Source organism: Eupeodes corollae, chromosome 3 (assembly GCF_945859685.1).
Source record: "Eupeodes corollae chromosome 3, idEupCoro1.1, whole genome shotgun sequence".
NCBI lineage: Eukaryota > Metazoa > Arthropoda > Insecta > Diptera > Syrphidae > Eupeodes > Eupeodes corollae.
The window spans coordinates 128,962,405-129,033,914 of NC_079149.1; the positions used below are offsets into that span (position 1 = coordinate 128,962,405).

At 37.0% G+C, this 71,510-nt stretch overlaps 4 protein-coding genes across 4 annotated transcripts; 3 read left to right on the forward strand and 1 right to left on the reverse strand.

Annotated features, from left to right (window-relative positions):
- The first annotated feature begins 1,553 nt into the window (after nt 1–1,553).
- On the forward strand, nt 1,554–11,335 carry LOC129950182 (uncharacterized). Its single transcript, XM_056062029.1, has 3 exons — nt 1,554–1,836; nt 10,261–10,842; nt 10,914–11,335. Exons 1-3 carry the CDS (start codon nt 1,764–1,766, stop codon nt 11,117–11,119), a joined length of 861 nt encoding a protein of 286 aa, XP_055918004.1. The 5' UTR covers nt 1,554–1,763; the 3' UTR covers nt 11,120–11,335.
- A 14,181-nt stretch (nt 11,336–25,516) lies between these two features.
- LOC129950944 (mucin-2-like) lies at nt 25,517–33,871 on the forward strand. The gene is made up of 3 exons (XM_056062907.1): nt 25,517–25,845; nt 32,739–33,566; nt 33,630–33,871. Exons 1-3 carry the CDS (start codon nt 25,794–25,796, stop codon nt 33,827–33,829), a joined length of 1,080 nt encoding a protein of 359 aa, XP_055918882.1. The 5' UTR covers nt 25,517–25,793; the 3' UTR covers nt 33,830–33,871.
- Nucleotides 33,872–34,487: 616 nt separating this feature from the next.
- On the forward strand, nt 34,488–41,430 carry LOC129952637 (uncharacterized). The gene is made up of 3 exons (XM_056065375.1): nt 34,488–34,666; nt 40,618–41,058; nt 41,124–41,430. Exons 1-3 carry the CDS (start codon nt 34,615–34,617, stop codon nt 41,324–41,326), a joined length of 696 nt encoding a protein of 231 aa, XP_055921350.1. The 5' UTR covers nt 34,488–34,614; the 3' UTR covers nt 41,327–41,430.
- A 135-nt stretch (nt 41,431–41,565) lies between these two features.
- LOC129950800 (mucin-2-like) lies at nt 41,566–55,315 on the reverse strand (the record flags this gene model as incomplete). The annotated part of the gene is made up of 7 exons (XM_056062718.1): nt 41,566–42,013; nt 42,086–42,292; nt 42,346–45,431; nt 46,398–46,506; nt 52,783–53,183; nt 53,593–53,612; nt 54,521–55,315. Coding segments are annotated over 7 exons (4,830 nt in total), but the record flags the coding sequence as incomplete, so codon positions are not given.
- Nucleotides 55,316–71,510: the final 16,195 nt, after the last annotated feature.

Consider the following 71,510-nt stretch of genomic DNA (forward strand, 5'->3'; position numbering starts at 1 on the left):
CTCAAAACTACATGCTGTATCTGGAAACAGGGCTGGGTCCCATGATACTTGAAACTCTAAGCATGCATTTCGACTATATTGTCAAAGTCTTACAAATGAATGATGCAAGAATACCCAAAATCATACTGAAGTGTTCAATTATGGCGGCAGGACATATGGCAATGGAATGGGAAAGTTTGGCGGTAACTCAAAATGAACAACCTTCCCTGCTGAGGAAAAAGTTTGATATACTTTTAGAAAAATATGGTCACATCTTGTACGACAAAAACGCATCTGAGGCTCGTTCGTCTTGTTAGGTGTTTTCATAACCGTTTGAACTTCTGCCTTGGTAATAATACATACCTTCTTAACACCATGCCATTAAACAAATTAGCACTATTTTTAAAACGAGAGGAAAATTACTTAAACCTAACATGCCTCATCGCCCAGATTTACCTTTAATTTGCAGTCTTTGCAATCTGAACATACGAGAAGGCATTCATCATTTTATTGCGGTCTGACCAATCATGAAAGAGTTCAGGGTGAGATATTTTAGAAAAAGAGCCTTAATGAAGCCGAGCTTATTGCCATACTAAACGGAAATGTCGGATGGGATGCCCTATACAATTATACTATCGCTGCTCTTCGTTATAGGAATTGTATGATAAATGAAGACTTTTAAGATACAAATCTAGATATTTATTATTTTTGCTCTAATATTGTATTTAAACTCAAAAATATCAGTCTGGTAGACCCATAGGACAAACCGTATAGACTTAGCAAGTTTTTTTTTATATATCTAAATTGAAAATTTAAAAAAATGTTATTAATTATCTAATGAAATAAAGAGTCAACAAAAACTAAACTATATTGAAACAATTTTTTTTAATTTTATATATTAAGTCTTGACAAAACAACATTACATCTCAAACTATATGAACCAAATTTTCGTTAAATGCAAACGCAAATGAATTTTGTTTGCAAACTTACCTGCCACATTTTATTACCACCAACCCGCTAATTTATTCTCCATCACAAAATAAAAAAAAATATAATAATCAAAATAACATGATTGTTGAACCCCAAAGTAGCGTCATCTTACCCAATTAACATCATGATACACAACACAAAATAAGCTTGCGGAGGGAAATGTGGCTTTCAAGACATCATGGCACTTCATGAAAGTGAACTCTTTAAATTTTGACTTAAGAGTGTGATCTTATTAATAAAACAAAAACCAAAACTTCCATTTTTCGGGACTAGATTGAGTATTGGAATGTCCAAGATCACAATCATGAGCTTCTAAAACATACAAAATTGCTCAAAAAGCTTATTTTTTATGGATTTAGATACATTATTTTATTCAAAGCATACACAGATTCGAGAGATAGTTAAGTTGAGGTTATGCTTCAAAAAAAGATACAACTGCTCCACCAGCGCGAGCGTCACTAAATCTATACCGACCGAACGACTCTAAAGCGGCACTTGCCGCACTTTGGATCAGCTGACCAAAGGCGTACTTTCGTACATTTAAACCTGCAACCAATATAAAATGTTAAAGTTAAATCCCAAACAATTTAGTTGAAAATTCGTTGCTGAGATCGGTAGTCAAGCTTTAAAATACAAGAGTTCTCAGTTTTGTGCCAGAAGCCGCTTCGATTAGACGTGCCACTCGAACCTACCTATACCTAGCCGACCTATCCGAGTTGATTTTTCTTCAAATTTCGAGATCGAACTTTTTTGTCTTTTTGTTCTTTTAAGTGTTGTTTTGTGAATTTGGAACAATGAAACTTACATGTGGATTAACTCTAACTCTGCCTCTGCTGTTGGTGCTGCTGATGGTTGTTGCAACAAAAGGTGATTAATTGGATAAAAATGTGGTTTACCTAAAGTGAGGGCGGTTTAAATAATGTGCATATCTAACTACCTTACCTACCTACCTAACCTACCATATCCATGATATTGTGTGTGAAGTCTTTGAACCTCTGACTTTTTGGTGTTTTTTTTAAATGGAACAATCTTTGAATCTTTACAAGAAAAAAAAAAGAGACGTGGATTTCATAAGTTTGAACTATTGTAACTACTATGTCCACAAAAATTGAATGTGATCGAGTTCGAGATACCTTTTTGGACTTTTTGTACTTTTGGTCTTTTGTTCTTTTTTCTATGTGAATTTGAAAGTGCTTAATATTTTTATTTTATTTCTTTTACGACATAACGAACAAAGTCGGTGTTATGCAATTATTTTTTTTATAATTTAGTGTGTTATTTATTGTTGTCCTTAACATTTAATTGCATAAGAATATTTAAAATATACAATTCCTTTTTTTCAAAAAAAAAAATAAATAAAATAAAAGCAACATTAAAGGTCAAGCATGTGTACAAAACCACACAGAAATAAAAAAAAAACACTAAAATTTTATGAATTCTATAAAAATAAATACAAGTTTAACCAGTAGTTAACTACCATTTATCTTTTTATCAATCTATAATGTTCTAGTTAACGTTTTACCGGATATAATCTCACAATCTTCGAAAATAAAATTTAATTCTAGAATATTTGTTTCATGGTTATTTTTCTCAAGATAATACTAACTTCGTACTTAATTTTGAAAGTTCTGGGAGTTTTTTAAACTTATTTTTATAATCAATTATTTTAAAAGTCACGCTTATAAGTTTTTTGTTAATAACAAAATATTTTCACGAAATTAATGATTTTATTTTTATGAAGAATTTCTAAAAATTGTTGTTTAAATTTTTAATCTATAAATAATTAAATCTTGTTTATTAACATGAACTTTAACATGTTTGTGTATAGTTAAAAATAAATTGCTAACATTATAAAAACAAAGTGTTTTTAATTAACATTTTGAGTGGTTTTGATATAATATGATGGTATTTAATTGCAAAGACGTCATTTGCTTTAATTTCAATGTACTCGGAAGACAGCCCAGTTTCATACCTTCCATTTTATATTGATGCAGTTGGTATTGACATTATTTTTATATGGCAAATTGTCATTAAGTTTTTTCTTTATGATAACTTTTTTCAAAAAGAGATCTTTTTGACAGCGAATTAGTGAACTACATTTTTGGTAAAATGTCTCCTGTAAATTATTTACTTAGGATATGAATCGATTCGAAATAATTAACTGTCAAATCTTAAAGATCCGTGAAAACTTGTTTGCAAAACTTATAAACTTGACAGAATCAAATTGATGAACATACGTTTTTTGACATTTCTCACAATCATAACCCAGTGAACGCATACATTTGACACTATACATATGTTCATATTGAATTTATGTTTTAATAATAAAGTTCCGAATTTTTTAATAACAAAATTTCATTCATATTTTCATTGTAACATTTTTTCGTGTAAATATTAGACGTCAAAATTTGACATCCTCGCACACAAAAGCATCTATTTCGTATTATTGAAATCTAACAAAATTCTGACGTTGAACCATTTGAATTGCACTAGGAAAATAAACTGGTTGATAGATTTATAGCTCTTCTTACAATTCCTGTACAATTTTCATCTGTCAGTTTGCCGAATGTTGTTGTGTGAATTGTTTTATTTAACGAACATGGTGAAAATTCTTTTAAAAAATTGTTTAAGAATAATTCACAATCACAATGACAAACAAATGAAAAACAAGTATTGGTTTTCCAATTGAAACCCAAATTACCCAATGATTACATTGAACCCCTTAAGGCCACTTATTTTGACGTTTTATCATTTTTTAAGAACGAAAATGTTCCCTTCCCTTTAAATGTGTAATTTTGAACACCTTCACTTCTATAATTGTATTCGTTAATAAATGTTTGAAGTTTTGTATGACATTGTCATCAATTAAAGTGACAACAACGAACAATGGATGCGTTTAATCTCACACAGATAAGGTATCCGGATAACTTTTTGTTATTGTTGAACGTATAAAAGAACAGCTGATCCATAACAGCTGGAGTGTTAAAAAAGGAATCCAAGAGTATTCAATAATTTCTTGTATAAACGTATGTGGATATCTGACAGAACAGCTGATTTGACATATGGTTGAATATAAAGGAACTTGACAATTAATTTCAAATTTGTATGTTTCTCGGTAAAAATTCAGTGAATTATTAAAACTATCCATTGAAATTTTTATCTTTCAATAGTTTGGGAACTCGAAATTTGAATATTTGTTTGCTTTTTGGGGTTTTGCAACCTCAATTACTATTTTTTAAATTGAAGTTCAAATTTAAGCAACTCATTTTGACATTCTCATTTCCACTCGTTTTCTTAAAAAATCGAAAATTTTCTCATCCTTTCCATTCATAAACGTCAGCCTAACTAAGAACTGCGTCAGACTTTCGATTGAACTAACCTAATCAAACTGCAGTATCTACCGTTTATAAACGTCAAACTGTCGTCAGCGTCTGGCAGATTGTGCAGCTGAATTTGTTTGGCTGCAGAAAGAACGGAAATCATTCAAATAATAACAAAAAGAATAATAATAATATTGTATAATAATCACAAAGAAGCTTACATTGAATGTGGACCTCGACATCCTAAAATGACTACGGAATATATCGCCAGGATACTCTGAAATTACTTTCATGAAGAATGCATTTTTTGGCAATATGCGATAAGTTTTTAAGCTTAAAAATTGTTTCGCTATAGTTTTCTTTCTTTTTTTTCTTTGCAAGATATTTGTGTCAATTCTAATTTTCTTTTCTAAGTCGGTAATCAAGTTCAACTAAATTTATTTGGGAGCGATTTTTATATGACGTTTATGAACTCTGTTTACATACAAATCGGACTGAGTCAAACCGTTTTGTTTACTGCAGACATTCTGCATTGGGAGTGCGTTCACAAATGCATCAGAAAAGAAATGCGATTTTCTGCGTTTATGAAGACACCCGTAGTTTAATGTGTAATTGTGAACACCGCCATTTGTATGCTTCTGTCAGTGGGAAAATTTTCGACGTTTTGTAACACTGTCATTAAATTAAGTTATAATATAATGAACAATCACAAATGACATTTGTAATTGTTTTCCAATAATTTTCCATTTGTAAAATAATTTATTTTTTCAATAAAATCAAAATGAAACAATTGACAACCTAATAAGTCTATTGCCAAACATTCATTTTTGACATTTCTTTGAGGAATTAAGTGACAGAAGTGGCTAAAACAAGTATTCTATTTCTTAAAGTTAAAAGGCAAACGTCAAACAAGAAGAAGAAAAATGTATTAAGAAATCTGGTTACAGATCAAATCGTTGCGATTTTATTTGTAATGTGAAAGAAAGAATACCAATAGAACGCTTCAAATTATTCGAAGTTCGTTAACTTCTGTATATACGTTAACTAAGTAAATTCGGAAGATTTTTTACATTTATTGAAAAAATGAACTGTCATTTTTCCTTTAGAAGAGAAGAAGCGCTGTCAACTTGGTTATAACAATTATTTACAATTAATATTTCAATATTGTGAATAGGCAACTTCTGAATTAAAATCCAGAAAAATCTTTTTATTATCTTTAATTTAGAATAAGAACTGTCAATTTGTGTGGTTTAGAATAGTTCTGGATGACCAAAATTAAGAACGCCATTAACCTGCATCTGAACACGTCCTTGAAAAATTTTATCAATCCATCAATCGTCCGTTATTTTAAATCGTCATAAAAAGTTAGAAACAAAAGACTAAAACAATGTGATTTCAGATATGGATCCAAGTTTTAATAACGAATCACATTTAAACAGAAATCAAATTGTTACTCATCTTTAAATTAACCGCAAAACCTCTTTTATGTAAATCTTTTCCACAATATTCATCACACGTCTATCTATCTGCAATATTTTTTTATCTGACAGGAAATTTGTTTATTTCATGTGATTTTTATTAGGTACTGCTTATTTACAACTTCTTGTTAACATTAACATATAATTGAAAATTAAATAGAAAAAAGATATAAAAAAATTAAAAATCTGAATATAAGCATCGTGTTGTGATATCACGTGGGTTTCTTGATCTTAAGCAAAAGTCAATGTCAATAAAAAAATGTAGATAACTTGAAATTCTGTTGAATAAATTATTATTATTATTTACTATTCGCACTAACTTTAATGTATCTTTATTTAAATTAAGAATAAAGTTAATTATAGTCGATGTACAGTATTATAAATATTCATATTGATGTGATGGCCTTTCTAAGATAGAATTATTTTTTGTTCTGAGAATAAATTGATTTTTTTTTCCAATGAAAAATTACTTCTGTCAAAATATATGATCAAATTTGATCTAGGCGTACAGGTTAAGAAATATGAAGCAATACATTTTAATCTACATACAAAAATTCCAAATCAAGTTTAAGAAGCTTAAACAAAATAAAGTACGTCTACCTTCGTTTTTATCTACTCGTATATCGAAAGTTAAAATCAAACTACAACAACAACTGTCAAATCTTAAATGTCATTCAGTTAATTTATAAATGGCGCACATTTATTAAAAAACTTGTATCAAACGTCATTTATAGTTATTAAATTCAATTTCATTGGAGTGATATTGCATGGATACTCAAAATAAAAACTGCATCATGTTAAGCTGTTTTTGTTGCCTTCGTTTGTCGTCGAGTCGCTGGTTTCAATCAAAAGTGTATTAACCAAAAAAAATTGATAAAATTAACTTTTCCAGATTAACGATTTCAAATCAAGTCTAATACTTCTTCTACTACCATACAATGCAATCTCTCATACTTTTAATCCGGTTTGGGCCAAACCGACCGTCAAGCGAACGACACGACCGACAGTACCGACCGTACCGACACCGACCGACATTTACCGTCCGATCGACCGACCAAAGTTGAATTAATCACGTGTTAGGAATGGCAATGCGAATTGGTATAAGATTTAAGTGGGCATATTTATGTAGGTTTTTTTTTTCTTTTTATTATTGTTTGTTATATTTCGTTTGATATAAATTTTATATATTGCAACGATTTAAGAACCGCATGCCACCAAGGCTTGTTTCTTTACAATAACAAAAAGTTTAAAACCTTTTTTATTCATAAGGAATTGTCTGACTCTACACACTTTAGGTATAAAAGTTAAGCTAACTTGAATCTTGAATATGACTAAAAGCATTTGGTTTATTATTTAGAGTCAAGCTTGGCCAACTGGTTTTTGTATACCTACAAGCTTTGCTTTTTTTGTATTTGGAAATTGTAACACTCGAATTGAATCCCCTTTTTTGGATGAAATAATTTAGCTTTAAATTATTTGTAATGGAAGAAAAAAATTGTAAGTACTCGTTTCTGCCTACGTAGATTCTGTTGATATTATACGGAAATCGAGATTTGTGAAAAAAAAGGCAAGGAATCAAACGTTGTTTAAAAAAAGCTTGATGTCCCTTGAAATCTTTATAATTGAATATGAATAACACTTGGAATAAAATCCTCTAGAGTCTAGACAGTGGGGCATATTATTTATACTGTTATGTAATGAAGGTGAATAAGAAACTGTCACTTTGCTGTAATTTTAATTATAATCTAATAATGGCGCCCCACAGCGTAGAACTCGTGGAGAACCAGTTCATATAGTGACTTACACTTTCAATCGGTTCTGATTTTATTTCAAAGTGCGTGTTGAAAGTTATTACGTGTATCGGAAATTTAGATGAACATGAAATATATTTGTTAACTCAACTTTCCTTCCATGAAATAACAATATTTGCCTTGACTGGTCCAAAGGCATATAACACTTCCTTCAAAGTAATATCTTTAACTGATTTTGTATTTCATCAAATTTTTAAACCTGTAACTAAGGAACTTATAGCTAAATCACAGTCGTAAGGAAACGAACGTAATGTAACGTGATGTGACTCCAAACGGAAGCTCTAGTTTATGGCTGAAACACATACACGCTTCAGCTTCGGCTTGTCTGCGTTACGGTGGGCCTGCTTCGATGTTGTTTTGAATGACATTTCTATTATTTCATCCTCCAAAGAGTAAATATTTTGTTTGTTGAAATTTTTTGTACAGCTGTTGAGCTGTCAGACAGAGCAAATGTTCAGATAATTAATGGCTGAATCACAATTACGCTTCAGCTTCGGCTTTGCCTGACGTTTACGAGTTCAGCCATAGGAATTCAATGCATGCTATCACAATGGAGCCTCGACCTCACGTTTCGTTTTACAATCGTAAGGAAAAGAACGTAATGTAACGTAATGTGACTCCAAACGGAAGCTCTAGTTCAATTATCTGAACATTTGCTTTGTCTGACAGCTCATCAGCTGTAAAAAAATGTCAACAAACAAAATATTTGCTCTTTGGAGGGATGAAATAATAGAAATGTCATTCAAAGCAACCACAAAGCAGGCCTAACTTAACGCAGACGAAGCCGAAACTGAAGCGTGTATGTGTTTCAGCCATAAACTAGAGCTTCGGTTTGGAGTCACATCACGTTACATTACGTTCGTTTCCTAACGACTGTCAAACGAAATTTGAGGTCGAAGCTCCATTGTGATAGCAGGTATTTAATTGCTATGGCTCAACTCGTAAACGTCAGGTGAAGTCGAAGCTAAAGTGTGTTTGTAATTCAGCCGTTAAGTGTTTAGAGAACAGTTCCGTTCAACCATTGAATAGTTCCGATTTCTAAACCTTAACTTTCGGAGTTAAATTCAAAATAGTTGAGAATGATAGTTCTTATTTCTATTCAATCAGAATGGCAACAAAAAATACAGTTCTTTTTTCAACGAGAAGAAAAAGTCGCAACTAGTTGGCATAGTTGCAGTTCATTTTTCAGAGGGAAGAGATATTTTTTAAATTTGATTTCTGAATGTTCCAAAATGACAGTTCTGTAGAAATTCTAGTTTTGCGTGTACAAAAAACCTTCCCTTTTATGGTAAAAAGTGTCTGTTTTCGATTCGTACAGAATGACATTTCTTTTTATACATATATTGAAAAATGACAGTTCCACTGTCTTACTGAATTTGAATGGCTGTGTTCAGTCTCAGACAGATAGGGTATCCGCATACCTTTTCGTTAGTGTTTTACGTGTAAAATAACAGCTGATCAATAAAAGCTGAGACGTCAAAAAAGGTATCGAAGAATTTCTGGGGTATGTAGATATCTGACAGAACAGCTGATTCAACGCATGGTTGAACTTCAAGAAATTTGAAAATTGATTCCATCTTTTTGTATTTGTTGGTAAACGAAAAGATTCAAAATGTTAGTTGAAGTTGTATTTGAGGATTTTCTGCACATAATAGACGAAGAAGAACCTATTTGCCTCCGAATTTTAGAAGGTAATAATCCCCGTTTCTGATAAGGATAGTTTTCTGTTAAACGTAAATCGTTTTAGACCGGAGATTTTGAAAGTAAATTATTAACCGTAGAATTCCAATTGAGCTAATAAGAAACTGAACATAGATTGTAGATTAAGGTTATCTCTTATTTATTAAATTGTTACGCACCTATAAATTCATTATCGTCCGACGAATCAGTTGAATTATCCATTGAATGTTTTATCTTACAACAATTTTGACTCGACTTTTGACTTTTTGTGAACAGCTGAAAGTTGTTTCTATTTTTTGACAGCTATCCATCTCGTTCAACAAGGTATCTAAAAATCCACCTCTCCAAGATACCCTATCCAACACGAGATTGAACGCAGCCAATGAAAAACTGACCAAAATGACAGTTCTTTTTCTCAGCAGAAAAATTCAATGCTTATTGAATTGAATTGACATAACAAGTCAATCATTATTTATTTCTTCTTCTGGATAACCAATCAAAATTAAATGAAAAATTGTGATTCTAATATTTCTACAGGAACGTGTGCTATCATTAACTTAGTTTGTTCTTAAGTTAAAGTTAATCTTCATTTTCGATGATCAAATAAAGTGAAGAAATTCATTATTATGAGAGGCTTCTGTCTAGTGACTCTTCATTTTTCTTTTATAAAAGTAGTATCCACTTGAAGTTCTTCTTCATAGATAAAACTTAAACAAAAATTACCCGAGGAAAAGTCAGCAACCTATAAATTTATGATAAGAAAAAAGTACCGTTATACTTGAAATGATATTGTCTGAGGCAGTGACCAAGAAATCTCAATAAAAAAGTACCAAGTAATTTACTCGTAATTAATTACACATAAGTACTTGATACTTTGATAAAAAAGCGCTTCAAATATTTGAACAATGCGTAAACAATCTTACTATCTATACTTATCTCAAATAGTATAATCTTTGATAAATACCATTTTTTAATTGGATAAACTATTATTTACTTTTCCAGGGCACACTGTTTTGCAATGCTATGTCTGTGATAATTGTGAAAAGGTCAACAAGAAATTAACACCTCTCGAACAATGTGGTGGCGAAAACTTTCACATGATGTCCACGACAACAGCAGCAAGTGCATCAATGTCATCAAGTAGTAGAAGTGAATCAACAACCACGTCACCAAGTGAAACGTCATCAACAACCACTGCAATGCCTCACAGAGACTCAACAGCAAGGCCATCTTCAACTGAAGATCCCGAAACAACAAACACAACAATCGAACTGATAACATTGTCGACAAGTATTTTGACTTCTTCAACTACTCCTTCGACTGTGGATAGCTCAAATGCAAGTGCATCTTCCGGAACAACAACTCCAGCAGTCTTTGTGACTCCAACTGAAGAAAGTTCAACAACAACTACGACAACAACAACAACAACGACTGCTGAGTCCGATCTAGTAATTCCTTCAGAAAATATCACTTGGGCTTATCCTCTCTCTCCAGGAAATTTAACCGAAGGTACTTATAACCGACAGAGGAGACATACTGAATTCAATGGAATCACCTATTACTGTTATAAAATCCAAAAGAGATGTAAGTTTTTTGAGTGTCATTTAGGTGTTGTAAAGCCTTTTCTAAATGTGTCTTCTTTTATTTTGTTGTAGACGACAATGTCTTCGGAACTAAACGTGGTTGCATTGGAGTCAAAACCAATGAACGTCCAGTTTGTGATGAATTGGATATGGCCAATAATAATCAAACAAAGAAATGTTCAGCATGTACAACAACTATGTGCAATGGAAGCTCAGCCTTAGGAGTGTCAATAGCAGCGTTGTTGGTTGCATTGGTGGCTTTAATTTACAAGGTTTAGAAAACCTTAACAATAAAACAAACGACTGGACACAGAAACAAAAGAAGAAAAAAAAATATCGATGAAATTTTGATTAATTTTTGTTTTATTTTTTTTTTAGGTTATGTTATATATTATGCGAAATAGCCTAGATAAGCGATGTACTTTGTAAATAAATTGTAATGATATAGATTTAATAAACAGTATATAGAAAATAAATTAAATTGAAAACTAAAATTGGAATTTTGTCTCGAATTAATTCTGGATTTGTATTTTCGGCTTGAGGTTAGGGGCTTGAGAATTTTGGAATATTGGTTTGATTTCGTCAACTTTAAGAAGAATTATCAAACTTTTTTGACGACGGTCATGAAACTACATACTGATCAAATAAATGTCAGTATCAAGGCAATGGGTGGGATTTTAGTCTTTTACCGGAAACAGCATACAATTTGAATTAAGTGTGTCAATTTTTCCTAACTAAATGCTTCGGTTTTACGAACCATAAAATTTTAACTGTCAAATTTCATCTTAAGTTTAGAATTGTCATCACTTAGCACTTGACTAAAGTTTTTGAGGGTTTTCAAAAACATATATTTATGTCCTTAAGAAAAGTTTTGAAAAGGGTTTTTGCGACCTCCTGTTAAAGTCGTCAGATTGATTTAACAGCTCGATAGAACATATATTTTGACATTTTACTGCTAAAAAGTCCACCTTTACTATAAATGAATACTTCACGCTTTAATAATGCATTTAAGTTTGCAAAAACTATGCTTTTTCAACACAAGCAATGAAAGAAACTTTTTTCACTGGGGTCACGTGACATATATGTACATTAGACCCATTTAAATGTACCACAGTTGATTCAAGACCTCAAAGATTGAATTCATGAACTTATCGAGTTAAAAATGTGGAAATTGGGCCTATTTTACTGATTTTGTGTTTCCCTTCTCTTTACTTTAGCTTCGGCTTCGTCTGCGTTACGGCGGGCCTGCTTCGAGGTTGCTTTCAATGACATTTCTATTATTTCATCCCTGCAAATAGCAAATATTTTGTTTGTTGATATTTTTTTACAGGTGTTGAGCTGTCAGACAAAGCAAATTTTCAAATAATTTAACTATAGCTTCCGTTTGGAGTCACATTACGTTACAGAACGTTCTTTTCCTTACGATTGTCAAACGAAACGTGAGTTCGAAGCTCCATTGTGATAGCATGCATTGATTTCCTATGGCTGAGCTCGTAAACGTCAGGTGAAGCCGAAGCTGAAGCGTGTTTGTTATTCAGCCATTAAAGACACCACAACCCTTTTTAGATAAACAATAATACCGTTCAAAAGAGATTCGTTAAGTTTCGTTAAAATTTAACAGAAGCATTGACATCGGTTTGCCGATTCATTGAATTTGACAGCTCAAAGAAAAAATATGTATTTTCAAAGTTACAATTTGTTTTCTATTAATTTGTATTATTATTTTGACAGATAATAGATGTGGTAGTCAAATTTGGGAACTACTTTTGCAAACATTTGCTGATTTTGGCATATTCTGCATTAGTTGAGACTCAAAAGAGCTATTTTATAAGCTTGAGTCTTATTTGTTTCAATTTATTAATTATGTTTCCATTTGATATTTGTTGACTTGCGAATGGCGAAAGAAAGATAATCCAGAAAAAGGTTCAATGAATTTTGTATTGCTCTTTCTTCGAAAAAAAAAAAATAATACCAACAGATCGATATAAAATCAATCAAAGATTTTTGAAGTTCAATCGCATAATTATTTATCTTTTTCTTGACGGAATTTCATTGTCCTGAGCAGCTGATTTTTTTTTTGTCAAAAAAAAGAAAGGAATCGTTCCACTGACTTAGTTAGTTAGTTATATACACCTCTAATGACAGATTTCTGTCAGAATGACATTTCTGTTGAATGACAGAAAATTTCAATGATCGCTGTAAGTGATCTGTCAAAAAAATCCCATTGATTAATGATTTTCAATATTTAAAAATAATGATAGCTTTACTAGAACTCTAACCCAGAACTTATTTCAGTGTTCAGTCTTTCTTTCAATAGTCAACTTTGACAAAAAACGCTTTATTTTAATCAAAAACGTTGTTTTCAATGAAAGATATCATGATTTAAAGTTATCAGTTATCACTGACTTTTTTAATGTTAATATGAATCATGTCAAATTTTACTACCACTTTTTAAAGTGAAAGTTGACTTTTGCTAAAATTTGTAATTTTTCAACAACAACAAAAAAGTCTTAAATAGTTTTAATTTGTAAACAACTTTTTAAAACATAGAAATGTATCTAAAAAATAGTTAAAAAGATAAAGACGCTAATTTTATTTTTGATGTTTTAAGATTCTAAACAGTAACAATATTTATTTTCAATACATAAAACATATAAAAATTAGTACAGTTTGATAACGATAAAGTAAACTAAGTATTTAAAACCAAAGTATCAAATCTGTAATTAATACAAGGATCGGTTTTTGATTGTTTAAGTCCAATTTTCTTTAAAGTTTCATCCAATTTCTTATTCCAAACTCTGCTATCTTCTTTAAGACCGTACAGTGATTTCTTAGGTTTACATACTTTATTTTGAAAACCTTCAGGGAGATTTATGTAAATTTCTTCGTTAAGTTCACTTTGCAGGAAAGCAATCACAACATCCATTTGATCGATGTCCAAATCATACCGTACAGCCAAACTTAAAAGTACCCTTATAGACGTGTACCTTACGACGCGACGGGAGAAAATATTTCTTGATAATCGAACTCTTGACGTTGCGAATACCCCTTAACGACCAATCTAGCTTTAGATTTTTCGACATTACCACTTGCATCTTTTTTTCCTTTTGGTAAAGAAACTGTTTCCCAAGTGCCATTTTTCAAAAGAGCTGTACCTATATTCACCGTTCACTTAACCGAAAACTTTAAGTTGCTGTAGATTCACTCTTCTTCCACTCCAGATTTCTTCAGGTGTTTTTTCTTTTGTACCTTTCCAAAGTGTTCTCTTCGTTAAGAAACTGCCGTATTTGCAGCTTCAGCCCAAAAACGTTTGTGTCAACCAGACTTGATGAGAAGATAACGCGCTTTTTCGATTATGGTTCTACTCATTCTTTCTGCCAACCCGTTTTGTTGTGGAGAATATGGAACCGTTGTTTGATGTTGAATGCCTGCATCTGCTAGAATCTTCTTCATCTTAAAATTGCAACATTCCTTTCCATTGTCGCTTCTAATGGCCTTTATTTTGTTACCAGTCTGATTTTCTACAAAATTTTTAAACTCAAGGAACTTTTCCTCTACCTCATTCTTGCTTTTAATGAAAAGCGCAAAGACTTTTCTTGGAAAAAGATAAAAGATCAATGCATAAGTCAGGAACGTGAAGGACTAAAAACTCAACCTCACTTTCTTTGAATATTCCAATAGATACCTTCATATCGACTTGACCTATACCTTGGACTTGCATTTTTGAATTATTTGCAACAATTACCTCAGCTTTAAGATTTTCCATCTTACTTGAAAAGCATGCAAATTGAGCACATGTAAGCTGACGCTCCCGACTCGAAATACCATTCTTCTTTGTCAAGAGCCGTGACGGAAAAACATCCTAGCATCGCATTCTTCTTTTCTTGATGGTTCTTAATCTATTTGGACATTTAGCAGCAATATGGCCAAATTCGTTGTAGTTGTAACATTTAGGACCCTTAAAGTTGTTATTCCCAAAGTTTTTCTTGTTCTTGCCAACAAAAGCAGTATCTTGACTTGCATCCAAATTAACGTCTTGAAGAAGTTTGGTTTTAATACTGTCTCCTGTAATAAGAATCCCAGAGCTTTGGATTCCCATTATCATTGGCTTGTATTCTTCGGAAAGACCAGCTAAAAACATTGATCCTATCCATTACACTTCAGAATTTCAGAAAGTAGTAGTGCATGTTTTAGTTGTTAGTAAAAACTAATACAAATATAGCCTAACACACGCACAAAATACAAAACAAAATTAGCATTTAACTATTACAGAACAAAAAATAAAATGAGAATGTTTACGATAGTGGAGCACTGGTTCTTAACAATGATTTTAATCCCACCTTATTTAAATTTAAATCTATCGATGAACAGTTTAAGTTATATAAAATGCTCATTCGACTTAAAGCTTCATTCTTGCCATAGTTAGTTTTATGGAAGTCAATATGTATAAAATCAAACGTGCGCAGGTGATGAGTTCCGCCCCGGTAATTCAAATGTACACAAGATAGCAAATAAGGTGCATCAATTTCACCATTAATGAGTTGATGAAAAAATACTACGTCATTATTAAAACACGCCTTTGATGGAGAGATTGCATTTGAAGAAGTAGAATACGATGTTCATAGGGAGGCAGATCATGGGGATCTTCCCAAGGAATGAAATTATGTTAAATTGATTCAATACGTTTTCTATGAATTTCGTAATAGGGAGTCCATACCTGCGAAGCATATTCAAGATTAGGACGAACATGGCAATTATACAAAGAAAGGGTAACATAGGGAACATTGAACTCCTTTGCCCAGCGTTTTATAAAACCAAGCATAGAACTTGCCTTATTAACAATAAAATTAATGTGATGTGTAAACTTCAAGTTGGAACAGAAATGTACACCTGAATCTTTAAATGTGGAGACACGACAGAGTTTTTGCTGTGATATACAGTAGTCAAATACGTTACTCATTAGTTTTTTAGTGAAAGTTATAGTCTGACATTTTAAAGGGTTGATATTTTTCCCACACCAAAATGTGAAACTATCAATGTCGGCTTGTAAAAGAATACGATCATGGTTGGACTTTATTATTTTGAAAATCTTCATATCGTCAGCAAAAATGAGAAGTTTACTTGAGCGTAGACATGACGATACATCGTTAATAGACAGGATGAACAGAAAAGGGCCAAGATGGCTTCCCTGGGGAGCACCAGATTGAGCAACAAAAGGTTCAGAATGACAATTTCTAAATTTTACCTCGTAGGATCTGTTTTCAAGGTATGACTTAATCCAAGCTAAGAAAAATGGTGGAAAACCAAGAGCCTTAAGTTTAAATAAAATAATTCCGTCGCTAAGTTGGTCAAAAGCTTTAGAAAAGTCAGTGTATACACAGTCAACTTCATAACCTTGTTCTAAAGCGTTTGAACATATGTTTGAGAATGTAAGGAGATTAGTAACGGTTGATCTTTTTTTCACAAAACCATGTTGCTGTTCGCAAATGATATTTGTACTAACATATGCTACGCTTTCACAAACAACTTGTTCAAATACTTTAGGAATGCAAGAAAGCTTTGCAATGGGCCTGTAGTTGCTTATATCCGACTTGTTACCTTTCTTGAAAATTGGTGTTAGAAATGACTTCTTCCATATACTGGGAAATTTGCCTGTTTTTAGAGAAAGTTTGAATAAAAACGTAAGGGGTTCAACTATAGCATTACTACACTTTTTAAGTACCATCGGGGGAATACCATCAGGACCGGCTGAGCAGTCATCATTCAACGCACGTTTAAAAGATCAAGGACCGTAGTCTATAGCACATGTATGTGACTACAGCTAGTTTGCGAAAAAATGTGAAGATTAAGAAAAAACCCTTCATCAACTTCTTGAGGGCTATTAACAAATGACTCACGGAAATTCGTTGCGAAAGCTCTACAGATATCAAAATTTTTACCTAACGAAAGGTTCTTGTAAGTGAAGTTAACTGGAAAGCCATCTGATTTTTTCTTTGAGTTTACAAAATTCCAAAATTTTTTAGGATTCTCTTTCAAAGAGGTGGCCATATTAGTAACATAACAAGCAAATACAAAATTAGAAAGAGATTGAAATTGGTTAAAGAGTTCAACATAAAAAGAGCAGTTGACTGGAGACAGAGTTTTGAGATACGTTTTCCATGCCTTATTTCTTTTGTTACGCAGTAAACGCAATTCTTTCGTGTACCAAGGATGGCTAAAGTTTGTATTTCTTGATTTCTTTATCGGTACATTTTTTTTCAAAGCAATAATTAAGGATCCTATAAAAAGTTGAAACTGCTTCGTAAGTATCAGCAATTCCAGAAATGGTTAAATCTTCTGACAACTGCTGGAAATTGGCTCTTCTGAAATCAAAATTATATAAGCAATCAAAAGAATTACTGTGATTAGTAAGGTGATTACTTAAGTCAAAAAAAATGTCCAAAGGGGGGTGATATTTGTCAATATTAGTAATTCCTGATCTAGACTCTAGAACAAGAGTACTAATAGCGTCAGAAGAAAAGACTAAATCGAGAATTCGATTTTTTGAGTTTTTAATACAGCTTGTTTGCTGTAAGTCAGTAAGAAGGACTTTATCGAGAAGAGATAGTTCCATTTGTGAAGAAGAAGGAGAGACTTCAAGGCAGGATTCGTCTTCGGATGGAATCCAGTCAATGTGTGGTAAATTAAAATCACCTAGAAGTATGATATTGGTATCAGAGCTGGACAAATTTATAAGATAGTCTAATGCCAAGGAGAGATCGTTATAAACAGACTCCAAACTTTTTGGAGGAATGTAAACGTTTAAAATGAAAAAGTCTTAGTCTGTACCATTACCTTTACACATACCAGTTCAATTGATAATACAAATGGAAAAGATACAGAAGAAGAGAAATATGTATTTTTTTACCGCTATGAGAACACCTCCACCTAAATCCTTTGCATTACCAACATGACGATCGTTTCTGTAAACTTCGAATTCTTGACTAAAAAGTTCTGTGTCGGAAAAGCTTGAATTAAGCCACGTTTCTGTCAAAACGAATACGTCGTGTGGAAATGATTGGGAATTAAGAAAAATGTCAGTAGTCTTGCTACGAAGTCCCCTTACGTTTTGGTAGAAGAGCGCAAGCCTGTTAAGTTTTTTGATTTGTTTTTCAAAGAAACACTCTGTTTTTGACTTTGAGTAAATTCTTTGACTAAAGTCTCTGCGGGCCATATATTTGGGTTGCAAATAGAATCAAAGTAAGTGGGATTCGTTATTAATTTAAAAGAGGAAACAAAGCTTTTTGGTTTACTGATCTTAGTACACCTGATAGATGAGCTGGAAGGTATGCTCTTGGTAGATACTAAGTGGGAAGTTATATCTTCTGGCGTAGTAACTGGGTCCAGACGAGATATACAAATTATTTTTGGTATGGAGACAGCTTTGATAGGGATGACGTTGTTTATTACAGTTCCTGTAACGGTGTCACTATTGGAAGCTAAATCTGAGGCAACAATTTGAGGTATATTGGAAGTTCCGGGGGGATCTGTAGGTATTGGAGTGATGTTGACATTTGTTCTTTTTGATGGTGGGGTAGAATTTTTAGCAAGTTCAGAGTTTTCTCGGCTTCTTTTCTTAGACTTTTTCTTTTGTTTCTCAGGCACACTTTCTGCGTTATTAACACTAGAACCTGATTGCGCGAGAATATCATCCATTATTCATCTAGGTTAAGACCAACATACCTGAGCTTGTATGATGTATTTAAGATATCGTTAATGTACGCATCTACGGTAGAGAAATCTTCCAATTTTGTAGAACAAAACTTTTGGATGAGCCCAACTCTCGTCACAAGACCAGAATTTTTAAACATTTTCTGAAGAGAATCCCAAATCTCCTTAGCGCTTTTGCAATGTCTTATATGAGGATAAATGGATCTTTCAACAAGCAATATAAGCTCCGATTTTGCGTTTAAGATCTTCGTTGCATCCTTCTCCGTCCTACTACCATCAGAAACAGCCTTCCAAAGTCCTTTCATTTGGAAATAAGCTTCAACGGAAAATTTCCAGTCTTCGAAGTTTTCGCTTCCCCGAAGCTTTTCAATACTGAATTTCGTTTCAGACATCTTTTCTCAATGCAAATTTCCTTATTATATTGTATTTAAATCGTGATAAGGCCGATAACCTGATGTTTTAAGATTCTGAACAGTAATAATATTTATTTCCAATACATCAAAAATATAAAAATTAGTACAATTTGATAACAATTTTGTTTAAAGTTTCTTATTCAAGTATCATATTTAAATAAATTACATGCTTGGATGGACTTTTTCAAACAATTTCACACTCTTTGAACTTTAAAAAAAATTAAAAACCCTCTGATTAGACCTTAATATGTTAAAAATTAAAAGTACTCTGCTGTGAGTCACAAATTAGTTTTATCAGCCAACTAAAAGTACTTACTAAACATTGGATAAGTTTATTTTAACGGAAGTTATTATTACTTGCTTTTTTTACAAATTCTGTGATCATAAAAATAAAACTTTAATTTAATTTGATTTATCAATTTTTTTTTCTTCAATTTTAATTAAATTTTACAATCAATGTCGGAACACAATAATTAATAACTAAAATGAATTTATTAAGGTCATTTTTATAGGCTTAGGTTTATACTTCACACTTTGTGAGACATTTAATTGGATTTATTTAAATATAATAAAATCTATAAACTTTACAACAATTGAAAAAGCAGAAAAAGGTTTTGTTTAAAGTGAATAATAAGGTTTTTTTTACAATAATTATAGAGCTTAAGCCTGAAGAAATTATTATTTCTGTGGTTGATTTCTCAGTGTTTGTTGTTAAAACAATAAAACAGAGGTTAAAAAGATCAATATTCAAGAGTAAATAAAAGTTTAAACAAGAAGATTTTTTGCTGAATTAAAGTATGGAAAATAATGGAGAAGTTATGACTTGAACAAGAGACATACAAAGTTTTGTTAAAACTTACTTTTGTTATATTATTCTAAAATTGAACATAATTTGTTTTGGTTTTGTTTTGTTTTCGCGAAAGTATACAATTAATTGAAACACCTAAGTTAATAAAAACATTATTAAGCTATATTTTACTTTTATAAATAAAAAGATTTCTACTATGATCACCAGGGTTCCCAACTATTTTGAAATTTATTCTGCGTTGTTTGGCAAATGTTGGCGCCACATTATGTATTTTAAATAAAAATTAGTTCTAAAAAAATTAAACTTTAATTTTTTAATGGTTGTATTTTACGTTTTTAATTTTTTAGTGCAATAATTTTTGAGATTCTTTTTGTTTGCCAAAGCAGGACATTTGCAGAGGAAATGGATTATCGTTTCACTTTCTCTTTGGTCACTACAACTACGGCAAAAGGTGTTGTAAGAGATACACAACTTCTCTGCATGAACTTCTATAGGCCAATGTCCGGTACAAACCGCAACAATCCTGGCTATGTCTTGCCTTAGCCTGCATAGAAGATCGTTTGTATGGGTTTTATTATGTTATATTATTTATTATAGCACCAAGAGGATTGTTAAACATTTCCGCAAGTGAGCTATGAAGGGCCGATCCTTGCCTGGCTAGCTCGTTAGCCCGTTCATTTCCCACGATACCACTATGGCCCGGAACCCAGATCAGGGTGACAACGAGGTTAATATTAAGGCTCGCAAGTTCATCGCGACATTGCTGGACCAATTAAGATGAGGATGTGGTCGAGTTAATGGCTTTGACAGCTGCCTGACTGTCTGTGAAGATAGCCGCATTTCGGTTTTGTTTTGGGCTTTGTTTAGGTATCTTACATGCCTCCCTTATGCCAGCAGTTTAGCCTGAAAAACGCTAGCAAAGTCAGGAAGCCTAAAGGATTTAGCTACATTTAGGAAAAGATCCCAGAACCAACTCCGCACTCCATCTTTAAACCGTCAGTAAAGATGGTTGTGTCGACCATAAGGTTTTGACAATCAGCTGTTTGATTCATTCAGCCTAATAGCGCTGCAGGAAACAATGTATTTAATAAAAAGGTCGATTGGTAGAAGATCCAAAATAACGTTTAAGGCGTCCGTTGGGCAAGTACACATGGGCCCTTTGGTGCCCACGGAAGCTGCTAGCTTATCAATATTATAGGCTTTGCTAAGAGCAGGCCACCACACAATCGACCCATATGTTAAGATTGGACATACTACGGCTGTGTATGTCCATAAAATCATCTTCGACTGAAGTCCCCACTTTTTGCCGAAAGGCCTTCTTAACCCGTACTTCAATTTTTAGTTTCCAGTTTAGTTTAGGGTCGAGTATAACTCCCAAATATTTTGCACTGGAAGACAATGATAGGATTTGACCGTTGAGTCGAGGTAGCGTGAAGGGCGGTACTCTAGTTTTGGTAGTAAAGATCAACAGTTCAGTTTTACTTTGGTTAACTCCTAGTCCACAACTCGTGGCCAAGCTGCTAACTTTCTTCAAAGCTGACTCCGTGATTTCACTAATCACAGAGGTGTCCTTTCCTGATACCAATAGCACCAAATCATCCGCATAGGCTACCTCTCTCTCTAATTTAACGAGAATTGTATCCATGACCAGAAGCCATAGAAGAGGCGAAAGGACACCACCCTGGGGTGTTCCCCTACTCACGTGTTTTGTTGCGATTGTATTGCCTAGAGAGGCTCGAATCTTCCTACCACTGAGCATGGAAATAATGCATTCTCGAATGAAGTCTTCTATGGATTCGGTAAAGACGTTGTTAAAAGCATCTTCTATGTCTAGGAACAGGAAGGTGGCAAGAGTAAATTCTTTATAATGGATTGTTTGTTCTACAGTACGCACTACCTCATGGAGGGCAGTCACCGTAGATTTGCCCTTAAGATAAGCAGAGCTTTCGAGCAGTCGTCCAACTAGGATTTCTAGGATGGTAATCAAGAATGCGCTATCAGGTGTTAAGCACAAAAGATGCTAAGCTTATTGGTCTGAAATCCTTCGCGGATTCGTGACCTCGCCTACCCACTTTCGGGATAAAAACTACTTTGACCTGTCTCCCCGACATGGGCACATGTTTGAGAAGGAGACATCTTTTGAAAATTTGTTCCAGCCATGAAGCTGCCACATCATGCAACTTTTGAAGCATAATTGGCAGTATGCCATCCATGAATGGGGATTTATATGGAGAAAAAGTATTGATGGCCCACAAAATATTTTTTCTGGTTATAACGGAATTGACTTGCTTCACATGAGCTACGTTTAGCTCTGTTGTTTCAAGCGGTTCGGGGTTATCACTCTCGCAACCTGGAAAGTGCGTCTTCATCAGTAGCTCAAGAGATTCTGCTGGAGAGGCTGTCCAGGTTCCATCAGGTTTTTTAAGAAATGATGGATTACAATGTTCCTTCGATAAAACTTTGCTAAGCCTTGCGGAGTCCTTTATGTCTTCGATTGATTGACAGTATTATCTCCAGCCGTGTCTTTTGGTTGATAACAGGGCTTGCTTGTAAATTATAAGAGAGTCTTTATACGGTTGGTAAAACTTATGTTTGTGGCAGATATTGAAAATTGTCCTCGTCATTTTCCTAAGACTGGACAGTTCTTCATTCCACCATGTTTGAAGTTAAAACCGTACCCAACATTTGGCAACGCTTTATGGATCAACATACGAGTATTATCAATGATCTCGAGGGAACATCTTGTTCTCTCTACGATTTTATTGTTATATGGGACGAAATTTAGAAGAGACTCTTAAAAGATGCAACTGCCTACTTGAAAAACTACATAAGTTCAATCCTCCGGGTTAAAAACTTTCGGCCCGGGCTGATAAAAAACCAACCGGGCGTCCTATCACGGTGGGTACACCAGAAAACGTTGATCGAGTTATGAGTGCTTTACAGAAAAGTCCTCTCCGTTCGGCCGTAAAATATTCTCAACCGTTGAACATTTCTCGCCGATCTTTCAATAGGATGTTGAAAGCAATGCACTTTCATCCATACAAGATTCTTATCACACATGAACTCTTACCGACTGATTATGCGGCGACGTTACAGTTTACTAGGCAAATGATAGCAAAAGAAATTCCACGAGAGTTCCTAATGATTAGCTATGAGGCGCATTTTTATTTGAATGAAACCGTTGATAAACAGAACTGTCGATATTACGCTGTCGAAAATACGCAGAACATCGAACGTCGCGAATACTCTACATTCCGAACGCGTAACCGTCTGGTGCGGAGTTGCAGATTGGGGTATAGTTGGCCCCTACTTCTCTACCGAAACCGTCGAGATGCTACGGTCGTTTTTGGTACCACAGTTGGAGACATAAACTGAATTGTACTTTTTTCCAACAAGATGGTGCCACCTGCCATACCTCACGAGTTACGTTGGAATTCCTGCGCAAGCACTTCGGCGACGACCGTTTAATCTCTCGCAGCACCGAGTTTCAGTGGCCGACGCGTTCGCCAGATTTATCCGTCTGTGACTACATTTTGTGGGGTTATCTGAAGCAACGTGTCTACATCAATAAACCACGCACCTTGGACCAACTTAGTAGAAATATTGAGACCGAAATCGGGAATATATCGCTTGCAATTTTGCAAAAAGTTTTCAAAAATTTCGAAAAACGGCTCGAAAATTGTATTGAACGAAACGTTCATCATTTGAACGATGTGATTTTTAAAAAGTAAAGATTAAAAACCTTCAACTGTTTACTTTTATTTGCTTCAAACCCGACCTCGTAATGTTTTGATGAGGCTGAGCTAGGAGTCCTAAAAATGTGTCAGGTTTTTATGCCCAACCCTTTACTTGCCACTGATGCTTCGCCAGTAGTTAGAGTTTCGGCAATACTATCGCACTCAACGGACCGAGGTGAAAAACCTATCGCTTTCGCTTCGAGGAGTCTGTCAAAAGCCGAAACCAATTACAGTCAACATGGAACGAACATTAAGTTGGTAATATCATTTCAACTGGCGGTTATTTGTCAATAAGCCGTGGTTCCAACAAAACGGAGGCGACTCGGTGCAATATGTCGAACAGCTCGTCCTCAATTGATTTGTTGAAGGAAATTTTTGGAAACCGCTTTTAAGTTACGGACCCGAGAATTTGCCTCAAAAATTGGGATACGTAAAGTAGTCAGTCTACTACGCCGGAGGACAGCTTTAGCAGCGTTATTGGACTTCCACATTAGACTACGTCCGAGACACCCATCGCGGTGATCTGCCAGAAATAATGCTAAAATGCATGAACAAACCTTTACTAAATTTTAAAGTTGTAGAACTCCAAAAAAAAATCAAACTTTTTAACGTTTTTTTGTTTTCAATCAAATTTACGATGGTTTTTTAAATCGATAATCTTTATTTCAATTCCGTAAAATCTTCATTAGTTGTTAGATTTCTGATAGAATGAATTCATAGTATCCAAGGCTTGTTGGTGCTTCGCAACGAGTGTCTCTTTGCGTGGTCAAGAAGTCATTCAAACTCACGACCCTAAACCTAAAAAACCAGGTCCTTGATTTAAACTCTAAGGGCGAGACCCTGGATAACCGCTCCTTACAGTCTTCAGTTCCGAAAACGTCGTAGTAGCCTTATAAGGTGTTCCCTATAAGTAGTTCAACCTTACAGGAACTTTAGACGCCACCGTTGATTCCATCTTTGGAGTTCCTCCACTGCCGTCTGGATGAAAGGGGAAATGCCTTAATGGAAACACATCTCCCCCATTCTCGTGGACTACCCCCCACACCTTTCCAATGGGGTTCGAACACAATCTCTATAGTTGAGGTACTAGGCACCCGATGTTCACCGCGGGGAGGTAAGAATAGGAGTTAGAAGACAGAGGTGGGCTTTTGAGAATGAAGGCACATGTCAACTTTCGGTGAAAGTGACCTCGCCCATCTTGGAATGCACAACTAGAGGTAGTGACCTAGCTACATGGAGAAGTTTGTTAGGTGAGGCCTCAGTGCACACAGGACTGTAGAGTAGAACCACCTTTAGTAAGTAAGTTTTTAACAAACCCATCGTCTTAACAATACAAAATGTATTGAACAAAATTTGAAAATAATGTTGAAAATGGGTATTTTTGAAATGTGGGCAGATAGTTAAAAAAAAAAAGTATTTTATTTGTATTTGAGAACTAATCTTAGCTTCAAAAACACCGTTTTTGTTTGTCTCTTACATTTTTAAAGGGACATATTTTAGAAACCTGATGTGGTAGAAAAAATAAAAGCCAAAATTCTTAAATTCAACTTAATCCTTAAAAAGTCTAGACTGTTTTTGTGTGTGCATAATATTGTTAAGGCCCAAATGAACGTCATATTTAATCAACACAACAGACAATAAGCTTCACAATTGATATCTATTTATCTTTAAACAAAAATATCTACAACAAAGGTAAAACAACTTGCTATACAATAATTTCAATTAAAAGGTTTACGATACGATGCGTATCTGCGTGTATAAATATTTGTCAGTCCCCGCACTTGGCGTTGGTACACTCATCGATCATTGTATAGGGAGATGGTAGATTACACTTACACGATTCTTATCAACAAAATGTTGCGAATCAGATTGATTTTCAGATTGAAAAATAAAAATGATAAAAATTTTAACAACAAAAAGAAAAAACTATATACTAGATACCTACAACCTCATTACGCTATCTATTGACATGACATTATTATAAAAGCATGTTAAACGCCACCCGCAAGGCCAGTTAACTTGCTTAAAGCCTTAGAACGAGTTCGAGGTCTTGAAATATAATTTTTTTTTTGAATACGGTCGTTTCGGTCGGAGCGGTGGGGGTATAAGGTGTAAGAGTGCATTTTGGTATGCCAATTAAATACCAATTATATTGATGGTTCGTTTTTGATAGTTTATTCGGTTGTTTGTCTTTAATCAAAGTTAAAGCTTCAAAAAGAAATTTAATTAATCAAATTAATTAAAATTTATAATTAAATAAAGTGATAAGAATTGTATAAACAAAATGAAGACTTTGCTAATTTATGTTTTTATTGGAATATGTTTAATTATGAAAGGTGAGAGCAGAAATACATTTTAATGGAATACAAAAATGAAATAAAATCAATAAAAATAAACAAAAAAAATGAATTCAATAAAATTTACTAAAAATATAATTTAACAAATTTAATTAAAAATATAAAAGAGACTAAGACTGGTGTCCCTTAAAATTAACAAATGATATTTTTTATTAAAAACAAAACTTTAAGATGAAGAACTTGAAGATGAATAAATTCGAAACTTGAAGTTTAAACAGTTTTTTTTGTGATTTTGATTTTTTTTTAATATTTACAATAATGTCTTTTACATAATTAAATAATTTTGAAGTAAATACCTGCGTTTGTTTTGAAGATATACGAGTGAAAAATCAATTTTGACCAATTTTTAGTAATACGATTTTTTGGGTTTTTATTTTTTGTAAAAGAAACTAACAATTTTTCTAAAAATTAAACCAGACTGTTGGATTTTCATTTAAAATTACTGAATATTAATATTCAAACAATATTTTCTGGGAAATAAAATAAGTTTGAAGCGAATATTTTTAATTTTTGAAAAGCTTTGAGTCAAAAGTAAATTTTTACTAAGTTTTAGTATTGTTTTTTTTAGAGTTTTATTTTTTGTAAAAAACTGTCAATTCGATGCTTTTTAAAATTTTACTGGATGTTAAGAACAATATTTTTTTAAAGATAAAAGGAGTTTAAAACCAATATCTACAATTTTTGAAAAGATATTTTAATCGTTTACCAACTTTTATACATTTTTTTTTTAGGTTTTTATTTTTTGTAAAAAAAACTGTCAATTCGATTTTTCTCAACATATTTCAGAATGTTAAAGACAATACTTTTTATAAGATAACATAAGTTTGAAGCCTAAATTTCAAGTTTTTGAAAGGATATTTGAGTCGATATTCAATTTTTACCAAGTTTTAGTATATTTTTTTTAAGAGTTTTATTTTTTGTAAAAAAACTGACGATTCGATTTTTTTCAAAATTTGATCGAATGTTAAAAACAATATTTCTTATAAGATAAAATTAGTTTGAAGCCAATTTTTAAAATTTTTGAAGAGATATTTGAGTCGAAAATCAATTTTTACCAACTTTTATAAATTTTTTTTAGGTTTTTATTTTTTGTAAAAAAACTGTCAATTCGATTTTTCTCAAAATTTGTCCTAATGTTTAAAACAATATTCCTTATAAGAAACAATTAATTACAAGCTATTATCTCAATGTTTTTTTTAAGATATTTGAGTCGAAAATCATTTTTTACCAACTTTGTTAATTTTTTTTTCGGTTTTTATTTTTTTGTAAAAAAACTGCCAGCTCGATTTTTTTCAAACTTTAACTGAATATTGACAACAAGATTTTTTAGAAGATAAAAGTAAATTAAAGCCAATATCTCAAAATTTTAAAAAGATATTTGAGTCGAAAATCAATTTTTACCAACTTTTATACATTTTTTTTTAGGTTTTTTATTTTTTGTAAAAAAACTGTAAATTCGATTTTTCTCAACATTTTTTAAAATGTTGAAAACAATATTTGCTATAAGATAAAATAAGATTGAAGCCCAAATTTTAAGTTTTTGAAAAGATATTTGAATCGATATTCATTTTTTACGAACTTTAAGTAATGTTTTTTTTAGATTTTTATTTTTTATAAAAAAAACTGTCTATTAGATTTTTCTCAAAATTTAATCAGATGTCAAAAACATTATTCTTTGTTGCACATAATTCTTTTAAAGATGAAATCATATTTCAGTCGTAAAATTTTGGAGGTGACAAATTTTTTTTTCAGTTTTATTGATTTATAAAAAAAACCTTTATATTGATTTTTTTCAAAAAATATACCTGTTTGGTATCACGTTACAATATATTATATAAAATTTAATTCAAGTCTCTAGCGTTTTTGGTTCGAAAGATATTTAAGGTTAATCAAAATTGTCACCTTTTTTTCAAACTGCTATGGTAAAAAAACCACCCACGCAATTTTCTTGAGAGCCCTTTCTGCATCTTTCTGCTTATTTTCTGTATAACAAAATTTATTTGAAGTCGATATCTCTACTGGTTCTTGAGCTATGGACAACGAAAAAAAGTCGCGAACGTAAATACGCACGCACAGACATCTTTTTAAAAATATTTTATTTCGACTCTAGGGACCTTGAAACGTCGAGAAATTTCAAAATTTTCAATTTGACAAATAACTTCCTTTGGGAAGCTAAAAAAGAAGTGTAATAATTTATTTGAACTTCTCTAAGTAAAAAATGAGAGTGAATCCAAAGTAGATGCTGAATAGAAGCGTTATACTTGTCAGAAAATTATCCGTTTCGTTGAAGTGGTCTTTGGTCTGACGTTAACACAAACAAAGTGGATGGTTTTCCAACTCGTGAACACGAAACGTATAGCAGCCCATGTGAAAAACAATGATTTTCTAAATTTATCCCGCAAACAACAAGTGATTAGCCTTGCGACTTGTTAATTGTCATTGCGAACCGGAAATTGCAATCGTCAAACGGAAGATCAGTCGGAATTATTTGTATTCAAGGAATACATACATGTTAACGTGCGTGTTTTCCGTTAAAACTGGTTGCTGAATCAAATTCGGCATAAGTCTGTTCAGCGCAACTCGAGTACCGTTGCAAAGTCGCGGTGGATTTAAATTACACAATATCATAATACCTGAACCAACTTTGAGTTGCAAGTTATGTCGTGGTCCTGGTAACTCCAGAGAGTTCAGAAACTCCGTTGAATAACTTACAACATCATCGGGATTTGTTATGGAATCATCGTATTTGTATGTCACTAAATTGCCAGCGAATTTTGATTGAATGGTGAAATTCAGGGCGTGTACATAATTATTCTTTAACAAGGCATAATTATGATAATTATCACTCATGTTTGGGAAAACATTTTCAATAAGAGCTAATCAAAAGTCTACAAATCGGCAAAAGTCGTTGGTAAGAGTAATTAATCGGACCAACTGCCATTTTTCCATTTCCAACAGCTAACAATTGTTTGGAAAATTGTGCATCACTCTGTTCATTTTGAAGTTGAACTCTGATATTAATGGTTTGCGATAATGTTTGTACGTTATTCCACAAAACTGATGCCTTCAGGTAAGCATTCAATTAATCTGGAGACGTTCACCGGGAAATTACTGGCAACGTCTGCCTGAAATCGCCTGTCAACAATATCATCAAGCCGCCAAAGATGTTGTTACTTGGTCAAAGATCTTTCAGTGTGAAGTTAGGTGCTTCAAATGATTTCTTAAGTGCCATTGTGCACTCATCCCAAAAAATAAGCTTGCATCAGGAAATATTGCATGTTGGAGTATCAATCGTGTTTAAATTGGGTGGCAAGGGCAACTGGCGACTTAAGCGCAGAATGTGAAGTACGGCAGTTCCAAATGATGCTAACGCCAAAATGTTCACATCTTGATCGAATAGTGGCCAAAATCAATGAAATGACAAATGTTTTCCCTAGTTCTCCAGGTGCGTCTAGGAAGAATAGACCACCAATATTATTGTCCACCGCTTGCATTAATGTTTCGTATACTTGTTCTTGTTTTTGCTGTTCATTCAGCAACGGCACATTATTTCCAACAAATTCCTGCAATGTTTCAACATTGTATTGCAGCTCTCGATTTAATTCTTGGTTCAATGCACGTTGGTATTTGGTAAGAATGTGATGAAAAAACTTAATCCGCAAGTGTTAAATCCCAATGAGAATCGTTTTCTATCACACCCAATAGTTGACATGCTTCTCGATAATATGTTTTGGCAGTTGTGGTCATTCACAGTTCTTAAATGCGCAAATGACTTTGGTCCTCGTACATTTACCAACAGCGGTTGCAAATAAAAACATTCATCATTTCTAGGATGTGTCATCATTTCTAGACAGTATATTGTGTAGGATCTAGCGCATCAGTTGAAAACACCTATGGCTATTAGGAGCTGGTGTTCCTTGTTTGAAACGTTGGACTCTCTTTGTTGACCCTTGAAAAGACAAAAAAAATGATACAATTTTAATTCCACAAATCGCAACTTTAACAATAGCTTTCTATGAGAAGCTAAATGTTGTTCACCGCTTTTCTGTTAAAATTTTTCCTAAATTTTGTCTGCTATAAACCTTAGGGAGCCCGAGACCTTTCCTACGAATGCAAAACCGTGGAAATCGGTTCATGCGTTCTGGAGTTATAGCGTCAGGAAGGAAAACCCGACTTATTTTTATATTATTGATTATGAAATAATTTTAAAGCTGACAATCCTTTTAAAAATAATTAAAGAAAAAGTTTAATATTCATTTTTGTTTCTTTTGACTTTTTATTAACTTCCCATAGGAAGTTATTGTAATGGGTCCGATTTGTCAAATTGAAAATGTTGACATTTCTCGACGTTTCAAGGTCGAAATAAAAGATTTTTAGAAAGATGTCTGTGCGTGCGTGTGTACGTACGTTTGTACGTCCGTACGTCCGTACGTCCGTACGTTCTCGACGTTTCTTTCGTCATCCATAGCTCAAGAACCAGAAGAGATATCGACTTCACATAAATTTTGTTATACAGATAATAAAGCAGGAAGATGCAGAAAGGGCTCTCAAGAAAATTGCGTGGGTGGTTTTTTTACCATAGCAGTTTGAAAAAAAGGTGAAAATTTTGGTTAACCTTAAATATCTTACGAACCAAAAACGCTAGAGACTTGAATTAAATTTTATATAATATATTTTAACGTGATACCAAACAGGTATATTTTTTGAAAAAAATCAATATAACAGTTTTTTTTTTATAAATCAATATAACTGAAAAAAAAAGTGTCACCTTACGACTGAAATATTATTTCATCTCTAAAACAATTTTGTGCAACGAAGAATAATGTTTTTGACATCTGATAAAATTTTGAGAAAAATCTAATTGACAGTTTTTTTTACAAAAAATAAAAACCTAAAAAAAATGTATAAAAGTTGGTAAAAATTGATTTTCGACACAAATATCTTTTTAAAATTTTGAGATATTGGCTTTAATTTACTTTTATCTTTCAAAACATCTTGTTGTCAACATTCAGTTAGAGTTTGAAAAAAATTGATTTGACAGTTTTTGTACAAAAAATTAAAAACCGAAAAAAAATTTAACAAAAGTTCGTAAAAAATGATTTTCGACTCAAATATCTTTTGAAAACTTTGAGATAATAGGTTTTAACTAATTTTTTGTTATAAGAAATATTGTTTTCAACATTAGGACAAATTTTGAGAAAAATCGAATTGACAGTTTTTTTACAAAAAATAAAAACCTGAAAAAAATTTATAAAAGTTGGTAAAAATTGATTTTCGACTCAAATATCTCTTCAAAAACTAATTTTTTCTTATAAGAAATATTGTTTTCAACATTTGGTAAAATTTTGAAAAATTTCGAACTAACAGTTTTTTTCACAAAAAATAAAACTTTAAAAAAAAACAATACCTACTAAAACTTGGTAAAAATTTACTTTCGGCTCAAATAGCTTTTCAAAAATTATAAATATTGGCTTCAAAGTTATTTTATTTCAGAGAAAATATTGTTTTCAATATTCAGTAATTTTTATATAAAAATCCAACAGTCCGTTTTTTTTCATAAAAAATTAAATCTACAAAAAAAAATGCGCAAATTTGGTAAAAATGCATATAGACAAACTTTTAAGCAAGACAAATCGACAGACGGGATAGTGCGATGGGATGGGAAGTTATCAGTGTGGGTCGCATCCCAGCCTCTTTTTTAATATTTTGCTCGAACTTGCTCTTGTACCCTAAGAGTTTTAAAAAGGTTCCTATATATTAAGGCATACCAATATGATAAATTAATTTATGGTCAAAACCGTGTGCAATTTTATTTCAAAAAAAAAAAATATTAATTCATACAACAACATTTTTGAAAGTTATGAATTCTACATTCTACGTTTGAATACAAATATTGAACCGTTTTTAAGATAGCGAATTTTGATTTTTAGAAGAAATCAAGTCAAGAACAAAAGTTAGAGAGAATTTCATACAAATCTATCGAGTGGTTTTTGAGAAAATTCTGTTTTTGAACAACAAATTTCTAAAATAAAATTAGTGTGCTTGATATTTAAAAAAAATTAAAAAGCGCCTAATACCATTCTATCTAATACCTCAATTTTCAAGATTGAACTCAATTGGCACAATGGTTTAAGCTCAGAGGCAAGCATAGACAGATAGACAGTCAACTTATTTACCATCGTAATTTCATGTTTCGTTCATATCTCGAGTCTGAAATTTTCTTAGAATGCAAAACTAGCCTATAAATGTTTGTATAGTGTGAAAACATTTTTGGAGTTCTGAATCGATAAATTATTACTCTACAGCATTTTAAAAGCGTGGATTTTCTGCACGCTATTTATTTATTCATAACAAAAAGCTTTAACAATTATTTTAACTTTATTATTTTGGATTAGTTTTGGGTTATCCATGCAAATTAATTTTGTAGACTTGAAAAATCATTTTGAACTTCAATAGAAATATCTCATTTCAATTCTTAATTAAAATTTTAAGTTTGGAAGTCAAAAATATGGGAAAAATAGGACAAAACACGTTTCTGAAACATTTAAAAAGGATTTAAAAATTCAAATGTTAATATATAATGAAAATCTTTTTATAAATATTTGACTAAAAAGTATGGAATGTAGGGTTTAGCAACCCTAAATAAAGACTTTCTCATACATTTTGCTTTAAAGTAACTTTCTTACTATTTTTAGATCAGTTTTATCATTTTTAAAAAACAAAGGTTTTTTTTAATAGAAACGCTCAAAAAAAATATTTTAATTAAAATAAATATCAAAAAAATTGCATAAATGTTTACGTTTTTTTATGTTTGAATGACATTTTGAATCGCACGATCAAAAATTAACAAACCTCCTTATTACTTTTTACAGGTGCATCGGAAACATTAAATTGTTATATTTGTGATGATTGCAATATTCTTGATGATAGTCATCTTACATCCTGCCCACTTTTAGAAGCAACAAATTCACCAACAACCTTCAAACCAACTACACTTTCAATTGAAACTACCAAAACAACAGAATCCACTGCAGAACCTACTAAATCCGAAAGCAAAGAACCTCCACTAGAAATAATTTCCACAACTGTTACAGCAATTCCAACGCAAATAATCACAGATCCTCCTAAGACTGAAGAACCCATTACAGTTACACAAACAACACAAAAAACAGAAACAACCTCAGTGAAGACTGGAGAAACAAAACCAACAGAAACAATTATATATCGTCCAACAACAATCGAAGATAAACAACCATCACCAGAAAGTTCCCTAGAGACTGATAGACCCACAAATAATATTCCAGAATTTACTGAAACAATTCGTCCTTCCAGCACAAACGACTTAAATACCCCCTCACCAACAGATTCTTCAGAATTTAACAATCCCACAAATGGTTATCCGGAATCTTCAGAAGTAGAACCTGTTGAAGAAATTTCACCATCAACCATATTGGTTAATCCTGTTGTGACCACAGACACTCCTTCACGTCCAGTATCAATGACCATCCAAAGTCCGTCAACACAGGTTTCATTACAGACATTTAACCAAGAGACAGTGAATTCTATTGATCCCGATCCAGAGTCCATTTTCCAAACTTCTCAAAATACTGAGCCATATCAAATATTCAATCGATTGCCAAGAGGAAATCGGCTTTCAAGAGCTGCTTCTTCTTATCATTGTTACAGCATCAACATTCATGGTGAGATTTCAATATACATAGTTTTAAGTTGATAATAATTTAACCTGATATTTCATTCTTTAGATGGAGATACAAAAAAAGTGAAAAAAGGTTGTATTGCAGTTCCCGAGGACAAAGGTGCGTGTGAAGTTCTAAAAGACGAATTCGGTAAATCAGTTGATACTTGCAAAATTTGCACAGAAGACAAATGTAACAGCTCTTCGATTTTCCAATATTCGTTAATTACTTTAGTGATGGTTTTAGTTTTAAGTTTGTATTCATAAATAAAAATCGAAATATAAGACAAATTAATTATTTTGTATGAATTTATTGGATTTTTGAAAACTTGAAATGTTCAACAAACTTCTTCCAGTTTTTGTTGATATTCAATACTTTTTTTCTGAATCGAACTGCTTAACGATTTATTGACATAATTTATTAAAGTACCTTACAATTTTCGATTGCCAACTAATGCATTATGACAAGTAAAAGGTTTTCGAACGAAGATGGTTTACTAAACTAATAAAGCCTTCAAAATAAAGACCGATAATTCGGTCATTTCATTTTAAAAATATTGACATTGATAGAGATATAAATTGTCTTTGTTTATATTTTTAGTTAACGCTATTGGAAACCACATTTTCAAACTGTAATCATGGACAATATGTGTTCTAGTTTAGAAAGTCCTTGCGGGTTGTTTTATATTTTACTATAGCCAAAGTTAACAGCTATTATGAATCATACAAGAATACATAGGAATTGAGCTATGCACGCGAGATAGATAAATAGATAAATCCTTTATATGTTCGTAACATGTATTTCGAAAAGGACAATTTCTACATAAAAATGAAAATGTGTGGTAAAACCATAAAAACTAAATTAAGCAATTTGGATTTTTTTGTTTTTTAAATGTCACCTAGTACAATAGAAAGGTTCAATATTATAAAAGAACTAGTCGGCTAGTGTTCATACTATAGTCAAGTAGTTAATTCTCGAAAGTCCTTACATTAGGTTGTCTGTTCTTTAAAGAACATATCCGCAGCTAAGTTTTATTTTAAGAAATATAAGCATGATTTTACTAAAAGTATCGGTTTTAATTCTAACGTGCTTAGTGGGAAAAGGTGAGACTTTACAAAATGTTCGGAAGTATTAATAAAGTTTCGTTGAAATCAAAACTTTCAAAAAGTCGCTTAAGTTTAAGGCCCGACAAATCTTATTGTTTTAGATAATTGTGTTTCATAACTTGTGTGTTTGAAACTGCTCAGAAGTCGAAACCGAAATGGAAGCTCCATCGTGACCAATAATTTTTTTCCGATTTCACGTTTGACGGAGGAAATTCGAACTAGCACCAAAAATGTATCGCTAAATCTAGAGTTCGTGAAAAGTAGCATTTCTAATTGTTTTGACATCGGTGTCAATATTTCAGTAACGATTGAAACAGTGATAGTTTTTTTAAATTGTGGTTAGTGATAAGGCCTATGATTCGGGGTTGAACTTTTATCATCGATATAAAACTGAAATACTATCGCGGGACGTGGTTTTAAAGATTTTAAAAATCCATTTTCCTGTTTCTTTAAATTCTTCATGAAAATTAAATAAAATCACGATCATTTTTACGAGTTGCATATTCAAAAAATATAAAATACAAAAAAATGAAACTCAATTTCTCAAAAAGCCTGAGATTTTTTTTATTTAATTTATTAATAAAGAATTAAAACAAATTAATATATTTTAAGATTTCAGAACAATATTTGAAGTATTTGACTATCAAACATTACTTAGACAATATTTGAGCTTCTTCAGAATAAAAAAATATGTGTTTTTATATTTTGAGAGTTCGGGAGAGAATTGGCTTGTATCTTCCATACGACGACGCATCATTTATTTCCTGAAGTGAAAACTCAACCAGGATAAATGTGAATAAACATTAAAAAGCTGTGCCTTTTAGGGATGAAACTCTCATTCCTATCATTTTAAAATTTCAAAGTGGGATGGTTTTTTAAGAGTTAGTCTTTTTCTTTATATGCATAGGTATACTTTGTACGTTTTGTTTAGTTTGATTGCTAAAAACTACTTACAAGGATACATTTTCCTAAATCCTGAGAGCTTAGTAAATTTTCTTAGGAAACACAAATTCATTTTGTAAAAATTTCTTTATATTGGCATTCTAACAGACCTAAAACTGTATCTCTTGAAACACACAAGTCTCTACAAAAAAGTTTTATGAAAGAGTTGCTGGCATGCAAACTTATACATATGCGTAGGTTAGGTTAGGCTAGCTAAAATAAGTTTTGTTTAACTGCTGTCCTGTTAAAATTTGATGGAAGTCTTTCTTTTAAAAGGAAGATGTTTAACATTCATGTTGGATATACAGCTTTGGTCGAAATAATAGAAACAAAAAATGACAAGTTATCAATCATAAGTTTATTGGTTTTATAAACTTGGGAACGAACAAACAATTTTCAATCCAAAGAATAATAGTTTTTGTGTAAAAACTTTAAAGAAGGTAAATTCCGCCTCTCTTTTACGTCCAAAAGTCATCATGGTTTATGTTGCATATATATCCTTCCTGGACATTGGGGGCGCTTTCAACAACGTTGACATATCCGCTATCACTTCTGCTATGACGACCCTAAACGTCGAATACTCATTCTGTTAGTTGATAAATCTAATGCTAAAAAGCAGGATCATCAACTCTTAGATTTGGGATTTTTGTACGAAAAAGTCTGTCGTTAGGGGCACTCCGCAAGGTGGTGTTCTGTCCCCTCTCTTGTGGTTAACGAACTGCTAATATCCCTTGAGAGGGAAGGCCACAGGAAAACATCCTAATACACTGGGATACTTCCTCCAAAACGCACTCAATATGTTCACTTGATGGGCTTATCACTGCGGACTTAGTATTGATCCTCAACAGACCTCGTCCTTTTTACACGGAAATACAAGATCCCAGTAATTGTACCTCCTTCAATACAAGGTTTACCGCTATTTTTTACCAATGAAGTCAAATATCTTGGTCTGATATTGGACAAAAATTAAGTTGAAAACCTAATATTCAGGAAAGAGTTAAAAAAGCTACAATAGCTCTTTTCTTTTGCAAGAAAGCCATAGGAAGCAAATGGGATTTTAACCTCATAACCTACTGGCTATACACATCGGTCGTCCCAATACTTATGTACGGTGTTATGTCTAACGCACTGCATGTCTCTACATAAGCGGGGCATTGAGAACCACACCCTCAGCAGCGTTAGGCACTCTCTTCCATCTGATACCCCTCGACATCTTCAGCAAACAAGTGGCAGCGAGTACAGCTATAAGACTCAACGCCTAATCTCAATAGCGCAACAATGCGCTCCATCATTTTGAACCTCTTTGGTTCTATACCAAAGTACATAGACTACATATTCCAAAACCTCAATTTGGAAAAAAACTTCCAGGTACCCATTCCTTCCAGAGATGAATGGGAAGACAAAAAACTCCTAGATAACAAAAGTACTCATTTGTATACAGACGGATCCAAGACAAATGAGTGAGTTGGTAGTGGTGTGTATTCAGAAAAGCTTAATCTAAGCATCTCATTCCGCCTCCCTAATCATTGTAGCGTCTTCCAAGCGGAAATTTTAGCGATCAAAGAGGTTCTCTCCTGGCTAAGAGAAAACGTGATATGAACTCCTTATATCTGCATCTTCTCTGACAGTTAGGCTGCTATTAAATCTCTTGATGGTCTCTCAACCAAATCTCAAACGGACCTGGATTGTCGATAGTCTCTTATGGAGATGGTGCAGCAATTTAACATTCACTGAAACTGAAGTCAAACAACGCTGCTGGGGCTGACGGCATCGTTGCCGAACTATTCAAAGCAGCAGGCGATGACTTGGTAGGGAGCATGCACCAACTCATCTGCAAAATATGGTCGGAAGAAACCATGCCCGATGAGTGGAATCTCAGCATGGTGTGCCTGATACATAAGAAATGAGACCCCCTAAATTGTGCCAACTACAGAGGCTTTAGTCTCCTTAACATTGCGTATAAGATCCTCTCTGCCGTATTATGTGAACGTCTTAAGCCGTTCGTCAACAACCTGATAGGTCCTTATCAGTGTGGCTTCAGACCAGGAAAGTCCACTATCGACCAAATATTCACACTGCGGCAGATCTTGGAAAAAACCCAGGAGCTTCAAATCGATATCCACCATCTCTTCATCGATTTTAAAGCCGCGTATGACAGCATCTATAGGGAAGGGCTCTACTGAGCAATGTCTAGTCTTGGCATCACTGTCAAACTTATCCGTTTGTGCAGATTGATCTCACCGATGCATTTGATGGAAAAAAAGGTTTTAGACAAGGTGATGCACTGTCATGCAACTTCTTCAACATCGTTCTCGAAAGAATTGTGGAAAACTCAACGTTCAACACTAGAGTTACAATCTTCCAAAGGTCCATCCAATAACTCGGATACGCAGATGATATTGACATAATTGGAAGATCAAAGCGTGATGTCAATGAAGCGTTTTTGACCATTGCGATGGAAGCGAAGAAGATAGGTTTAGTAGTCAATGTATATGCTGTCATCAAAAAAGGACATTGAACAACGACGTCTTGGACAAAACGTCACCATGGATAACTATAACTTAGAGGTAATTAAGGACTTTGCCTACCTAGGCACCGCTATAAACACAGACAATGACACCAGCGCTGAAATCAAACGAAGAATAACTCTTGCAAATCGCTGCTTCTTTAGACTTAAAAGTCAATTGAAAGGTAAAGTCCTCTCTCGAGCATCTAAAATCACCATCAATAAGACACTCATCATCCCGGTTGTCGTTTATGGCGCTGAGGTCTGGACTCTGTCAAAAAAAGATGAGAGCGTCTTAGGATGCTCCGAGAGAAAAATTCTTCGGGTGGTTTTTGGTCCCGTACGCATAGATGGAGAATGGAGGAGAACATATAACGACGAACTGTAGGGGCTGTACAGCGACACCGAGGAACGGCGCAGTAGAGGAAGACCGCAACTCAGGTGGCGCACCCAGGTGGGAGAGGACCTGAACCAACTTGGCGTGTGAAACTGAAGACAGCTAGGTAGGGACCGAGCTTGATGGAGAAGCATGTTGGTTGAGGCCCAGGTCCGCCACGGACTGTAGCGCCACCTTCAGTAAGTATTACAACCCCTAACCCACTCCATTGAATAATTTTCAGCCGTAAAACTTGAACATCCAAGAATCTTCATCAGTTTACTCTTGAGCTCAATTTCGATCGTACTATAGAGATTCTCTCTTAACCGCTCATCAAGAATGTGAAATTGTTTACCCAACTTTCTTGGCTTCCATTTTGATGTTCAAAGCTTTTAGAACTTTTAAATCCTAACGCTCGCACTATCCTTAAACTTTAAACACTTTGAGGACAGTAATAACCACTTAAGTTTATCTCAATCGTAAAAAAATAAAAGATGTTCCTATTATTTTGCCAATAACTGTTCATTCATGTGTGGAAGAAACTATAGACACCTCACAATATTTTGTGTTTTGAATGGTGTACTCGTTTTTTGGAGTTGAAATTGATGTTCGGTTCCGTAGATAGATACAAATGGTTCCTTCTTTTTGTGTTGAAACATATACGAGTACATACATATGGTGTTCATATTTTTGAAGATTTCATTTAGGTATTTTGTTTCTGAGACCTTAGTACATTTTATTATGGAAAAAATATTCTCTAATTTTTCAACCTAAATGCATTTTGTATTTGTTCACTTCAAGATACCTAACACCCCTATATACATAAGTTTAAAGTCTCTTCAAAGTACCTATACAAATTAATTTTATTACTTTATAAGAATTTTGTTTTTGGAATAAAGTGTTTCTATATATTATGAACTTACCTTACTGTGATTTCATATATTCCAATTTTATATTTCACACATTCTCGATATCTGCATTTATTCTGAAACCTTAATATATTTTCAAATCAGAAAAATGATGCCTTTTTTCAAAAACTGAAAGTACAGTACAAGGGGAGGTTGAAACTAACGTTCAAAAATAAAAACCATCCCTAATATCTAAATGGGAGCCTTTGGTGCATTTTCCAAAACCTTGGTTTTCAATAATTTTTCAAAACTTTGTAAAAAAAAATCAAATGGGGTGGCGCAACAGTCCGTTGTGAACCAGGGCCTAGTGACTTACAACTCTCAACCATTCCTGTGTGCGAGTACTGTTGTCAGGAATAGAAGGGACCTACAATTTTAGGCCGAATCCGAACGGCTAGTTTTGAGAAAGCACTTTTTCATGACAAGAATTACTCTTGAAGGAATTGTCAATTCCTCGCAAGAGGCAGTACCCGCGAAAATTATTTTTTTTTTGTAATTAAGGTGGCATAGGCAGGGATTGAACCCAAGACCCCTTGCATGACAGTCCAACGCACTAACCATCATGCCACGAGTACTACAAAAAAACTTTGTAAAAGGTTGAAAATATATTTCTCTAAAAATTATATAATTTTATCTAGCCACAAAATCTACTCAGATCCTTATTTCTGTTTTCATTGTCGAGATATTGGTAGTCAAAGTCTTTCTTAATTACTTAAGGTGGCGCTACAATCCGGGCAGGACCTATTCCTCAATCAACATGAGTTTTTAGCTATCTGTCTCTAATTTCGAACGCCAAGTTTATCAGCCAACTGCCAACTCTGCATTTCTTTTCTTCCTTTTTGAATTGTGTGATACAGAATTCTTGAAAATCGAAATTCGATTCTCAGATTTCTGACAGCAAAAGTGTATAATATACATACATTTATGAGAATACGGAAAGTTCTGAGATCTTAGAAATATAAACTGGACATATATGTATGTTTCATTTCCAATAGCCCGTTGACAATTGACATAACATATTTAAGTGACAGCAGCCCAATTAATAATAATTTGACAAGTAAAAACTACTACTTCTACAAAATGAAGTCCCAAAAAAATACTTTAAAAACTCCAATGGCTCTAAAATATTTCTTAGATGAATTTAAAACGAAAACAAACATTTATTTTAATTATAAATTCATTATAAAATGCAAATTTTCCATTATCTCTTTTGTAGCCTCCACTGAGATTCTTCATTGCTACGAATGTGAAGATTGCCGAACAATTAACGATACACATCTTAGGGCATGTCCAGAAGTTATTAGCACAACGGCTTCTGACAATTTATTACCAGACACAACAACAGCATCACCATTACCATCAACAACATCCAAATTATCAACAATTCTTTTAACAACAACAAAGCCGGAAACGGAACTAGCAGACACAACAATACCTATCGTTGAACTAGATGAGTCAACTTTGCCCCCACCTGATTCCATTGCCCCTGAGGAAGAAGACACAAACAGTGCTGCAGTTCCTCCGGACGAAATCAATGAAGAAGATACTGAAAAAGTTAAACGAAGCATTCGTCAAGTCAGCTATAAAACTCTAATGATTCGTCGTTCTGCAATAGAAACCCAAGTTTATCATCATTGTTACAGCATTATGGGATTTGGTAAGGATAATAAGGATTTGCATTGTTTTTGTTACTGGTTTATAACTTTTTTTATTTTCATTAAGGCCCTGACATGAAAAGAAACAAAAAAGGATGTGTCGAAGTGATAGGTACCAAAAAAGGATGTGAAATCCTCGGAGAGCAGTATAATTTTCCAATTGCAAATTGTAAGGTTTGTGGAGAGAGTAAATGTAATAATAGTTCTGTTCTTGGGATTTATTTAATTTTATATCCAATCTTTGTTACACTGATTGTTTATTTTATTTAAGTTTTTTATCAGTATAAATAATAGATGTTATGAATTTTGTTAAAATTATTTCTAAGTGTAAGCGTTTTTAAATATATTTGTAACAATGTGTTCCACATACAAATCAAAAGGCTGTTTTTCTTTAAAACTCTTACTTGAAAATTACATTTTATTTAAAAGAATAAACGTTTGCGATGCTTGACAGTTCTTTAAGTACATTTTATATATTTTAAGTATTCAAACAGTCCTCACAACCATTAACTAAACTAGCAACAGTTCAAACAAAACAGTTTGAATCTGTCAAATCTTTCTCATTGACAGCTGAGAGGATTGCCAAATTAGAACGAACAATTCGGATTACTTTTTTAATGACATATTTACAAAAACATATGTACAAAAACAAAAACGAAGCTTATTGTATAACATTAATTAAAATATAAACAATTTACAAATAAATCAAATGCTGAGCTACACTACGCTTTATGCAAAAACAATGTCAACATAAACTTAATTGTAAACCTTTCAAAAATGCAATCGTTATCAATACCCACGATATTTGGATGGTACTGCTTTTGTTGCACTTATCATAAGTGCAAATATTACATTTTACCAATGTTTTTCCATTAGAACCTTTAAGCATGTCACAAGCATTCAAAGCCGCAGGCACTTTAACACATCCACGTTTAACAAACTTCTTACCACATTCATCTAACAAACGACATAAAAGTATAAAATAATTTATTAATGTAATAAACCTGGCATAAGATTCATAATCTTTACCTAAGTAAACAGTTTTATAACAATGGTAACTTGTACGATTGAAAGCAGATCTACCCCTTTGTGTTCGATAATTCCGTAAGAGTTTAATCCAGGAACGCTTTGTTCGCTTTGGGATTTCTTCCTTGGAATTAACATCTTCATCGAAATTTGTTGAAAGAAGTTTCCGAGATTGGTGAACTATTTCTCGTGATCGATTATTTTCGGCTTCTGAGAGGAATAATTAAATAAGAATATAATTTATTTCTAAAAGACTAACTTACCTTCTTCTACTTGTCTTCCATTTGAAGTATTTAATTTTGAAAAAGAACTTTCAGAGTTGGTAGAAAATGAGGAATCGGTGGAGGATGAAATTTCTTCAGTTGTTGAGCCTATTTCTGGTGATATTGTATCGGGGTTGGTAAAAGATGAGAAATCGGCAGATGATGAAATTCCTTCAGTTGTTGAGCTTGATTCTGTTGGTGTTGTTTCGGTGTTAGCAGAAGAAGAAGAATCAGTAGAAGAAGTTGAGCTCATTTCTGGGGCTGTTGTATCGAGGTTGGTAGAAGATGGGAAATCGGTGGAGAATGAAATTTCTTCAGTTGTTGAGCTTGAGTCTGTTGGTGTTGTATCGGGGTTAGTAGAAGATGAGGAATCGGTAGACGATGTAATTTCTTCAGTCGTTGTGCTTGGCTCCGTTGGTGTTGTATCGGGATTAGTAGAAGATAAGGAATCGGTAGAGGATGAAATTTCTTCAGTTGTTGACCTTGACTCCGTTGGTGTTGTATCGGGGTAAGTAGAAGATGAGGAATCGGTAAACGATGAAATTTCTTCAGTTGATGAGCTTGACTCCTTTGGTGTTGTATCGGTGTAAGAAGGAGATGAGGAATCGGTAGAGGATGAAATTTCCACAGTTGTTAAGTTTGACTCCGTTGGTGTTGTACTATGTTTGGTAGAAGATGAGGAATCGGTAGACGATAAAATTTCATCAGTTGTTGAGCTTGACTCCGTTGGTGTTGTAACTGGGTAAGTAGAAGATGAGGAATCGGTAGAGGATGAAATTTCTTCAGTTATTGAGCTTGACTCCAATGGTGTTGTATCGGGGTTAGTAGAAGATGAGGAATCGGTAGAAGATGAAATTCCTTCAGTTGTTGAGCTTGATTCCGTTGGCGTTGTATGGGGGTTAGTAGAAAATGAGGAAACGGTAGAGTATGAAATTTCTTCAGTCGTTAAGCTTGACACCGTTGGTGTCGTACTATGTTTGGTAGAAGATGAGGAATCGGTAGACGATAAAATTTCATCAGTTGTTGAGCTTGATTCCGTTGGTGTTGTATCGGGGATAGCAGAAGATGAGGAATCGGTAGAGTATGAAAGTTCTTCAGTTGTTGAGCTTGATTCCGTTTTTGTTGTATCGGGGTTGGTAGAAGATGAGGAATCGGTAAACAATGAAATTTCTTCAGTTGTTGAGCTTGACTCCTTTGGTGTTGTATCTGGGTTAGTAGAAGATGAGGAATCGGTAGAAGATGAATTTTCTTCAGTTGTTGAGCTTGATTCTGTTGGTGTTGTATAGGGGTTTGTAGAAGATGAGGAATCGGTAGACAATGAAATTTCTTCAGTTGTTGAGTTTGACTCCGTTGGTATTGTAACTGGGTTAGTAGAAGATGAGGAATCGGTAGACAATGAAATTTCTTTAGTTGTTGAGCTTGACTCCGTTTTTGTTGCATCGGCGTTAGTAGAAGACGAGGAATCGGTAGATGATGAAATGTCTTCAGTTGTTGAGCTTGACTCCATTGGTTTTGTACCGGGGTTAGTAAAAGGTGAGGAATCGGTAGACGATGAAATTTCTTTAGTTGATGAGCTTGATTCCTTTGGTGTTGTATCGGGGTAAGTAGAAGATGAGGAATCGTTAGACAATGAAATTTCTTCGGTTTTTGAGCTTGACTCCGTTAATGTTGTACCGGGGTTAGTAGAAGATGAAGAATCGGTAGATGATGAAATGTCTTCAGTTGTTGAACTGGATTCCGTTGGTGTTGTATCGGGGTTTGTAGAAGATGAGAAATCGGTAGACAATGAAATTTCTTCAGTTGAAGAGCTTGATTCCTTTGGTGTTGTATCTGGGTAAGTAGAAGATGAGGAATCGGTAGAAGTTGAAATTTCTTCAATTGTTGAGCTTGATTCCGTTGGTGTTGTATCGGGGTTGGTAGAAGATGAGGAATCGGTAGACGATAAAATTTCTTCAGTTGTTGAGCTTGATTCCGTTGGTGTTGTATCGGGGATGGCAGAAGATGAGGAATCGGTAGACAATGAAATTTTCTCAGTAGAAGATGAGGAATCGGTAGACAATGAAATTTCTTCAGTTGTTGAGCTTGACTCCGTTGGTATTGTAACAGGGTTAGTAGAAGATGAGGAATCGGTAGATGATGAAATGTCTTCAGTTGTTGAGCTTGAGTCTGTTGGTGTTGTATCGGGGTTCGTTGAAGATGAGAATTCGGTAGACGATGAAATTTCTTCAGTACTTGAGCTTGATTCCGTTGGTGTTGTTTCGGTGTTAGCAGAAGATGATGAAATGCCTTCAGTTGTTGAGCTTGACTCCGTTGGTGTTGTATCGGGGTTGGTAGAAGATGAGTAATCGGTAGACAATGAAATTTCTTCAGTTGTTGAGCTTGACTCCGTTAGTGTTGTCCCGTGGTTAGTAGAAGATGAGGAATCGGTAGATGATGAAATGTCTTCAGTTGTTGAACTTGATTCCGTTGCTGTTGTATCGGGGTTGGTAGAATATGAAGAATCGGTAGACAATGAAATTTCTTCAGTTGTTGAGCTTGACTTCGTTGGTGTTGTATCTGGGTTTGTAGAAGATGAGGAATCGGTAGAGGATGAAATTTCTTCAGTTGTTGAGCTTGATTCGGGGGGATTAACGGGGATAGCAGAAGATGAGGAATCGGTAGAGTATGAAAGTTCTTCAGTTGTTGAACTTGACTCCGTTGGTGTTGTATCTGGGTTTGTAGAAGATGAGGAATCGGTAGAGGATGAAATTTCTTCAGTTGTTGACCTTGATTCCGTTGGTGTTGTATCGGGGATAACAGAAGATGAGGAATCGGTAGAGTATGAAAGTTCTTCAGTTGTTGAGCTTGGTTCCGTTTTTGTTGTATCGGGGTTGGTAGAAGATGAGGAATCGGTAGACAATGAAATTTCTTCAGTTGTTGAGCTTGACTCCGTTTTTGTTGCATTGGCGTTAGTAGAAGACGAGGAATCGGTAGATGATGAAATGTCTTCAGTTGTTGAGCTTGAATCTGTTGGTGTTGTATCGGGGTTTGTAGAAGATGAGAAATCGGTAGACAATGAAATTTCTTCAGTTGATGAGCTTGATTCCCTTGGTGTTGTATCGGGGTAAGTAGAAGATGAGGAATCGGTAGAGGATGAAATTTCTTCAGTTGTTGAGCTTGATTCCGTTGGTGTTGTATCAGGGTTGGTAGAAGATGAGAAATCGGTTGAAAATGAAATTTCTTCAGTTGTTGAGCTTGACTCCGTTAGTGTTGTAAATGAGTTGGTAGAAGATGAAGAATCGGTAGATGATGAAGTGTCTTCAGTTGTTGAGCTTGAGTCTGTTGTTGTTGTATCGCGGTTGGTAGAAGATGAGAAATCGGTAGACGATGAAATTTCTTCAGTACTTGAGCTTGATTCCGTTGGTGTTGTTTCGATGTTAGCAGAAGATGATGAAATGCCTTCAGTAGTTGAGCTTGACTCCGTTGGTGTTGTACCGGGGTAAGTAGAAGATAAGGAATCGGTAGACGATGAAATTTCTTTAGTTGATGAGCTGGATTCCTTTGGTGTTGTATCGGGGTAAGTAGAAGATGAGGAATGGGTAGATGATGAAATGCCTTCAGTTGTTGAGCTTGACTCCGTTAGTGTTGCACCGGGGTTAGTAGAAGGTAAGGAATCGGTAGATGTTAAAATGTTTTCAGTTGTTGAACTTGATTCCGTTGGTGTTATATCGGGGTTTGTAGAAGATGAGAAATCGGTAGACAATGAAATTTCTTCAGTTGATGAGCTTGATTCCTTTGGTGTTGTATCGGGGTAAGTAGAAGATGAGGAATCGGTAGAGGATGAACTTTCTTCAGTTGTTGAGCTTGATTCCGTTGGTGTTGTATCGGGGTATTTAGAAGATGAGGAATCGGTAGACAATGAAATTTCTTCAGTTGTTGAGCTTGACTCCGTTGGTGTTGTAAATGGGTTAGTAGAAGATGAGAAATCGGTAGAGGATGAAATTTCTTCAGTTGTTGAGCTTGAGTCTGTTGGTGTTGTATCGGGATTTGAAGAAGATGAGAAATCGGTAGACGATGAAATTTCTTCAGTACTTGAGCTGGATTCCGTTGGTGTTGTTTCGGTGTTAGCAGAAGATGATGAAATGCCTTCAGTAGTTGAGCTTGACTCCGTTGGTTTTGTATCTGGGTTTGTAGAAAATGAGGAATCGGTAGAGGATAAAATTTCTTCAGTTGTAGAGCTTGATTCCGTTGGTGTTGTATCGGGGATGGGAGAAGATGAGGAATCGGTAGAAGATGAAATGACTTCAGTTGTTGAGCTTGATTCCGTTGGTGTTGTATCAGGGTTGGTAGAAGATGAGGAATCGGTAGAGGATGAAATGTCTTCAGTTGTTGAGCTTGATTTCGTTGGTGTTGCATCGGGGTTAGTAGAAGACGAGAAATGGGTGGACGATGAAATGTCTTCAGTTGTTGAGCTTGAGTCTGTTGGTGTTGTATCGGGGTTTGTAGAAAGTGAGAAATCGGTAGACAATGAAATTTCTTCAGTTGATAAGCTTGACTCCTTTGGTGTTCTATCGGGGTAAGTAGAAGACCAGGAAGTGGTAGAGGATGAAATTTCTTCAGTTGTTGAGCTTGATTCCATTGGTGTTGTATCGGGGTTGGTAGAAGATGAGGAATCGGTAGAGGATGAAATGTCTTCAGTTGTTGAGCTTGATTCTGTTGGTGTTGCATCGGGGTTGGTAGAAGATGAGAAATCGACAGACGATGAAATTTCTTCAGTTGTTGAGCTTGAGTCTGTTAGTTTTGTACCGGGGTTGGTAGAAGATGAGGAATCGGTAGACAATGAAATTTCTTCAGTAGAAGATGAGGAATCGGTAGAATATGAAATTTCTTCAGTTGTTGAGCTTGACTCCGTTAGTTTTGTACCGGGGTTGGTAGAAGATGAGGAATCGGTAGACAATGAAATTTCTTCAGTAGAAGATGAGGAATCGGTAGAATATGAAATTTCTTCAGTTGTTGACCTTGATTCCGTTGGCGTTGTATCGGGATTAGTAGAAGATGAGGAATCCGTAGAGTATGAAATTTCTTCAGTTGTTGAGCTTGACTCCGTTGGTGTTGTAACGGGGTTAGTAGAAGATGAGGAATCGGTAGACGATGAAATTTCTTCAGTTGATGAGCTTGATTCCGTTGGTGTTGTATCGGGGTAGGTAGAAGATGAGGAATCGGAAGACAATAAAATTTCTTCAGTTGTTGAGCTTGACTCCGTTGGTGTTGTATCGGGGATGGCAGAAGATGAGGAATCGGTAGAGTATGAAATTTCTTCAGTCGTTAAGCTTAACACCGTTGGTGTTGTACTGGGTTTGGTAGAAGATGAGGAATCGGTAGACGATAAAATTTCTTCAGTTGTTAAGCTTGATTCCGTTGGTGTTGTATCGGGGATGGCAGAAGATGAGGAATCGGTAGACAATGAAATTTCTTCAGTAGAAGATGAGGAATCGGTAGAGGATGACATTTCTTCAGTATTAGAGCTAAACTCCGTTGGTGTTGTATAAGGATTAGTAGTAGATAAGGAATCGGTAGAGAAAGAAATTTTTTCAGTTGTTGAGCTTAACTCCGTTGGTGTTGTAACGGGGTTATTAGAAGATGAGGAATCGGTAGAGTATGAAATTTCTTCAGTTGTTGAGCTTGACACCGTTGGTGTTGTACAGGGTTTGGTAGAAGATGAGGAATCGGTAGACAATGAAATTTTTTCAGTTGTTGAGCTTGACTCCGTTAGTGTTGTACCGGGGTTAGTAGAAGATGAGGAATCGGTAGAGTATGAAATTTCTTCAGTCGTTAATCTTGACACAGTTGGTGTTGTATCGGGGATGGCAGAAGATGAGGAATCGGTGGAGGATGAAATTTTTTCAGTTGTTGAGCCTAACTCCGCTGGTGTTGTATCGGGGCTGGTAGAAGATGAGGAATCGGTAGAAGATAAAATTTCTTCAGTTGTTGAGCTTGATTCCGTTGGTGTTGTATCGGGGATAGCAGAAGATGAGGAATCGATAGAAGATGAAATTTCTTCAGTTGTTGTGCTCAGTTCTGGGGCTGTTGTATCGGTGTTAGTAGAAGATGAGGAATCGGTAGAGGATGAAATGTCTTCAGTTGTTGAGCTTGACTCCGTTGGTGTTGCATCGGGGTTAGTAGAAGACGAGAAATCGGTAGATGATGAAATGTCTTCAGTTGATGAGCTTGAGTCTGTTGGTGTTGTATCGGGGGTAGTAGAAGATGGGGAATCGGTAGATGATGAAATTTCTTCAGTTGTTGAGCTTGATTCCGTTGGTGTTGTATCGGGGATGGCAGAAGATGAGGAATCGGTGGAGGATGAAATTTCTTCAGTTGTTGAGCTTAGCTCCGCTGGTGTTGTATCGGGGATGGCAGAAGATGAGGAATCGGTAGAGTATGAAAGTTCTTCAGTTGTTGAGCTTGATTCCGTTTTTGTTGAATCGGGGTTGGTAAAAGATGAGGAATCGGTAGAGATTGAAATTTCTTCAGTTGTTGAGCTTGACTCCGTTGGTGTTGTATCGGGGTTGGTAGAAGATGAGGAATCGGCAGACAATGAAATTTCTTCAGTTGTTGAGCTTGACTCCGTTAGTGTTGTACCGGGGTAAGTAGAAGATGAGGAGTCGGTAGATGATGAAATGTCTTCAGTTGTTGAACTTGATTCCGTTGGTGTTGTAACGGGGATAGCAGAAGATGAGGAATCGGTAGAGTATGAAAGTTCTTCAGTTGTTGAACTTGACTCCGTTGGTGTTGTATCTGGGTTTGTAGAAGATGAGGAATCGGTAGAGGATGAAATTTCTTCAGTTGTTGACCTTGATTCCGTTGGTGTGGTATCGGGGATAACAGAAGATGAGGAATCGGTAGAGTATGAAAGTTCTTCAGTTGTTGAGCTTGGTTCCGTTTTTGTTGTATCGGGGTTGGTAGAAGATGAGGAATCGGTAGACAATGAAATTTCTTCAGTTGTTGAGCTTGACTCCGTTTTTGTTGCATCGGCGTTAGTAGAAGACGAGGAATCGGTAGATGATGAAATGTCTTCAGTTGTTGAACTTGAATCTGTTGGTGTTGTATCGGGGTTTGTAGAAGATGAGAAATCGGTAGACAATGAAATTTCTTCAGTTGATGAGCTTGATTCCCTTGGTGTTGTATCGGGGTAAGTAGAAGATGAGGAAACGGTAGAGGATGAAATTTCTTCAGTTGTTGAGCTTGATTCCGTTGGTGTTGTATCAGGGTTGGTAGAAGATGAGAAATCGGTTGAAAATGAAATTTCTTCAGTTGTTGAGCTTGACTCCGTTAGTGTTGCAAATGAGTTGGTAGAAGATGAAGAATCGGTAGATGATGAAGTGTCTTTAGTTGTTGAGCTTGAGTCTGTTGTTGTTGTATCGCGGTTGGTAGAAGATGAGAAATCGGTAGATGATGAAATTTCTTCAGTACTTGAGCTTGATTCCGTTGGTGTTGTTTCGGTGTTAGCAGAAGATGATGACATGCCTTCAGTTGTTGAGCTTGACTCCGTTGGTGTTGTACCGGGGTAAGTAGAAGATAAGGAATCGGTAGACGATGAAATTTCTTTAGTAGTTGAATTGGATTCCTTTGGTGTTGTATCGGGGTAAGTAGAAGATGAGGAATGGGTAGATGATGAAATGCCTTCAGTTGTTGAGCTTGACTCCGTTAGTGTTGCACCGGGGTTAGTAGAAGGTAAGGAATCGGTAGATGTTAAAATGTTTTCAGTTGTTGAACTTGATTCCGTTGGTGTTATATCGGGGTTTGTAGAAGATGAGAAATCGGTAGACAATGAAATTTCTTCAGTTGATGAGCTTGATTCCTTTGGTGTTGTATCGGAGTAAGTAGAAGATGAGGAATCGGTAGAGGATGAACTTTCTTCAGTTGTTGAGCTTGATTCCGTTGTTCTTGTATCGGGGTATTTAGAAGATGAGGAATCGGTAGACAATGAAATTTCTTCAGTTGTTGAGCTTGACTCCGTTGGTGTTGTAAATGGGTTAGTAGAAGATGAGGAATCGGTAGAGGATGAAATTTCTTCAGTTGTTGAGCTTGAGTCTGTTGGTGTTGTATCGGGGTTTAAAGAAGATGAGAAATCGGTAGACGATGAAATTTCTTCAGTACTTGAGCTTGATTCCGTTGGTGTTGTTTCGGTGTTAGCAGAAGATGATGAAATGCCTTCAGTAGTTGAGCTTGACTCCGTTGGTGTTGTATCGGGGTTGGTAAAAGATGAAGAATCGGTTGACAATGAAATTTCTTCAGTTGTTGAGCTTGACTCCGTTAGTGTTGTACCGGGGTTGGTAGAAGATGAGGAATCGGTAGATGATGAAATGTCTTCAGTTGTTGAGCTTGATTTCGTTGGTGTTGCATCGGGGTTAGTAGAAGACGAGAAATGGGTGGACGATGAAATGTCTTCAGCTGTTGAGCTTGAGTCTGTTGGTGTTGTATCGGGGTTTGTAGAAGGTGAGAAATCGGTAGACAATGAAATTTCTTCAGTTGATAAGCTTGACTCCTTCGGTGTTCTATCGGGGTAAGTAGAAGACCAGGAAGTGGTAGAGGATGAAATTTCTTCAGTTGTTGAGCTTGATTCCATTGGTGTTGTATCAGGGTTGGTAGAAGATGAGAAATCGACAGACGATGAAATTTCTTCAGTTGTTGAGCTTGAGTCTGTTGGTGTTGTATCGGGGTTTGTAGAAGATGAGAAATCGGTAGACAATGAAATTTCTTCAGTTGATAAGCTTGACTCTTTTGGTGTTGTAGCGGGATAAGTAGCAGATGAGGAATCGGCAGAGGATGATATTTCCTCAGTTGTTGAGCTTTCTTCCGTTAGTTTTGTACCGGGGTTGGTAGAAGATGAGGAATCGGTAGACAATGAAATTTCTTCAGTAGAAGATGAGGAATCGGTAGAATATGAAATTTCTTCAGTTGTTGAGCTTGATACCGTTGGCGTTGTATCGGGATTAGTAGAAGATGAGGAATCGGTAGAGTATGAAATTTCTTCAGTTGTTGAGCTTGACTCCGTTGGTGTTGTAACGGGATTAGTAGAAGATGAGGAATCGGTAGACGATGAAATTTCTTCAGTTGATGAGCTTGATTCCGTTGGTGTTGTATCGGAGTAGGTAGAAGATGAGTAATCGGTAGACAAAAAAATTTCTTCAGTTGTTGAGCTTGACTCCGTTGGTGTTGTATCGGGGATGGCAGAAGATGAGGAATCGGTAGAGTATGAAATTTCTTCAGTCGTTAAGCTTAACACCGTTGGTGTTGTACTGGGTTTGGTAGAAGATGAGGAATCGGTAGACGATAAAATTTCTTCAGTTGTTGAGCTTGATTCCATTGGTGTTGTATCGGGGATGGCAGAAGGTGAGGAATCGGTAGACAATGAAATTTCTTCAGTAGAAGATGAGGAATCGGTAGAGGATGATATTTCTTCAGTATTAGAGCTAAACTCCGTTGGTGTTGTACTGGGTTTGGTAGAAGATGAGGAATCGGTAGACAATGAAATTTTTTCAGTTGTTGAGCTTGACTCCGTTAGTGTTGTACCGGGGTAAGTAGAAGATGAGGAATCGGTAGAGTATGAAATTTCTTCAGTCGTTAATCTTGACACCGTTGGTGTTGTACTGGGTTTGGTAGAAGATGAGGAATCGGTAGACGATAAAATTTCTTCAGTTGTTGAGCTTGATCCCGTTGGTGTTGTATCGGGGATGGCAGAAGATGAGGAATCGGTGGAGGATGAAATTTCTTCAGTTGTTGAGCTTAACTCCGCTGGTGTTTTATCGGGGCTGGTAGAAGATGAGGAATCGGTAGACGATAAAATTTCTTCAGTTGTTGAGCTTGATTCCGTTGGTGTTGTATCGGGGATGGCAGAAGATGAGGAATCGGTAGAGTATGAAATTTCTGCAGTCGTTAAGCTTGACACCGTTCGTGTTGTACTGGGTTTGGTAGAAGATGAGGAATCGGTAGACGATAAAATTTCTTCAGTTGTTGAGCTTGATTCCGTTGGTGTTGTATCGGGGATGGCAGAAGATGAGGAATCGGTAGAGTATGAAATTTCTTCAGTCGTTAAGCTTGACACCGTTGGTGTTGTACTGGGTTTGGTAGAAGATGAGGAATCGGTAGACGATAAAATTTCTTCAGTTGTTGATCTTGATTCCGTTGGTGTTGTATCGGGGATGGCAGAAGATGAGGAATCGGTAAAGTATGAAATTTCTTCAGTTGTTGAGCTTAACTCCGCTGGTGTTGTATCGGGGTTGGTAGAAGATGTGGAATCGGTAGAGTATGAATTATCTTCAGTCGTTAAGCTTGACACCGTTGGTGTTGTACTGGGTTTGGTAGAAGATGAGGAATCGGTAGACGATAAAATTTCTTCAGTTGTTGAGCTTGATTCCGTTGGTGTTGTATCGGGGATGGCAGAAGATGAGGAATCAGTGGAGGATGAAATTTCTTCAGTTGTTGAGCTTAACTCCGCTGGTGTTGTATCGTGGCTGGTAGAAGATGAGGAATCGGTGGAGGATGAAATTTCTTCAGTTGTTGAGCTTAACTCCGCTGGTGTTGTATCGGGGATGGCAGAAGATGAGGAATCGGTAGAGTATGAAATTTCTTCAGTCGTTAAGCTTGACACCGTTGGTGTTGTACTGGGTTTCGTAGAAGATGAGGAATCGGTAGACGATAAAATTTCTTCAGTTGATGAGCTTGATTCCGTTGGTTTTGTATCGGGGATGGCAGGAGATGAGGAATCGGTGGAGGATGAAATTTCTTCAGTTGTTGAGCTTAACTCCGCTGGTGTTGTGTCGTGGCTGGTAGAAGATGAGGAATCGGTAGACGATAAAATTTCTTCAGTTGTTGAGCTTGATTCCGTTGGTGTTGTATCGGGGTTGGTAGAAGATGAGGAATCGGTAGAGTATGAAATTTCTTCAATCGTTAAGCTTGACACCGTTGGTGTTGTACTGGGTTTGGTAGAAGATGAGGAATCGGTAGACGAAAAAATTTCTTCAGTTGTTGAGCTTGATTCCGTTGGTGTTGTATCGGGGATGGCAGAAGATGAGGAATCGGTAGAGTATGAAATTTCTTCAGTCGTTAAGCTTGACACCGTTAATGTTGTACTGGGTTTGGTAGAAGATGAGGAATCGGTAGACGATAAAATTTCTTCAGTTGTTGAGCTTGATTCCGTTGGTGTTGTATCGGGGATGGCCGAAGATGAGGAATCGGTAGAGTATGAAATTTCTCCAGTCGTTGAGCTTGACACCGTTGGTGTTGTACTGGGTTTGGTAGAAGATGAGGAATCGGTAGACGATAAAATTTCTTCAATTGTTGAGCTTGATTCCGTTGGTGTTGTATCGGGGATGGCAGAAGATGAGGAATCGGTGGAGGATGAAATTTCTTCAGTTGTTGAGCTTAACTCCGCTGGTGTTGTATCGGGGCTGGTAGAAGATGAGGAATCGGTAGACGATAAAATTTCTTCAGTTGTTGAGCTTGATTCCGTTGGTGTTGTATCGGGGATGGCAGAAGATGAGAAATCGGTAGAGTATGAAATTTCTTCAGTCGTTAAGCTTGACACCGTTGGTGTTGTACTGGGTTTGGTAGAAGATGAGGAATCGGTAGACGATAAAATTTCTTCAGTTGTTGAGCTTGATTCCGTTGGTGTTGTATCGGGGAAGGCAGAAGATGAGGAATCGGTAGAGTATGAAATTTCTTCAGTCGTTAAGCTTGACACCGTTGGTGTTGTACTGGGTTTGGTAGAAGATGAGGAATCGGTAGACGATAAAATTTCTTCAATTGTTGAGCTTGATTCCGTTGGTGTTGTATCGGGGATGGCAGAAGATGAGGAATCGGTGGAGGATGAAATGTCTTCAGTTGTTGAGCTTAACTCCGCTGGTGTTGTATCGGGGCTGGTAGAAGATGAGGAATCGGTAGACGATAAAATTTCTTCAGTTGTTGAGCTTGATTCCGTTGGTGTTGTATCGGGGATGGCAGAAGATGAGGAATCGGTAGAGTATGAAATTTCTTCAGTCGTTAAGCTTGACACCGTTGGTGTTGTACTGGGTTTGGTAGAAGATGAGGAATCGGTAGACGATAAAATTTCTTCAGTTGTTGAGCTTGATTCCGTTGGTGTTGTATCGGGAATGGCAGAAGATGAGGAATCGGTGGAGGATGAAATTTCTTCAGTTGTTGAGCTTAACTCCGCTGGTGTTGTATCGGGGCTGGTAGAAGATGAGGAATCGGTAGATGATGAAATTTCTTCAGTTGTTGAGCTTGACTCCGTTGGTGTTGCATCGGGGTTAGTAGAAGATGAGGAATCGGTAGATGATGAAATGTCTTCAGTTGATGAGCTTGAGTCTGTTGGTGTTGTATCGGGGGTAGTAGAAAATGAGGAATCGGTAGATGATGAAATTTCTTCAGTTGTTGAGCTTGATTCCGTTGGTGTTGTATCGGGGAAGGCAGAAGATGAGGAATCGGTAGAGTATGAAATTTCTTCAGTCGTTAAGCTTGACACCGTTGGTGTTGTACTGGGTTTGGTAGAAGATGAGGAATCAGTAAAGGATAAAATTTCTTCAGTTGTTGAGCTTGATTCCGTTGGTGTTGTATCGGGGATGGCGGAAGATGAAGAATCGGTGGAGGATGAAATTTCTTCAGTTGTTGAGCTTGACTCCGTTGGTGTTGTATCGGGGCTGGTAGAAGACGAGGAATCGGTAGACGATAAAATTTCTTCAGTTGTTGAGCTTGATTCCGTTGGTGTTGTATCGGGGATAGCAGAAGATGAGGAATCGGTAGAAGATGAAATTTCTTCAGTTGTTGTGCTCAGTTCTGGGGCTGTTGTATCGGTGTTAGTAGAAGATGAGGAATCGGTAGAGGATGAAATGTCTTCAGTTAATGAGCTTGAGTCTGTTGGTGTTTTATCGGGGGTAGTAGAAGATGAGGAATCGGTAGATGATGAAATTTCTTCAGTTGTTGAGCTTGATTCCGTTGGTGTTGTATCGGGGATGGCAGAAGATGAGGAATCGGTGGAGGATGAAATTTCTTCAGTTGTTGAGCTTGATTCCGTTGGTGTTGTATCGGGGATGGCAGAAGATGAGGAATCGATAGAGTGTGAAATTTCTTCAGTCGGTAAGCTTGACACCGTTGGTCTTGTACTGGGTTTGGTTGAAGATGAGGAATCGGTAGACGATAAAATTTCTTCAGTTGTTGAGCTTGATTCCGTTGGCGTTGTATCGGGGATGGCAGAAGATGAGGAATCGGTATCGGGGCTGGTAGAAGATGAGGAATCGGTAGACGATAAAATTTCTTCAGTTGTTGAGCTTGATTCCGTTGGTGTTGTATCGGGGATGGCGGAAGATGAGGAATCGGTGGAGGATGAAATTTCTTCAGTTGTTGAGCTTGACTCCGTTGGTGTTGTATCGGGGCTGGGAGAAGACGAGGAATCGATAGACGATAAAATTTCTTCAGTTGTTGAGCTTGATTCCGTTGGTGTTGTATCGGGGATGGCAGAAGATAAGGAATCGGTGGAGGATGAAATTTCTTCAGTTGTTGAGCTTGATTCCGTTGGTGTTGTATCGGGGAATGCAGAAGATGAGGAATCGGTAGAGTATGAAATTTTTTCAGTCGTTAAGCTTGACACCGTTGGTGTTGTATCGGGGATAGCAGAAGATGAGGAATCGGAGGAGGATGAAATTTCTTCAGTTGTTGAGCTTAACTCCGCTGGTGTTGTATCGGGGCTGGTAGAAGATGAGGAATCGGTAGATGATGAAATTTCTTCAGTTGTTGAGCTTGATTCCGTTGGTGTTGTATCGGGGATGGCAGAAGATGAGGAATCGGAGGAGGATGAAATTTCTTCAGTTGTTGAGCTTAACTCCGCTGGTGTTGTATCGGGGCTGTTAGAAGATGAGGAATCGGTAGATGATGAAATTTCTTCAGTTGTTGAGCTTGACTCCGTTGGTGTTGCATCGGGGTTAGTAGAAGACGAGGAATCGGTAGATGATGAAATGTCTTCAGCTGATGAGCTTGAGTCTGTTGGTGTTGTATCGGGGGTAGTAGAAGATGAGGAATCGGTAGATGATGAAATTTCTTCAGTTGTTGAGCTTGATTCCGTTGGTGTTGTATTGGTAATGGCAGAAGATGAGGAATCGGTAGAGTATGAAATTTCTTCAGTCGTTAAGCTTGACACCGTTAATGTTGTACTGGGTTTGGTAGAAGATGAGGAATCGGTAAACGATAAAATTTCTTCAGTTGTTGAGCTTGATTCCGTTGGTGTTGTATCGGGGATGGCAGAAGATGAGGAATCGGTAGAGTATGAAATTTCTCCAGTCGTTAAGCTTGACACCATTGGTGTTGTACTGGGTTTGGTAGAAGATGAGGAATCGGTAGACGATAAAATTTCTTCAATTGTTGAGCTTGATTCCGTTGGTGTTGTATCGGGGATGGCAGAAGATGAGGAATCGGTGGAGGATGAAATGTCTTCAGTTGTTGAGCTTAACTCCGCTGGTGTTGTATCGGGGCTGGTAGAAGATGAGGAATCGGTAGACGATAAAATTTCTTCAGTTGTTGAGCTTGATTCCGTTGGTGTTGTATCGGGGATGGCAGTAGATGAGGAATCGGTAGAGTATGAAATTTCTTCAGTCGTTAAGCTTGACACCGTTGGTGTTGTACTGGGTTTGGTAGAAGATGAGGAATCGGTAGACGATAAAATTTCTTCAGTTGTTGAGCTTGATTCCGTTGGTGTTGTATCGGGAATGGCAGAAGATGAGGAATCGGTGGAGGATGAAATTTCTTCAGTTGTTGAGCTTAACTCCGCTGGTGTTGTATCGGGGCTGGTAGAAGATGAGGAATCGGTAGATGATGAAATTTCTTCAGTTGTTGAGCTTGACTCCGTTGGTGTTGCATCGGGGTTAGTAGAAGATGAGGAATCGGTAGATGATGAAATGTCTTCAGTTGATGAGCTTGAGTCTGTTGGTGTTGTATCGGGGGTAGTAGAAAATGAGGAATCGGTAGATGATGAAATTTCTTCAGTTGTTGAGCTTGATTCCGTTGGTGTTGTATCGGGGAAGGCAGAAGATGAGGAATCGGTAGAGTATGAAATTTCTTCAGTCGTTAAGCTTGACACCGTTGGTGTTGTACTGGGTTTGGTAGAAGATGAGGAATCAGTAAAGGATAAAATTTCTTCAGTTGTTGAGCTTGATTCCGTTGGTGTTGTATCGGGGATGGCGGAAGATGAGGAATCGGTGGAGGATGAAATTTCTTCAGTTGTTGAGCTTGACTCCGTTGGTGTTGTATCGGGGCTGGTAGAAGACGAGGAATCGGTAGACGATAAAATTTCTTCAGTTGTTGAGCTTGATTCCGTTGGTGTTGTATCGGGGATAGCAGAAGATGAGGAATCGGTAGAAGATGAAATTTCTTCAGTTGTTGTGCTCAGTTCTGGGGCTGTTGTATCGGTGTTAGTAGAAGATGATGAATCGGTAGAGGATGAAATGTCTTCAGTTAATGAGCTTGAGTCTGTTGGTGTTTTATCGGGGGTAGTAGAAGATGAGGAATCGGTAGATGATGAAATTTCTTCAGTTGTTGAGCTTGATTCCGTTGGTGTTGTATCGGGGATGGCAGAAGATGAGGAATCGGTGGAGGATGAAATTTCTTCAGTTGTTGAGCTTGATTCCGTTGGTGTTGTATCGGGGATGGCAGAAGATGAGGAATCGGTAGAGTGTGAAATTTCTTCAGTCGGTAAGCTTGACACCGTTGGTCTTGTACTGGGTTTGGTTGAAGATGAGGAATCGGTAGACGATAAAATTTCTTCAGTTGTTGAGCTTGATTCCGTTGGCGTTGTATCGGGGATGGCAGAAGATGAGGAATCGGTATCGGGGCTGGTAGAAGATGAGGAATCGGTAGACGATAAAATTTCTTCAGTTGTTGAGCTTGATTCCGTTGGTGTTGTATAGGGGATGGCGGAAGATGAGGAATCGGTGGAGGATGAAATTTCTTCAGTTGTTGAGCTTGACTCCGTTGGTGTTGTATCGGGGCTGGGAGAAGACGAGGAATCGATAGACGATAAAATTTCTTCAGTTGTTGAGCTTGATTCCGTTGGTGTTGTATCGGGGATGGCAGAAGATAAGGAATCGGTGGAGGATGAAATTTCTTCAGTTGTTGAGCTTGATTCCGTTGGTGTTGTATCGGGGAAGGCAGAAGATGAGGAATCGGTAGAGTATGAAATTTCTTCAGTCGTTAAGCTTGACACCGTTGGTGTTGTATCGGGGATAGCAGAAGATGAGGAATCGGAGGAGGATGAAATTTCTTCAGTTGTTGAGCTTAACTCCGCTGGTGTTGTATCGGGGCTGGTAGAAGATGAGGAATTGGTAGATGATGAAATTTCTTCAGTTGTTGAGCTTGATTCCGTTGGTGTTGTATCGGGGATGGCAGAAGATGAGGAATCGGAGGAGGATGAAATTTCTTCAGTTGTTGAGCTTAACTCCGCTGGTGTTGTATCGGGGCTGGTAGAAGATGAGGAATCGGTAGATGATGAAATTTCTTCAAATGTTGAGCTTGACTCCGTTGGTGTTGCATCGGGGTTAGTAGAAGACGAGGAATCGGTAGATGATGAAATGTCTTCAGTTGATGAGCTTGAGTCTGTTGGTGTTGTATCGGGGGTAGAAGAAGATGAGGAATCGGTAGATGATGAAATTTCTTCAGTTGTTGAGCTTGATTCCGTTGGTGTTGTATCGGGGATGGCAGAAGATGAGGAATCGGTGGAGGATGAAATTTCTTCAGTTGTTGAGCTTGATTCCGTTGGTGTTGTATCGGGGATGGCAGAAGATGAGGAATCGGTGGAGGATGAAATTTCTTCAGTTGTTGAGCTTAACTCCGCTGGTGTTGTATCGGGGCTGGTAGAAGATGAGGAATCGGTAGATGATGAAATTTCTTCAGTTGTTGAGCTTGACTCCGTTGGTGTTGTATCGGGGCTGGTAGAAAACGAGGAATCGGTAGACGATAAAATTTCTTCAGTTGTTGTGCTCAGTTCTGGGGCTGTTGTATCGGTGTTAGTAGAAGATGAGGAATCGGTAGATGATGAAATTTCTTCAGTTGTTGAGCTTGATTCCGTTGGTGTTGTATCGAGGATGGCAGAAGATGAGGAATCGGTGGAGGATGAAATTTCTTCAGTTGTTGAGCTTGATTCCGTTGGTGTTGTATCGGGGATGGCAGAAGATGAGGAATCGGTAGAGTGTGAAGTTTCTTCAGTCGGTAAGCTTGACACCGTTGGTCTTGTACTGGGTTTGGTTGAAGATGAGGAATCGGTAGACGATAAAATTTCTTCAGTTGTTGAGCTTGATTCCGTTGGCGTTGTATCGGGGATGGCAGAAGATGAGGAATCGGTATCGGGGCTGGTAGAAGATGAGGAATCGGTAGACGATAAAATTTCTTCAGTTGTTGAGCTTGATTCCGTTGGTGTTGTATCGGGGATGGCGGAAGATGAGGAATCGGTGGAGGATGAAATTTCTTCAGTTGTTGAGCTTGACTCCGTTGGTGTTGTATCGGGGCTGGTAGAAGACGAGGAATCGGTAGACGATAAAATTTCTTCAGTTGTTGAGCTTGATTCCGTTGGTGTTGTATCGGGGATGGCAGAAGATGAGGAATCGGTGGAGGATGAAATTTCTTCAGTTGTTGAGCTTGATTCCGTTGGTGTTGTATCGGGGAAGGCAGAAGATGAGGATTCGGTAGAGTATGAAATTTCTTCAGTCGTTAAGCTTAACACCGTTGGTGTTGTACTGGGTTTGGTAGAAGATGAGGAATCAGTAGACGATAAAATTTCTTCAGTTGTTGAGCTTGATTCCGTTGGTGTTGTATCGGGGATGGCGGAAGATGAGGAATCGGTGGAGGATGAAATTTCTTCAGTTGTTGAGCTTGACTCTGTTGGTGTTGTATCGGGGCTGGTAGAAGACGAGGAATCGGTAGACGATAAAATTTCTATAGTTGTTGAGCTTGATTCCGTTGGTGTTGTATCGGGGATGGCAGAAGATGAGGAATCGGTAGAGTATGAAATTTCTCCAGTCGTTAAGCTTGACACCATTGGTGTTGTACTGGGTTTGGTAGAAGATGAGGAATCGGTAGACGATAAAATTTCTTCAATTGTTGAGCTTGATTCCGTTGGTGTTGTATCGGGGATGGCAGAAGATGAGGAATCGGTGGAGGATGAAATGTCTTCAGTTGTTGAGCTTAACACCGCTGGTGTTGTATCGGGGCTGGTAGAAGATGAGGAATCGGTAGACGATAAAATTTCTTCAGTTGTTGAGCTTGATTCCGTTGGTGTTGTACTGGGTTTGGTAAAAGATGAGGAATCGGTAGACGATAAAATTTCTTCAGTTGTTGAGCTTGATTCCGTTGGTGTTGTATCGGGGATGGCAGAAGATGAGGAATCGGTAAATGATGAAATTTCTTCAGTTGTTGAGCTTAACTCCGCTGGTGTTGTATCGGGGCTGGTAGAAGATGAGGAATCGGTGGAGGATGAAATTTCTTCAGATGTTGAGCTTAATTCCGTTGGTGTTGTATCGGGGATGGCAGAAGATAAGGAATCGGTAGAAGATGAAATTTCTTCAGTTGCTGAGCTTGATTCCGTTGGTGTTGTATCGGGGATAGCAGAAGATGAGGAATCGGTAGAAGATGAAATTTCTTCAGTTGTTGTGCTCAGTTCTGGGGCTGTTGTATCGGTGTTAGTAGAAGATGAGGAATCGGTAGAGGATGAAATGTCTTCAGTTGATGAGCTTGAGTCTGTTATTGTTGTATCGGGGGTAGTAGAAGATGAGGAATCGGTAGATGATGAAATTTCTTCAGTTGTTGAGCTTGATTCTGTTGGTTTTGTATCGGGGATGGCAGAAGATGAGGAATCGGTAGAGTATGAAATTTCTTCAGTCGTTAAGCTTGACACCGTTGGTGTTGTACTGGGTTTGGTAGAAGATGAGGAATCGGTAGAAGATGAAATTTCTTCAGTTGTTGTGCTCAGTTCTGGGGCTGTTGTATCGGTGTTAGTAGAAGATGAGGAATCGGTAGAGGATGAAATGTCTTCAGTTGATGAGCTTGAGTCTGTTGGTGTTGTATCGGGGGTAGTAGAAGATGAGGAATCGGTAGATGATGAAATTTCTTCAGTTGTTGAGCTTGATTCCGTTGGTGTTGTATCGGGGATAGCAGAAGATGAGGAATCGGTAGAAGATGAAATTTCTTCAGTTGTTGTGCTCAGTTCTGGGGCTGTTGTATCGGTGTTAGTAGAAGATGAGGAATCGGTAGAGGATGAAATGTCTTCAGTTGATGAGCTTGAGTCTGTTGGTGTTGTATCGGGGGTAGTAGAAGATGAGGAATCGGTAGATGATGAAATTTCTTCAGTTGTTGAGCTTGATTCCGTTGGTGTTGTATGGGGGATGGCAGAAGATGAGGAATCGGTGGAGGATGAAATTTCTTCAGTTGTTGAGCTTAACTCCGCTGGTGTTGTATCGGGGATGGCAGAAGATGAGGAATCAGTAGAGTATGAAATTTCTTCAGTTGTTGAGCTTAAATCCGCTGGTGTTGTATCGGGGCTGGTAGAAGATGAGGAATCGGTAGACGATAAAATTTCTTCAGTTGTTGAGCTTGATTCCGTTGGTTTTGTATCGGGGATGGCAGAAGATGAGGAATCGGTGGAGGATGAAATTTCTTCAGTTGTTGAGCTTGACTCCGTTGGTGTTGTATCGGTGCTGGTAGAAGATGAGGAATCGGTAGACGATAAAATTTCTTCAGTTGTTGAGCTTAAATCCGCTGGTGTTGTATCGGGGGTAGTAGAAGATGAGGAATCGGTAGATGATGAAATTTCTTCAGTTGTTGAGCTTGGTTCCGTTGGTGTTGTATCGGGGATAGCAGAAGATGAGGAATCGGTAGAAGATGAAATTTCTTCAGTTGTTGTGCTCAGTTCTGGGGCTGTTGTATCGGTGTTAGTAGAAGATGAGGAATCGGTAGACGATAAAATTTCTTTAGTTGATGAGCTTGATTCCGTTGGTGTTGTATCGGGGATGGCAGAAGATGAGAAATCGGTGGAGGATGAAATTTCTTCAGTTGTTGAGCTTGACTCCGTTGGTGTTGTATCGGTGCCGGTAGAAGATGAGGAATCGGTAGACGATAAAATTTCTTCAGTTGTTGAGCTTGATTCCGTTGGTGTTGTATCGGGGATAGCAGAAGATGAGGAATCGGTAGAAGATGAAATTTCTTCAGTTGTTGTGCTCAGTTCTGGGGCTGTTGTATCGGGGGTAGTAGAAGATGAGGAATCGGTAGATGATGAAATTTCTTCAGTTGTTGAGCTTGATTCCGTTGGTGTTGTATCGGGGATGGCAGAAGATGAGGAATCGGTGGAGGATGAAATTTCTTCAGTTGTTGAGCTTAACTCCGCTGGTGTTGTATCGGGGATGGCAGAAGATGAGGAATCGGTAGAGTATGAAATTTCTTCAGTCGTTAAGCTTGACACCGTTTGTGTTGTTCTGGGTTTGGTTGAAGATGAGGAATCAGTAGACGATAAAATTTCTTCAGTTGTTGAGCTTGATTCCGTTGGTGTTGTATCGGGGATGGCAGAAGATGAGGAATCGGTAGAGTATGAAATTTCTTCAGTCGTTAAGCTTGACACCGTTGGTGTTGTACTGGGTTTGGTAGAAGATGAGGAATCGGTAGACGATAAATTTTCTTCAGTTGTTGAGCTTGATTCCGTTGGTGTTGTATCGGGGATGGCAGAAGATGAGGAATCGGTAGATGATGAAATTTCTTCAGTTATTGAGCTTAATTCCGTTGGTGTTGCATCGGGGATGGCAGAAGATGAGGAATCGGTGGAGGATGAAATTTCTTCAGTTGTTGAGCTTAACTCCGCTGGTGTTGTATCGGGGATGGCAGAAGATGAGGAATCGGTAGATGATGAAATTTCTTCAGTTGTTGAGCTTGATTCCGTTGGCTTTGTATGGGGGATGGCAGAAGATGAGGAATCGGTGGAGGATGAAATTTCTTCAGTTGTTGAGCTTAACTCCGCTGGTGTTGTATCGGGGATGGCAGAAGATGAGGAATCAGTAGAGTATGAAATTTCTTCAGTTGTTGAGCTTAAATCCGCTGGTGTTGTATCGGGGCTGGTAGAAGATGAGGAATCGGTAGACGATAAAATTTCTTCAGTTGTTGAGCTTGATTCCGTTGGTTTTGTATCGGGGATGGCAGAAGATGAGGAATCGGTGGAGGATGAAATTTCTTCAGTTGTTGAGCTTGACTCCGTTGGTGTTGTATCGGTGCTGGTAGAAGATGAGGAATCGGTAGACGATAAAATTTCTTCAGTTGTTGAGCTTAAATCCGCTGGTGTTGTATCGAGGGTAGTAGAAGATGAGGAATCGGTAGATGATGAAATTTCTTCAGTTGTTGAGCTTGGTTCCGTTGGTGTTGTATCGGGGATAGCAGAAGATGAGGAATCAGTAGAAGATGAAATTTCTTCAGTTGTTGTGCTCAGTTCTGGGGCTGTTGTATCGGTGTTAGTAGAAGATGAGGAATCGGTAGACGATAAAATTTCTTTAGTTGATGAGCTTGATTCCGTTGGTGTTGTATCGGGGATGGCAGAAGATGAGAAATCGGTGGAGGATGAAATTTCTTCAGTTGTTGAGCTTGACTCCGTTGGTGTTGTATCGGTGCCGGTAGAAGATGAGGAATCGGTAGACGATAAAATTTCTTCAGTTGTTGAGCTTGATTCCGTTGGTGTTGTATCGGGGATAGCAGAAGATGAGGAATCGGTAGAAGATGAAATTTCTTCAGTTGTTGTGCTCAGTTCTGGGGCTGTTGTATCGGTGTTAGTAGAAGATGAGGAATCGGTAGAGGATGAAATTTCTTTAGTTGTTGAGCTTGATTCCGTTGGTGTTGTATCGGGGATGGCAGAAGATGAGGAATCGGTGGAGGATGAAATTTCTTCAGTTGTTGAGCTTGACTCCGTTGGTGTTGTATCGGTGCTGGTAGAAGATGAGGATTCGGTAGACGCTATAATTTCTTCAGTTGTTGAGCTTGATTCCGTTGGTGTTGTATCGGGGATAGCAGAAGATGAGGAATCTGTAGAGGATGAAATGTCTTCAGTTGATGAGCTTGAGTCTTTTGGTGTTGTATCGGGGGTAGTAGAAGATGAGGAATCGGTAGATGATGAAATTTCTTCAGTTGTTGAGCTTGATTCCGTTGGTGTTGTATCAGGGATGGCAGAAGATGAGGAATCGGTGGAGGATGAAATTTCTTCAGTTGTTGAGCTTAACTCCGCTGGTGTTGTATCGGGGATGGCAGAAGATGAGGAATCGGTAGAGTATGAAATTTCTTCAGTCGTTAAGCTTGATACCGTTGGTGTTGTACTGGGTTTGGTAGAAGATGAGGAATCAGTAGACGATAAAATTTCTTCAGTTGTTGAGCTTGATTCCGTTGGTGTTGTATCGGGGATGGCAGAAGATGAGGAATCGGTAGAGTATGAAATTTCTTCAGTCGTTAAGCTTGACACCGTTGGTGTTGAACTGGGTTTGGTAGAAGATGAGGAATCGGTAGACGATAAAATTTCTTCAGTTGTTGAGCTTGATTCCGTTGGTGTTGTATCGGGGATGGCAGAAGATGAGGAATCGGTAGATGATGAAATTTCTTCAGTTATTGAGCTTGATTCCGTTGGTGTTGTATCGGGGATGGCAGAAGATGAGGAATCGGTAGAGTATGAAATTTCTTCAGTCGTTAAGCTTGACACCGTTGGTGTTGTACTGGGTTTGGTAGAAGATGAGGAATCGGTAGACGATAAAATTTCTTCAGTTGTTGAGCTTGATTCCGTTGGTGTTGTATCGGGGATGGCAGAAGATGAGGAATCGGTGGAGGATGAAATTTCTTCAGTTGTTGAGCTTAACTCCGCTGGTGTTGCATCGGGGCTGGTAGAAGATGAGGAATCGGTAGACGATAAAATTTCTCCAGTTGTTGAGCTTGAATCCGTTGGTGTTGTATCGGGGATGGCAGAAGATGAGGAATCGGTAGAGTATGAAATTTCTTCAGTCGTTAAGCTTGACACCGTTGGTGTTGAACTGGGTTTGGTAGAAGATGAGGAATCGGTAGACGATAAAATTTCTTCAGTTGTTGAGCTTGATTCCGTTGGTGTTGTATCGGGGATGGCAGAAGATGAGGAATCGGTAGATGATGAAATTTCTTCAGTTATTGAGCTTGATTCCGTTGGTGTTGTATCGGGGATGGCAGAAGATGAGGAATCGGTAGAGTATGAAATTTCTTCAGTCGTTAAGCTTGACACCGTTGGTGTTGTACTGGGTTTGGTAGAAGATGAGGAATCGGTAGACGATAAAATTTCTTCAGTTGTTGGGCTTGATTCCGTTGGTGTTGTATCGGGGGTAGTAGAAGATGAGGAATCGGTAGATGATGAAATTTCTTCAGTTGTTGTGCTCAGTTCTGGGGCTGTTGTATCGGTGTTAGTAGAAGATGAGGAATCGGTAGAGGATGAAATGTCTTCAGTTGATGAGCTTGAGTCTGTTGGTGTTGTATCGGGGGTAGTAGAAGATGAGGAATCGGTAGATGATGAAATTTCTTCAGTTGTTGAGCTTGATTCCGTTGGCTTTGTATGGGGGATGGCAGAAGATGAGGAATCGGTGGAGGATGAAATTTCTTCAGTTGTTGAGCTTAACTCCGCTGGTGTTGTATCGGGGATGGCAGAAGATGAGGAATCGGTAGAGTATGAAATTTCTTCAGTTGTTGAGCTTAAATCCGCTGGTGTTGTATCGGGGCTGGTAGAAGATGAGGAATCGGTAGACGATAAAAGTTCTTCAGTTGTTGAGCTTGATTCCGTTGGTGTTGTATCGGGGATAGCAGAAGATGAGGAATCGGTAGAAGATGAAGTTTCTTCAGTTGTTGTGCTCAGTTCTGGGGCTGTTGTATCGGTGTTAGTAGAAGATGAGGAATCGGTAGAGGATGAAATTTCTTTAGTTGTTGAGCTTGATTCCGTTGGTGTTGTATCGGGGATGGCAGAAGATGAGGAATCGGTGGAGGATGAAATTTCTTCAGTTGTTGAGCTTGACTCCGTTGGTGTTGTATCGGTGCTGGTAGAAGATGAGGAATCGGTAGACGCTATAATTTCTTCAGTTGTTGAGCTTGATTCCGTTGGTGTTGTATCGGGGATAGCAGAAGATGAGGAATCTGTAGAGGATGAAATGTCTTCAGTTGATGAGCTTGAGTCTTTTGGTGTTGTATCGGGGGTAGTAGAAGATGAGGAATCGGTAGATGATGAAATTTCTTCAGTTGTTGAGCTTGATTCCGTTGGTGTTGTATCGGGGATGGCAGAAGATGAGGAATCGGTGGAGGATGAAATTTCTTCAGTTGTTGAGCTTAACTCCGCTGGTGTTGTATCGGGGATGGCAGAAGATGAGGAATCGGTAGAGTATGAAATTTCTTCAGTCGTTAAGCTTGATACCGTTGGTGTTGTACTGGGTTTGGTAGAAGATGAGGAATCAGTAGACGATAAAATTTCTTCAGTTGTTGAGCTTGATTCCGTTGGTGTTGTATCGGGGATGGCAGAAGATGAGGAATCGGTAGAGTATGAAATTTCTTCAGTCGTTAAGCTTGACACCGTTGGTGTTGAACTGGGTTTGGTAGAAGATGAGGAATCGGTAGACGATAAAATTTCTTCAGTTGTTGAGCTTGATTCCGTTGGTGTTGTATCGGGGATGGCAGAAGATGAGGAATCGGTAGATGATGAAATTTCTTCAGTTATTGAGCTTGATTCCGTTGGTGTTGTATCGGGGATGGCAGAAGATGAGGAATCGGTAGAGTATGAAATTTCTTCAGTCGTTAAGCTTGACACCGTTGGTGTTGTACTGGGTTTGGTAGAAGATGAGGAATCGGTAGACGATAAAATTTCTTCAGTTGTTGAGCTTGATTCCGTTGGTGTTGTATCGGGGATGGCAGAAGATGAGGAATCGGTGGAGGATGAAATTTCTTCAGTTGTTGAGCTTAACTCCGCTGGTGTTGCATCGGGGCTGGTAGAAGATGAGGAATCGGTAGACGATAAAATTTCTCCAGTTGTTGAGCTTGAATCCGTTGGTGTTGTATCGGGGATGGCAGAAGATGAGGAATCGGTAGAGTATGAAATTTCTTCAGTCGTTAAGCTTGACACCGTTGGTGTTGTACTGGGTTTGGTAGAAGATGCGGAATCGGTAGACGATAAAATTTCTTCAGTTGTTGAGCTTGATTCCGTTGGTGTTGTATCGGGGATGGCAGAAGATGAGGAATCGGTAGAGTATGAAATTTCTTCAGTCGTTAAGCTTGACACCGTTGTTGCTGTACTGGGTTTGGTAGAAGATGAGGAATCGGTAGACGATAAAATTTCTTCAGTTGTTGAGCTTGATTCCGTTGGTGTTGTATCGGGGATGGCAGAAGATGAGGAATCGGTAGAGTATGAAATTTCTTCAGTCTTTAAGCTTGACACCGTTGGTGTTGTACTGGGTTTGGTAGAAGATGAGGAATCGGTAGACGATAAAATTTCTTCAGTTTTTGAGCTTGATTCCGTTGGTGTTGTATCGGGGATGGCAGAAAATGAGGAATCGGTAGAGTATGAAATTTCTTCAGTTATTGAGCTTGATTCCGTTGGTGTTGTATCGGGGATGGCAGAAGATGAGGAATCGGTAGAGTATGAAATTACTTCAGTCGTTAAGCTTGACACCGTTGGTGTTGTACTGGGTTTGGTAGATGATGAGGAATCGGTAGACGATAAAATTTCTTCAGTTGTTGAGCTTGATTCCGTTGGTGTTGTATCGGGGATGGCAGAAGATGAGGAATCGGTGGAGGATGAAATTTCTTCAGTTGTTGAGCTTAACTCCGCTGGTGTTGCATCGGGGCTGGTAGAAGATGAGGAATCGGTAGACGATGAAATTTCTTCAGTTGTTGAGCTTGATTCCGTTGGTGTTGTATCGGGGATGGCAGAAGATGAGGAATCTGTAGAGTATGAAATTTCTTCAGTCGTTGAGCTTGACAGCGTTGGTGTTGTACTGGGTTTGGTAAAAGATGAGGAATCGGTAGACGATAAAATTTCTTCAGTTGTTGAGCTTGATTCCGTTGGTGTTGTATCGGGGATGGCAGAAGATGAGGAATCGGTAGATGATGAAATTTCTTCAGTTATTGAGCTTGATTCCGTTGGTGTTGTATCGGGGATGGCAGAAGATGAGGAATCTATAGAGTATGAAATTTCTTCAGTCGTCAAGCTTGACACCGTTGGTGTTGTACTGGGTTTGGTAGAAGATGAGGAATCGGTAGACGATAAAATTTCTTCAGTTGTTGAGCTTGATTCCGTTGGTGTTGTATCGGGGATGGCAGAAGATGAGGAATCGGTAGATGATGAAATTTCTTCAGTTGTTGAGCTTGACACCGTTGGTGTTGTACTGGGTTTGGTAGAAGATGAGGAATCGGTAGACGATAAAATTTCTTCAGTTGTTGAGCTTGATTCCGTTGGTGTTGTATCGGGGATTTCAGAAGATGAGGAATCGGTAGAGTATGAAATTTCTTCAGTCGTTGAGCTTGACACCGTTGGTGTTGTACTGGGTTTGGTTAAAGATGAGGAATCGGTAGACGATAAAATTTCTTCAGTTGTTGAGCTTGATTCCGTTGGTGTTGTATCGGGGATGGCAGAAGATGAGGAATCGGTAGATGATGAAATTTCTTCAGTTATTGAGCTTGATTCCGTTGTTGTTGTATCGGGTATGGCAGAAGATGAGGAATCGATAGAGTATGAAATTTCTTCAGTCGTCAAGCTTGACACCGTTGGTGTTGTACTGGGTTTGGTAGAAGATGAGGAATCGGTAGACGATAAAATTTCTTCAGTTGTTGAGCTTGATTCCGTTGGTGTTGTATCGGGGATGGCAGAAGATGAGGAATCGGTAGATGATGAAATTTCTTCAGTTGTTGAGCTTGACACCGTTGGTGTTGTACTGGGTTTGGTAGAAGATGAGGAATCGGTAGACGATAAAATTTCTTCAGTTGTTGAGCTTGATTCCGTTGGTGTTGTATCGGGGATGGCAGAAGATGAGGAATCGGTAGATGATGAAATTTCTTCAGTTGTTGAGCTTGATTCCGTTGGTAATGTATCGGGGATGGCAGAAGATGAGGAATCGGTAGATGATGAAATTTCTTCAGTCGTTAAGCTTGACACCGTTGGTGTTGTACTGGGTTTGGTAGAAGATGAGGAATCGGTAGACGATAAAATTTCTTCAGTTGTTGAGCTTGATTCCGTTGGTGTTGTATCGGGGATGGCAGAAGATGAGGAATCGGTGGAGGATGAAATTTCTTCAGTTGTTGAGCTTAACTCCGCTGGTGTTGCATCGGGGCTGGTAGAAGATGAGGAATCGGTAGACGATGAAATTTCTTCAGTTGTTGAGCTTGATTCCGTTGGTGTTGTATCGGGGATGGCAGAAGATGAGGAATCGGTAGAGTATGAAATTTCTTCAGTCGTTAAGCTTGACACCGTTGGTGTTGTACTGGGTTTGGTAGAAGATGAGGAATCGGTAGACGATAAAATTTCTGCAGTTGTTGAGCTTGATTCCGTTGGTGTTGTATCGGGGATGGCAGAAGATGAGGAATCGGTAGAGTATGAAATTTCTTCAGTCGTTAAGCTTGACACCGTTGGTGCTGTACTGGGTTTGGTAGAAGATGAGGAATCGGTAGACATTAAAATTTCTTCAGTTGTTGAGCTTGATTCCGTTGGTGTTGTATCAGGGATTGCAGAAGATGAGGAATCGGTGGAGGATGAAAATTCTTCAGTTGTTGAGCTTAACTCCGCTGGTGTTGTATCGGGGCTATAATAAGATGAGGAATCGGTAGACGATGAAATTTCTTCAGTTGTTGAGCTTGACTCCGTTGGTGTTGCATCGGGGTAAGTAGAAGACGAGAAATCGGTAGATGATGAAATGTCTTCAGTTGATGAGCTTGAGTCTGTTGAAGTTGTATCGGGGGTAGTAGAAGATGAGGAATCGGTAGATGATGAAATTTCTTCAGTTGTTGAGCTTGATTCCGTTGGTGTTGTATCGGGGATGGCAGAAGATGAGGAATCGGTGGAGGATGAAATTTCTTCAGTTGTTTTGCTCAGTTCTGGGGCTGTTGTATCGGTGTTAGTAGAAGATGAGGAATCGGTAGACGATAAAATTTCTTTAGTTGATGAGCTTGATTCCGTTGGTGTTGTATCGGGGATGGCAGAAGATGAGGAATCGGTGGAGGATGAAATTTCTTCAGTTGTTGAGCTTGACTCCGTTGGTGTTGTATCGGTGCCGGTAGAAGATGAGGAATCGGTAGACGATAAAATTTCTTCAGTTGTTGAGCTTGATTCCGTTGGTGTTGTATCGGGGATAGCAGAAGATGAGGAATCGGTAGAAGATGAAATTTCTCCAGTTGTTGTGCTCAGTTCTGTTGCTGTTGTATCGGTGTAAGTAGAAGATGAGGAATCGGTAGACGATAAAATTTCTTTAGTTGATGAGCTTGATTCCGCTGGTGTTGTATCGGGGATGGCAAAAGATGAGGAATCGGTAGATGATGAAATTTCTTCAGTCGTTAAGCTTGACACCGTTGGTGTTGTACTGGGTTTGGTAGAAGATGAGGAATCGGTAGACGATAAAATTTCTTCAGTTGTTGAGCTTGATTTCGTTGGTGTTGTATCGGGGATGGCAGAAGATGAGGAATCGGTGGAGGATGAAATTTCTTCAGTTGTTGAGCTTGACTCCGTTGGTGTTGTATCGGTGCCGGTAGAAGATGAGGAATCGGTAGATGATGAAATTTCTTCAGTTGTTGAGCTTGATTCCGTTGGCGTTGTATCGGTGCCGGTAGAAGATGAGGAATCGGTAGACGATAAAATTTCTTCAGTTGTTGAGCTTGATTTCGTTGGTGTTGTATCGGGGATGGCAGAAGATGAGGAATCGGTGGAGGATGAAATTTCTTCAGTTGTTGAGCTTAACTCCGCTGGTGTTGTATCGGGGATGGCAAAAGATGAGGAATCGGTAGATGATGAAATTTCTTCAGTTGTTGAGCTTGATTCCGTTGGTGTTGTATCGGGGATAGCAGAAGATGAGGAATCGGTAGAAGATGAAGTTTCTTCAGTTGTTGTGCTCAGTTCTGGGGCTGTTGTATAGGTGTTAGTAGAAGATGAGGAA

Bases quoted from the DNA above. Each gene is read 5' to 3' on its own strand.
- LOC129950182 (XM_056062029.1), top strand. From the start codon at position 1,764: ATGAAACTTACATGTGGATTAACTCTAACTCTGCCTCTGCTGTTGGTG. The intron at 1,837-10,260 runs GTGATTAATTGG...TTACTTTTCCAG, and splicing joins GATGGTTGTTGCAACAAAAG to GGCACACTGTTTTGCAATGC. The intron at 10,843-10,913 runs GTAAGTTTTTTG...ATTTTGTTGTAG, and splicing joins TTATAAAATCCAAAAGAGAT to ACGACAATGTCTTCGGAACT.
- LOC129950944 (XM_056062907.1), top strand. From the start codon at position 25,794: ATGAAGACTTTGCTAATTTATGTTTTTATTGGAATATGTTTAATTATG. The intron at 25,846-32,738 runs GTGAGAGCAGAA...TACTTTTTACAG, and splicing joins AATATGTTTAATTATGAAAG to GTGCATCGGAAACATTAAAT. The intron at 33,567-33,629 runs GTGAGATTTCAA...TTCATTCTTTAG, and splicing joins TTACAGCATCAACATTCATG to ATGGAGATACAAAAAAAGTG.
- LOC129952637 (XM_056065375.1), top strand. From the start codon at position 34,615: ATGATTTTACTAAAAGTATCGGTTTTAATTCTAACGTGCTTAGTGGGA. The intron at 34,667-40,617 runs GTGAGACTTTAC...TCTCTTTTGTAG, and splicing joins AACGTGCTTAGTGGGAAAAG to CCTCCACTGAGATTCTTCAT. The intron at 41,059-41,123 runs GTAAGGATAATA...ATTTTCATTAAG, and splicing joins TTACAGCATTATGGGATTTG to GCCCTGACATGAAAAGAAAC.